We start from the raw sequence: 71,184 nt of genomic DNA on the forward strand, positions 1-71,184 counted from the left end.
ATCGTGAGATTACTCATCTCGAAACTCCCGTTGCGTCTTCAATACAGAACAAGACAGCCACACCACAAAACAACCATCCAAGGATACCTCGTCAAGTACCTAATCACATACGGTTTCAACTTACCAACAATCCACAAATGATTTAAGTCCGAAACCCTTGTTTTGAACTAAAATCCCCAAAGTGACGCCAATTAAGGCGAAACCACATCCGAGACCACCCAATGTCTCCGGAATACTTCTATGATCGATATGCCAAAACCACAAGTCTATCGGATGGTCGAATCCTCACGGATCGAAACATCGAACGGTCCGAAACAGTAAAAACCCTAACGTGTTCATACGATCTCCAAAAATTTCAAACAATATATCAAAATGCTCATATCGATGAGTAGATCGAACTCAGGGACAGAAACTATCCCTGAGGTGGCCGAAAACTACAGGAAAACACTAACACAGTGGCGCGCCGCAGCCAGCCCAAAGTCAGAATTTGACAAAACTCCCAACACCAAAGTTCTTCATCTCAACTCCAATTTAAACTTTCATAACTACACCAAAGTCCAATTATGAACCAATTGATTGAATTTTACCTTAAAATAAAACAGCTCGATGGAAACCCTAGAATTTCAAAGCTTCGATTCGTCCTCCACAAGTGAAATCACTCCAAGCCACTTTGGGAGAAGCATCTACGTCTTCCGAGCTCCAGAAGCCCACAAGAATCGCCGGCAAAGGTGGCCGGAATCGCCAACTCTGATCAAGGCGATTTCGTCCCCGAAGCTGCCTCTTCCAGTCGATGTAGCTCCCTCCACAGCTCGAATCTCTCTTCAATCCTTCCACAGACCTCTAGAGGGGATTGAGGCAACGAGAACCCACTTTGAATCGCATCCAAAGGTGGCTGGACGAGGGAGAACGACGCCGGAGAAGTGGAGAGGTGAAATCGGGCTCGGGGAGAGAGAAAACAGAGCTGGGTTTCCGTTTCTGGAAATCTGGCCTTATTTGCAATTTCCGGAAATTTTCGTCCTTTTATACCAAAATGGAAAGTTTTTCCAAAGCCCATAACTTCTTCATACGAACTCCGACTCTTGCGTTCCGCATGTCCACGAACTCGTATCGACGCGTTCTACAACTTTCATGAAGGAAGTTTTCGGAGAATCCCAACGAATAAAAAGTCAACCCTTGCACCCCTCCCTAAATGACGCTTCCTGAATAATTATTCGCCCAAAACACTTCCGCTCCATCCACGAGCCACGAAACCGTCCGATACCCACAATTTAAATTCCGAAAAATCATCGGAAAATAAATACGAATTTTCCGGGGCATCACAATCATGGGCCAGGCCTACCCTAAATTTTAGGACTTAGGGTCGGGCCGGGCCAAGCCTAGTCAAAGTCAACAAAATTTAGGGCCAAGTAGGGTTAAGCCGGGGCTTAAATATGTTAACCCTTACCTGCCCGAAAGGCCCAAGCCACTAGGGCTGAAAGGGCCGGCCTTCCGAATAGGGCCAAAATGGGCCTAAAAGGGCCTTAATTTATTTAACAAAAAGAAATATATTACTTTTATTTTTTATCTCAAAATGTGGCTCAATGGTTATATAGGTAATAGTCCGTAATACAAGACTCATTATTTTTTGTTAATCATATTTAAAATAAATATATATATTGGAATTAACTTATAAGTTATAACATTTATAAATATTAGTTAAGATGGTTATATTCAATTAACTATCTCTCTAAATATCCCAAAATTAATTGTTGTTTAACAAAGGAAACAAAAATTAAACAAAATAAAGCTTAGAAAATCAATTACAAAAAATAGATAAGTTGTATGTTATAGACTAAAGAGAAACATATTTAAAAAATAGAAAAAATAAAAAATTATTAGGGCTTAAAGGGTCGGGCCGGGCTTCATTTGCTTGACCCTTACCCTACCCTATTTGAGAAATGGTAGGGCCGGGTAGCTTCGGCCCTACGGGTCGGGCGGGCTTAGGGCCGAAGGGCTAAATGATGAGGCCTAGATGGCAATGAGAATAGCAATTGGGTCAACTAGAATGGGACAATGAAAAACTGGGTTTTCTGGAAGGGTTTTTGTTTTCCGGTTTGTGGGTTACCTATCTACTTTGGAGATTCATAAAAACAAAAAATAATGAGTTTTTGTTATGTGCTGTGAATATGTGATGAAGGCACCTTTTGTTTTTCTATAATGAAAGGGTTGTTGATGCCCTTTGTTATTTCTTCAATTACCAAGCTTGTTAATAGTTCTCTGGCAATGGATCAAACCACTGGACATTGATTAATCTTCACTCCCAAAAGCAGAGAGAGACTGTGCACTTTAGAGTTTAGAGAAAGAGTCTCCCGAATACTTTTAGTAAAAAGAAAATTAAAAATGAGTGAAACTAGAGGGGAAAAGCAATATGAGCCATTAGATTTGATTTTATACATGTGGCATGTTGTGGTTCAAAGCTTAGGAAGATCAGGCAAAAATAGAGGTTAGGAGAGGATCCTCTCCCTCACCTGATAGTTACTGCCCCAAAACAGAGAGTTACTAGCTCGTACATCAAGCTACTAAATACAAAAGTCACTGACCCTGAAATGCAAATGCTACTGCTCCAAATAAAAAGCTACTATCTCGAATCTAAAGTATTCGAGCTTAATTCAAAACTTCAAATACCCCCATCTTCTGTTACAGATATAGACATGTAGAACAATTTTCACGCCACAACTTCTTTGGTTTTAAGTTTCTTTTTTTTGGTAAATCAATGGATGTGACAAATATAACATTAGTGTCCGGTCTAAATTAGTGTAATTCGAGAATTAATTTGTGACCAAATTTTAATTAGGAAAAGAGAGTTTCTACCCTATATTAAAATAAAATATTTTATTTAAAATATAAAAAAAAGGGAGTTTCCATCCCTCATAATTATTTGAGATCAGTAACAGTAAACAATCGAATTGTATGCTATTCCAATGCCTGTGCCGCACTGAACTATGGCTGGCATCGCCCCGGAAGAAGCTTTGACGTCTCGAAAGCAAAGAAGCTACAAGACTCGTTCTTTTTCTATCGGAAAGGAGATAATAGACTTGGTTTCCGCAAATACTAGTTTCCCTAGAAAAGACATAATTACTTGCGGGAAAGCATATTGTCAAGAATATGATAGAATCATTACACAAAATGGATTTAATCTTAACAGCAGAACAAGGTGCTGAGTAATTTGTTGATCCGATATAGTTTTTTGGGGAAAACCAAAAATGAAACGACAGGCAGAGAGGGATTCGAGGAATGAATCTTTAAGCTTCAACCACCTCTTGAGACTCCGGTAACTTGTTCCTTTTGCACCTTTTTGGGTGCTTCGACCCTATTTTCTCCTTCTGTTTGGCTTTCAATCCTTGCAAATATTGGTTGAGGTTGAGCCATGACCTGACCACCTTTAAGCCCACCCCACCTGGTGTCACTCTGCGATGTAAAACTGCATGTTAGTTTATCAAACAAGTAGCTAGATAGTTCAGGCATAACAAAAATACATTCATGCAACAAGCGTTTGAGAGGTACCCAGGTAGCAGCATCAAACTGATCCTTTGAGTAGCCAAGCTGTCGATATATTCTCCAACTTAAACTTGGTGTGACAGGGGATAATGCAATAGCTATAACCCTCATTGCTTCTAGTATTATCACAAGGTCCTGCTCCAAAACCAAAAGTATGAAAATGTTGTGATGACTAGGATAAAAGGTTGCAACCAGTTAAACACAGGAATAACAATACTTGCAAGAAGGCTTCCATGGCCTGCAAACCTGAGCCACCTTCTACATTTAGAAATTCCACTAGTTTGTACACTTGGAAATCATGATGGTGTTCAAAGTTTGATGAAAATATTACCAACTTCTCCACAGTGTCCTTGAATGTAGTTCCTTCAGCTGCGATACTTGAATCAATTACCAAAGTAGATTGGCAGTTCTTCTTAAGAAGCCCCAGAGTGCGGTTAAGCAGATTTCCTGTAGAATATAGTAAAAATAAAGTTGTCAAAAAATAATAACAGTGAAGAAATTGCCTATCATGAACCCAAAAGGACCATTAATGAGGTTGCGGTGATATACCGATTGAATTGGCAAGATGAGCATTGACAATATTGATGAAACGATCTTCTGAATAATCCCCATCACCACCAAATTCCACCTCCCTAACGAAGAAGTACCTGACCGCATCAGACCCGAATTTTTGAACCAAATCATTTGGTTCAATATATTGTATTCCCTAGTGACCTCCAAATCATTTCGTCGTCGATCAAGACCTTCCGGTCACTGTTCCACGCGACCTGCGACGCCACTGTTCCACGAACCTCACCGGTTTCCGGTCATCTCCTCACCACATCGCCATCACTGCTGCACTCAGCAAGCAATGGAGAAGAAAACCCAAAAGTTTCATCGCCCACCGATGCCGTACTTGTCGTCGCCAGAATCTGGGATTTGCAAGGGTCGATTTGTCGTCTCCGGCCACCTCCGAGACCAAAAATGGAATCAGAACCTCATTATTCATCAAAACCCCTTGCTTCCGACCACTGTCGCTAAACCGCCGTGAGCGCCACCACCGATTTAGTTGTACCGTCCGATTTGTGGGTTTCAGCGTTTTGGAGAGCAGGAGGTCGTCAGGTTCAGTACGATTGGTATTGAAGCCTGGGTTCTATGCTCTTTTAATGTTGTAGATGAGTTGAGCGAAATATTGAATTGTTGTTGATTATGATTTGTTGTTGAATAGAATGAAATTGAGAAATTGCCTTCGGTGAATTTCCTTGACGTTGTCAAATGGTGAATGAGGAGGACAGTTGCTCAAGGATTTAGATTTCGTTATTGTCGACTCTAATTATCGTTCCAAATATTATGATTGAAAGCATGCATGTTTGTCGTTGACAAAGAAAGTGTAAATCTGCCAAGTCCGCCATGAGATTTTGGTAATGGCAAGGAATAAGTATGATGAGAGAGTTTTGATTTCAGGTATTTAATGTGACATTCTGTTATCGAAATTGGAGTGTCATATTAGAAGGTAAATTCTTTAAGGGCCCGTTTGGATATAGGGATTTGGGAGTGTGGATTTGGATTTGAAACCCCCAAATCCAAATCTGCTTGTTTTGGCTGTCTTCTTTAGTGAGTATTTGGATTTCTTCAAAATCACCCCACAGATTTCAGATAGCAAATTTTGATGATTTCAAATAACTAGGGGACCCTAGTTATTTCAAATCATCAGGTCTTGGATTCCTTGAAAGAACATATCGTGCTCTCTCTTTCTTCTTTTCTCCTCTTTCTCTCACATCCTTCGATCTACTCTCTCTCTCTCTCTCCCCACGCCTCCGTAGCTTATTCTACATCGCCGCCGACTCCATCCCGATCTACTCTCTCTCTCTCTCTCTGCGTTTCGGCTTAGCCTCTATATCTTCTTTTGCGTCGCCGACTACTCATTGACGCCGGCAATGGTGGTTGAGCTCTCCGCCGCCGACTTCATCCCCTCCAAGTCAAGTTTCAGATTGCTCTGAAGCCTTTGATGGTTGATTTGGTTGAGATGGATGTTGTTCTAATATTACAAAATCTAAATCTTCAATTTTAAATCTCTATATATCTTTTTTAATCCAAACAACAAAATTTAGAATACACATATTTCAATTCTGTAGATTTTAAATACATAAGATTTGAAATTCAAATCCAAATCAAAATTCTGTTTCCAAACAGGGCCTTAAGGAATTGTTAATGAGGAATTTGGGTATTAAACATTGTTTTTTTTTTTTTTGAAAAAGAGCCAGTGGGCGAATATATATTCATCAAAAGCAAGAATAGGCCGTTACATACCCTTCTGCTTCCATCTAAACAGGCAAGAAGATAATGGTAGTACCCACAGTGGTACATAGAAATAAACCTACTCATTGTACAATCAAATACCTAGACATAGCGGGATCCCCCTTTGGTACTACGCCGGAGGCGCTAGAAAGATCCGGCATTCCCAACCTAACTCATAACCAGTAAAGCTAGTCGCCTAGAGACCTCAATTGGTGTACAACTAGAGACACTGAGAATTAAGTCGACAAGACTAAGACCAAATACTAAAACCTAGATGCACAAAGGTGCGTAAATTGTCCCTGAAAACGGAACCTTATTGTAATTAGATAAACTAAAAAACATAGGATGGGCCTAGGGCAATAACACCCCAGCCCAAATAGAGAGCAGTCCCAAGAGAATGGACCTAGCTCAAGGCCCAGCAGCCAAAGGATGACCCGAGCCTACCACTTCCTCCCACCTCCAGCCGTCGACTACACTGCCCGACCCACGACTACAGCGACCTCCCCCATCCGGAACCGCGCAGAAACACCGCCCAGACACCGCCACCACGTTCCGATCAAAATCCCCATAGCCACGTCGCCCCAGCGATCATCCCGGACCACCAAAGCCCCGCCGCCCCACCAATCTGCCGGAAAACCACCATGGCCACGCTGTCACAGGTCCAGGAGATTCCTTGCCGAAGATGCCCACCGCCATAGGTCATGGAAGCCATCGACAAGCACAACCTGCACAATCCAAAAACCCAGGCTCCATCATCACTCATTCCGCACAAAGCCTCGAGCCACACCGCACTCATGAGACTACCGGCATAGCTTTCAAGTACCCGTCCGACAGCCACCCAATAATGGCGTGGCGAAACCAACGCTGATCCCGAGCGCCGCCGGACAAGAAGAAAATCGTAAAACTGAGGGGCAGCGGCCAAGTTTTTGGAGAGAGAGGTTTTAGGGTTTCTTTTCCCCCATTTTTTAGTCGACTAAGTTTGGGTATTAAACATTGTTGAGAAGCAATTGATTTGGATAACTAATTGGAACTTGTCTTGATCGTCAATTTGAAATATTGGACAAGTCGATCTCCATAATGGTTCAACTCCAAGGTTTTTATTATTTAAAGGGATAATTATTATTAGCAAGGTACTGATCGAAGTTTAATTATTTTATTAAGGACTCGAGCATGATTACTTGACATAGAACAAAGATTCAATATTGAGAAATGATTGGATGGAGGAATTTTCCGAGCTATGGACTTGGGACAGATAAGTTTGACGGTTGTTGCAATCGATTCACTGTGAGTGAACATTTATTTTAAATTAATTGTGCATGTAGTATATTATTATTTTCCAGTTGAGATTTAATTTATGATTTGAATTATTGAGTTTTATGATTTTATGAGCTTTGATTTCTTGAGATTTACTTATGCTCTATGAATTTCGAGATTACTAGTGGATTTCCTTCCCGAGGATTTTTAGTAGATTTTTGAGCTATTTATTAATGAGTTATTGAGTTGAGAAGTGATTTTCGGGAAGTGGTTGATTAAGAAAATATTCTGAGAATTATTGATTTTGAATATTTAAGATATCAAGAATTCTTTATGCTATGTTTTTCGAATATTGATTTTTATGTTGATATGCGAGTATGAATTATTTATCAAAATATTTTTGAGTTATGCTTTCGGTGATTTATGGATGATTTCTTGAATTAGTATCAGGTTTCTTTTCGAAAGCAATTATTTTAAAGAGATTGATTCCAGTTAATTGAGGAGGTAAATAAGTCAACGCATGCATGCATTACCTGGTCAGCAGTTCCCTCTAAGTAATAGTCTGGTCGGCAGTCTCCTCCAGACAATATTCTGGTCGGTAGTCCCCTCCAGATCACATGAGGTAGTTAGTCAGCAGTCCCCTCTAACTATCTATGGTTAGCAAGGTTCGAAAAATCGCTAGGCGTTAGTCGAGCGGTGGATTAGGGAGGAGCGCCTAGGCGCCTAGACGGTTTTGTATTGTTTAATTTTTATTTTTATTTTTATTTTTATAGCTTTTATTTATGTAATTGAAAATATATAAACTTATAAAGAGTAATAAACTAAATATTTATCCTCCTAAAAAAAATAAACTAAATATTTATTTAACTAACTATTTATTTAATTAAATAGAGGTGGTAGAACTGAAGTTGCATAATTAACAAAAAGAAGCAGTATTCAATTATGCTTCATTGCTTCTTGTTGCCCTGCACACGTGCCCATCTTATCCTTCTTCTCGCTGCCGACTAAAAATAGCCACGAATTATACTCTCTCCCTTCTCTCTCTCTCTCTCTCTCTCTCTCTCTCTCTCTCTCTCTCTCTCTCTCTCTCTCTCTCTCTCCCTCTCTCTCTCCTTTGCGAAACCAGTAGCGACCATCTCCACCTTCTCTCTTCATTGATCTTTTCATTATTCGATCAATAACCACTCCTAAAGAACCTGAAACCATAACGAAGAGTGTTTACCGGAGATCAATTTTCGATTTGGTTTCGGAGTTCAGCCACTCGCAGAGAGAAAGAGAGAGCAAGAGCTACTAAGCGACAAAGAGAGATAGCGACAGCAACTGAGCTAGAGAGAGAGAGAGGAGAGACTGAGAAGAGACCAGCGATGGAGAAGATTCATGAGCACGAAGGAGAGACTGAGCTATAGCAGCGTTTTGGGACGAAGTGACGAACTGATTTAGCGAATTAAAAAAAAAAAAAGGAAACGCCCAGCTGCCTAAGCACCTGCCTAGACCGCCTAGGCGCCCGCCTAAAACCCAAACGCCCAGAAGCTCCGATTATGCATTCCTCGAGGGAGAGGTGCCGCCCAGCGCCTAGTCGGCCTGGGCGGTCGAGTTTTAGAACACTGATGGTTAGTCGGCAGTCTCTTCTAACCATCACCTCCTCATCCGGTCGGCAGTGCCCTCCGATGCGTCCCTGGTCGGCAGTCCCCTCCAGGTGGCATGAGATGACTAGTCAGCAGTTCCCTCTAGTCATCGCCTGTTTTTGAGACGTGAATATTTTAACGAGAATTACGAGACTATGAGATTTTAAAAAGATTTCGAGACGTTTTTTTTTTTTTTCAGATGATTTACAATACGTATTTGTGATTTCAGTAAAGAGAGATTAAGAGTATTTTCAAGATTTTACTGCATGCTTGGTTTTTAAGAGAATAATTTGGGAAAGCATTAAATCTTACAATTGTTTTCTTTCGAGATTAGTTATTTTCGTCAACTCACTCTAACGTTTTAAATGCTTTTCCCCTGGGCCCTTCGGTTTCAAATGCCCAGCTTGCAGGCATGACTAGTTGAGGTCGAGCATACGTCGAATTAATTGAGGCATAGTCGTCACTACTTCCGCATTGTAGGATTTATCGATCCTTTACCCTTTTTATTTTATATCCTTGTGTATTAGATTGCTCTGATAACCTAGTGGATATATATATATATATATATTGTTGATTGTAGATTTATGTAGTGTGAACTGGGAGATGATGTAATTCGGGGAGCAGGATGGCTCCAGTATAAGACCTTATGGAACTAGACATCAGCATTTTCACTTGAGCTGACATTGTGAGGAGTATTAGAGTTCAGTTTGTAACATCAGAGTATTAAATAAAACTTGTAATCGAAAATAGTTTTATTAATGCAATCTGTTTTGAATTTGAATTCAAATAGTATGGTTATTTAGAATAATCCATCAGATAAAGACAAGGAAGTTATAAGAAAGTTCCTTGATGGAAGGAACTGCCTTAACTGCTTTTCCGATATAAAGTGGATTAGAACGCTTTCATTGATCCCTGCTAGAGCACCACACCTCAATCAATTGTCCCATTAACAATCTGAGATCAAGGGTGAATCTAGGAGAAGAACAATGGATGGAGGCAATCGACTTTGTCAGTTTCCTATACTCCTTTCAATTTGCTGGATTTAAACTCACATTGTTTCACTGCAATATATATGGATCTAGTTAGTATTTCTATAATCCCTTTATCTTTGATTTCAATTTATATTGCTTGCTGCGATATATATATATATATATATGTACTTACTGTTTCATAGGATTGCAATATCTCATGCATCCTAACTTAGGATCAGAGCAACATATCAATCCTATATTTGTCATAGTTAATCTTTTGTTCATGTTAATTTGCAGACATTAGGATAGACAGAGGGTTTCAATCCTAAATTAGGATGCGACTACAACAGCAATCCTAATCTGCAATCTTCAGTATATGTGTTTACATGTGCTTATTCTGAGATAGTTTATAGTACTCATTTCTATAAATTCTAACATCCAGGAAAATAAAGGTGGATTGTTTTAGAAGTGTATTGTTTTTCCATCCGTTTTTGGGTAGTCTATTTTTAGGGGAAGTTCCGCCAAATTTTGGTAGAATTTCTTCTAAGATGGGCTCTCGCAGGGCCACTTCGAATTTCAGGGTGAAATCTGGAGTGGGTCCTGTCATTTCTCTCTTACAAATATAACAGCACAAAGTGATTTTCTTCACTACTTCCTCAATCCTCATGTAAGACCATTGACTCTAGACCTCTGAAGCGTTTGCACATAGGATTTTCAGACTTCTGTTACGCACATACGTGGTTAGACCAATTTGTGAAATTTTTTGTTACAATCGTCATGCATGACTACAATTTGGGGCTTGTAAAGCACGTAAATTGAATAAGCAAAAACAAAGATGGTGGAAAAGACTCTTTTGACTCGCACAAGATGAATATAAAAGCAACTTTGATCGACCAGACCTTACCAAATAACCAACATTAATTATCAGTCGAGTTATGATGGCAGCAACCAAAATCCCAGAGGTGGTGTTAGGCTCCTCCAGTGGCCAAAGGACCATGCCTGTGCTCGGCTTTGGCACAGCAACTGACTGCTTGGACCCGAATGCTTTGAAGACTGCGGTTCTTGAAGCCATAAAGCTGGGTTACAGACACTTCGACACGGCTTCCATATACACCTCAGAGCAGACTCTAGGTGAAGCCGTGGCCGAAGCTATTAGCCTCGGTCTTATTGCCTCTAGAGACCAAGTGTTCATCACTTCAAAGCTGTGGTGTAATGATGCTCATCCAGACTTGGTCATTCCTGCTCTAAAGAAATCACTTCAGTAAGTCACACAATTAGTAGCATTCGTAAGTTTAGTAAATTTGTGGAGTTATTAGTTTATAACCATGTGTTTGCAGGAATCTTCAAATGGAGTACCTTGATCTGTATCTGATTCACTGGCCCATAAGTGGTAAGCCAGGGAAATTAGTGTACCCGCTAACCGAAGAGGACCTTGTGCCATTGGACTTGAAGGGCGTGTGGGCAGCCATGGAGGAGTCACAGAGAGTTGGCCTCACCAAATCCATAGGAGTCAGCAATTTCTCTTCCAAAAAGACTGAAAATCTGCTCTCTTTTGCTACTATTCCTCCTTCTGTCAATCAAGTAACTATCAACTCCATCTGTGTATATTATGTTCTTTTAAATAATTGTGCGCCTATGTGTATTTATTTTTAACAATAAGGATTATCGAGCGATATTAGTTCCTCAGCGGCAGTCTGTGTACGTGTAGGTGGAGATGAGCCCATTTTGGCAACAAAAGAAGCTGAGAGACTTCTGCAAGGCTAATGGTGTAGTTGTGACAGCCTACTCCCCATTGGGTGGCAGTGGGACAAGTTGGGGAAGCAGTCATGTTCTGGAGAGCAAAGTGCTTCAGGAAATCGCCGAGGCTCGGGGGAAGACTATTGCTCAGGTTTGTATTAGGTGGGTGTACCAAACAGGGACAACAGTTGCAGTTAAGAGCTACAACAAGGAGAGGTTGAAGCAGAATGTGCAGGTGTTTGACTGGGAACTATCAGAAGAGGACCTAGACAAGATCAATCAGATCCCACAGCACAAGACGATGCTTAGAGAAGAGTATGTTTCGGCGCATGGACCGTACAAGTCCCTTGAAGAATTCTGGGATGGAGAGCTTTAAGTACTCCGTTATCTGAGTTCTGTGAGATAGCGAGTGACTATCCATGCTTGTTTATTTTCTTTGCTTTTGTTGTATGTGGAATTGTGGATTGTAGTGTCACTACAATGTACAACTAGTCTTTCGTGAGTAGAACTCACAACCTCCCACTTACAAAGATGAGGCTATGCCACCAAATTTTAATTAGAAAAAGAGAGTTTCTATCCTATATTTAAAAAAAAAAAAAATTTCCAACCCGCATAATTATTTGAGATCAGTAAGACAGTAACAGTAAACAATCAAATTGTATGCTATTCCAATGCCTGTGCTGCACTAAAATATGGCTGGCATCGCCCCGGAAGAAGCTTTGACATCTCAAAAGCAAAGAAGCTACAAGACTCATTCTTTTTCTATCGGAAAGGAGATAATAGACTTGGTTTCCGCAAATACTAGTTTCCTCAGAAAAGACATAATTACTTACGGGAAAGCATATTGTCAAGAATATGATACAATCATTACACAAAATGGATTTAATCTTTAACAGCAGAACAAGGTGCTGACTGCTGAGTAATTTGTTGATCCGATATAGTTTTTTGGGGAAAACCAAAAATGAAACGAAGGGCAGAAATTTAAGCTTCAACCACCTGTTGAGACTGTGGTAACTTGTTCTTTTTCACCTTTTTGGGTGCTTCGACCCTATTTTCTTCTTCTGTTTGGCTTTCAATCCTTGCAAAGATCGGTTGAGGTTGAGCCATGACCTGACCACCTTTAAGCCCACCCCACCTGGTGTCACTCTGCGATGTAAAACTGCTTGTTAGTTTATCAAACAAGTAGCTAGATAGTTCAGGCATAACAAAAATACATTCATGCAACAAGCAGTTGAGAGGTACCCAGGTAGCAGCATAAAACTGATCCTTTGAGTAGCCAAGCTGTCGATATATTCTCCAACTTAAACTTGGTGTGACAGGGGATAATGCAATAGCTATAACCCTCATTGCTTCTAGTATTATCACAAGGTCCTGCTCCAAAACCAAAAAGAATTTTAGAAAAGGCAATTATGTATTGCCCCTCAGATACAAATGTTCAACACGCTGATATATGATCAGCAACTGGCCTACATTCTCAGAGAAGCATCACTATTTTATGTTGTTTGACTTGAAACATGATTTACCTAGACACCTCCTTTTGCAGCGAAATGAAAGTTATGTACAACTATGCTAGTGATTGAAGGAAATACGAACACATACAAACCCACAAAACAGATAAACCCACACATTTATGACATGCAAAATGACCACCTTTGCAGCAGCTTCACTTGCAGCACCCCCTTGCTTAAAGAGAGACCATGGTGCACGCCCATCCATGTATGAATTTCCAGCATTGCTGATCTCAAGAACAGCCTCACAAGCTGATGATAGTGAGAGGTTTTCATAATCAACCCGAGCTTTTTCAACCTATAGAAGTATGAAAATGTTGTGATGACTAGGATAAAAGGTTGCAACCAGTTAAACACAGGAATAACAATACTTGCAAGAAGGCTTCCATGGCCTGCAAACCTGAGCCACCTTCTACATTTAGTAATTCCACTAGTTTGTACACTAGGAAATCATGATGGTGTTCAAAGTTTGATGAAAATATTACCAACTTCTCCACAGTGTCCTTGAATGTAGTTCCTTCAGCTGCGATACTTGAATCAATTACCAAAGTAGATTGGCAGTTCTTCTTAAGAAGCCCCAGAGTGCGGTTAAGCAGATTTCCTGTAGAATATAGTAAAAATAAAGTTGTCAAAAAATAATAACAGTGAAGAAATTGCCTATCATGAACCCAAAAGGACCATTAATGAGGTTGCGGTGATATACCGATTGAATTGGCAAGATGAGCATTGACAATATTGATGAAACGATCTTCTGAATAATCCCCATCACCACCAAATTCCACCTCCCTGACGAAGAAGTACCTGACCGCATCAGACCCAAATTTTTGAACCAAATCATTTGGTTCAATTGTATTCCCTAGTGACTTCCCCATCTTCATACCATCCTATAATTTTAAAAATAAAAAGCATTGCTGCATGACATGAAATTATATACATGAGATGAAAATTCAAAATTCCTGCTCACTTGCACTACTGTTATTGTTTCAAGTTGGATGAGCATCTATAATATCACCTTCCAGAGAGATGATTTCAGTAATGCCCTGGTTTTGACTCTAGATCATATCAACTTAAGAACTAAAGGACTAACAGCTAATTCAGAAGCCTATCCTACTGCATTAGGGTTAAGACTCTTAACCATCCATACAAAGAAGACTTCGAGACAACTTTTATTTTATAACACTCTAAGAAAACCATTGCAAAATGAGTTAATTCAGTATAACTGCAGCTTTTGAAGAACTCATAGTCATCTATCAATTATTGACAGATGGCAGAAGGCTGTCTCCAATCTACTGAGACAGAGACTCAGTTAATGAAACAGTCTGAATATCATGCTCTACTGATCAGAGTGCATGTAGTTGAGGCTGACAAGTTATACTCAAGAGGACCGGACACACGAGTTTGATCATATTTAATGCCTCCAATAAGTCAAATGACACTCCATCACTCAAATTCTATTCACAATTAATTTCTAGCAAGACCATTCAATGAACCTGTGGCATCTCTGATATTGGATTCACAGACATGTTACACATCTAGATGAATACAGCAATGATTGAGCATATTTAAACTAAAAAGAATCCACTTTACAGTTCAGAAACTATGCCATGTCCTAGGCTTCAAACAGTTAAAATTGGGAGGACTGGAAATTAACCTATGATTCCAATACCAATAGCTCGATGAGAAATTGTATTATACATGAGTTACAGGTGTAGCTACTTTCAGAAGTAAAATATACTGAGTTTAGATACCTTTGTCAAAAACCCATGGCCAAACACCATCTTGGGAAGGCCCAGTCCAGCAGACATTAGCATAGCTGGCCAGTATACTGCATGGAAACGTAAAATATCCTACAGAATAACAAAACACCATCATATACATAGAACATGTACACATACTCATACATATGCAAATTTCCAAGTGAAATTTTGTAAATAAATATGAAAGGGAGAAATAAAAACACAGAAAAAGAACAATCTACTTCTATAGATGCTTTTGACAAAAGTCCCGAACATATTCCTAGCTTAAACAATTTAGAAGCAGGGAACTGCAAATGAACATGTTATTTTGAATACAATGTTAGGTTATCTGGTCCTCTGCCAAGGAATATATAGATCATGTTGAACAAATTGTTTGACCTTAAACAAAAATGAGATTCTGACTAAATCAAATGGTACAAAATTTAACAGTTTGTGCATATGCAAGTATAGAACTACTGTTTGTCCCTGTGCACAAAAAGAGGGGGTTGAATCTCATGAAATCCATCCTGGGAGTTTTACCAAGCAGATAAGTTCTGCCTTTCTTAATGTTTTAATCTCCAAAATGCCAATGCAGTACCAGACTCCGGAGATCAATTAGCCTGACAAGTGCCAGATCACTAGGTGGCAATATGAATATCCTTAAGTCTACAGTGAAAGATAAAGCACATCTAAATTACCATTGGTGGTCAACAATAAGGTTTCCAGAGGAGGGTTATTGAAGAGAGCGCAACTCAAATATGGTCATTGGTTGCCTTGCTAATAGCAATCAGGATTCAGGATACTTGTGAAAATGTCCGTAAAAAAAGTCACGGGTAGCATCATACCTTGCCAATCAAGTGTAGCGAGGCAGGCCATCCTGATGAAACAGCTCTTTCTAAACTAGGTTGTTCCATATCCTCTGAAAGTGCTGATATATAACTGCACAAGAGATTTTGAACATGTAAAATGAATAACAAATTTCCAATAAGGATAAGTAATGATAGATATACTGATAGGTCACCATTACTTTTCTCAGTTATTAATCTATGTCAGCCATATGTTTGGAATAATATATGACCTAATGGCACTAATTTTAACAAGAACTCAGAAGTTAACAAGCATAGAGTCAATTAGTTATAGGCGAAGGGAAGCGAAGGAGAGGGAATTTTACCCCAATAAAGCATCAAACCAAACATATATGGTTTGCTTGCTATCATTAGGAACTGGGATGCCCCAATCCACTAATGCTCGAGAAATGGAAAAGTCTCTTAGGCCGCTTTTAATCCAACTTTGCACCTTGAGGAAAAGGAACAGCATACTTTAGGTCTTAAGAGCAAGAAAAAAAGCTATAAGGCTTTACAGAGATAAAAGAAAGTTCTTATTGTTGTGCAATGTATAGATCTTGTTATCAGCAATTTCAATTGTTTTCTCAATGAAGCTCTTTAATGTAATGACATCTATCTCAACATGTACAAAAAAAAAGTTTTATACTTGAGCAAACCAATGTTCTTTGGTTCTCTGACCTCATTAAGACGGTATGAAGGCTGCACAAAATTCGGATTTTTGGCCAAAGTTTCTTCCAGCGGCTTCTGATACTTGGACAATGCAAAGAAGAAATTATCCTCTTTCCGTGCAACACATGGCTTTAGATGCGTGGGGCAACAGTTATTCTCAAGCAGTTCTTTCTCATCCTGCAGAATATATAGAGCTAATGATCAGCGACCAGTTTCTAAGTAGCCATTATGAACCGATTCTTGAAAAAGTAACTCTCTAGAAATGCATCTAACTGAAAAGAACACTAGAGGTTTTCGCTGAACAAGCAATCATGTAAACTTGCTAAAGTAACAGAAGACAATCATCTAAACCCAAGAAAGATTCAATAGGAATAGTTGGTACCTTATACTCTTCACAGTTGATACAATAAAGTCCCTGATAGTCAGCCCTATAAATGTCTCCATTGTCACGGACCCTAGAGTAAAACTCCTTCACAATCGCTTCATGCTTGGGATCAGTTGTCCGAATAAACTTGTCATAACCTATATCCAACTGTAAATAATAAAAACCCACAAATCCCAAGTCAAAAACTTGAACACAAATTTCACCAAAGCAGTAAAATTTCCAAGGTGGGTTGAAAGCAATTACATCTTTCCAGAGAGTGACGTAAGACTGTGAAATGAGGTCGCAGTGTTGTGCAGGGGTGGAGTCATTAGCTGCGGCAGCGGCAGCAATCTTTTCACCGTGTTCATCAGTCCCGGTAATGAAAATGACTCTCTTGCCCAGCAGCCTCTGGAAGCGAGCAATGGCGTCGGCGGCGATGGTGGTGTAGGCACTGCCCATGTGGGGAGGGGCGTTCACGTAATAAAGAGGAGTTGTGAGGACAAAAGGGTCATTGGCGGCGGCGGATGTTTCGTCGGGAGTAGTGGCGGAGGCGCGGGTGCAAAAGGTGGGTGGCGTTTTTCTTGAAAGACGAAAGTGGAGGTGGGTGGTGAGACGGGTGGTGGTTTTGGAGTTGAGGGGATTTATGGGGTTTAAGAAAAAGCAGTTTATTCTAGCCCCTGCTGCTGCTGCCGCCATTTTTTTTTGGTTTGGAAATTGGAAGGGTTGGTTTTATTGAGTTGAGGTGAGTGGGTTCATCCCCAAAGATTTGGTTTTTGAAGTTGCTGCTGGTGGATAAGACTTGGGAGTTTGGAGGTAAAAAGAGTTCAGAGAAGCCCCACGAAGTGATAACTACACCTGGGTGTGGTGTGATACTCGGCTATGGCAAAGACGTTCTTTGTTTTCTTTTCATTTGGTCCACTGACTTTTTTTTTTTTTTTTTCATCTCCTTTGCCGGATTTTTTGCTATTTTCAGATGGGTGCCCGGTGCCGGGGTCATAAACTCATAATACACGCATTTTTAATAGGGATAATGGCCACTTACCCATAGAATACCAAATACAACCCCATACACTCCACCAACTTATTTTCAACCCCACTCACACAAAAGTTTTCTCTTTTCCTCTCAACTATTCCTTTCACTTATCAGTTTATCCCATAAGTAACCCTCTCTCTTCAATTCCTGTTTTTATTTTATTTCTCTATTATTTTACTTTTTTATGAAACGTGGTGGGCCCATCTCGAAGTTATTGATCTAAATCATAATTGCAACTAAATTTCACCCTCTGAATTCAAAGGTAGACAATTAAAATTACTATTCATAATTTCGATCGTAGATAGACTCGAGTTAAATGTTATCTGCAAGAATACTAGCAAAGAATTGAGAAAAGAAAGAGAAAAGTTGAGAAAATTGAAAAGCTTCAGAGAAAGTCTCAAAAGAGAAACTCTCGATTACTGGGATATCATTTTTAGACTTCAAACAAGAATCTATAAAATAGAAGAGGATATTGAAAATCTCTTATATATACTCAAAGAGGAACAAAAACCTCTTGATTATCTGAGCATTGGTTAGATCCGCAAATCACTGGTATCAGAGCTTATAAAATAGCTCAAAAGGGGAATCCCCAATGGGGACAATGTCTGATTTAATAATAGAGAGACTGAATTCTCTATTAAAATCTTCTGATGAAAAATATCAGATCCTACTGAAGGAACTATCTAGATGTTATGATCATCTAGAAAAATTACCTGCTATAATCTACCAATTAGAAAAATTGAAAAACAAAATATATTATATCAAGAAACTTCCAAAAACGGAAGAAGAAAAGCTAACAAGTGTTAGTAGAAAAATCAATGAACAGCAAAAAACGCTGGATTCTATGAAAAATATACTGAAGGACAAGAAAGTGCCTACAGTAAAACCAAAGAAAGCTAATAGATTTAAACCATTAGAAAAACCTGAGAAGAATCCTGTTCCAAACATGATTTTTCTTGGACCATCTACTAGTCAAACTAGTATTCGGTATGAAGACCCGAAAGAAAAAAGAGATGTCAAAATAATGAGTATCTTCGGGAAAAAGAAAGGAGTACAACTCCTCAATGCTGAAGAATTCAAATTCAACGAAATTGAACAGGAGGTAAAAAATGCCTCAATTCCAAAATTAGATTTCAAGCAAATCTATAAAAGGGGAAAGTTTGATGTGTTGGATAGCCACCACTTCAAATTATTGGAATTTACAACCCCCTCAACAACAGGAGAGACAGATCTTCTGATGATCACTCCTGAAGAAGTTACCCGAGCAAGAACAAAAAATTATCAATTTATGCATATTGGAGCAGTCCAAGTAGGCATAAAAATCTTAGCTCGAGAAGGCATAAACTGTTCAGTCCTATGTGTCTTATTAGACAATAGACTAACAGATTTTCAAGCTAGTCTGTTGGGAACCCTTGAGGCATCTCTATGCAATCAAGTAGCTTATTTCAATTGCTTCCCAAATTTCTCAACCAGCTTGAAAGATGCAGCTCACTGTCTAAGACTGAGAGTCAAGACATATGGCATATCCATGAAAAAAGATATGCAAGAACTGGCAATAGTATATATAATATACTATAAACTGATGAGTACCACAGTAGAACCAAAGACAAGAATATCAAATATTCCAGGTCTTACTACTAGGTTCCTCACCAGCCAGAAGAATCATTCACAATAGATTCACAAGGTTACTTGGAATGAAGTAACTTTTCCTATTGAATGGAAATTGTCTGGACCGAAAAAACCAGCAGAAAATGCCAAAGCGGCAATATATGAAAGCAGAAAGACTCGAGATATCAGTCTAAAATTTGACGATCACAGAAAAAGTGACGTCTGTCCTGAGAATATCAGGATAAACAACAACTTTCTTAGAAGAAGTTACAGCACTAGAGAAGCTAGTGTTAGTGGTACCAAATACTCTGAAGAACCATCAGAGTCCATCACTGAAGAAGATTTAGAAGCTGATCTGAACAGACCAGTCAATATGCTTAGAGCACAAAAGCTCTATGATCTATATGATTAAGCAGAAAGCTGCGAAAATCCTGAACGATTAGAGAAACTAATCGAATAAATGAAAAGGTTCAAACTAGGAAAGGAAAGAAAACTCCTTCCCTATCAGGATATTGAAATGGAAGATGGAGAAGGCTCCAATTCCAAAACAGTCATCACAAGAGAGAAAGGAAAAGTAAAACTTCCTTTTCAGAAAGCCCCTACGGGCAAAAATGGAGAAAGAAATTCTCAAAGATTTGTCCCAGAGGACAATATACCTAGAATACCAATTTCTACCCATAGAATTTGGCTAAATCTAGACAAAACTCTTGACCAATGGGTTGATAGCCTGATGATGGCTTCTGCTCTAACCCTTGGAAAATTTGAAGCACCAGATCTTCAGGTGTACTATGGAACTACTCTCACCGGAGTAGCAAAGAAATATTATTTCTCTTTCAAAGAAACTGCCAGAGGGAAAGACTGGCTTGAAGAGATAAAAAATTCAAAATCTCCTTATGATTTTGCAGTACCCCTGTACGATCAGTTCTGTGGAGATCTCTCAAATCTGAGTGAAAAGGCTAAAGAAACGGCCAAATCAAATATCTATGCTCTCAAAATCTGTAACATCAGATATTTTGAAGAATACTTGAATGAATTTCAAGAATATTACTGTACGATTGGTGAACTAGAAAATACTGATCTAGTCAACCTATTGCACAGGAAACTCCTTAAACCATGGAGAACAGCTGTGCGAGAAAGCATAGCCGAAAAACCAATTGAACGATTTTCAGTTGGAGGAATTGCCGACAGAATTAGGCAATTACTGAAAGAACAATGCAAAGCCAATCTTAGAGCTAAGATGGCCAAGAAACAACTCAAAGGAGTTGAAAATTTCTGCTATGGAATACTGGATATGCCAACCAACTGGGAATGTCATGAATCCAAGTTCCACAGAAAGAAGAAAGAAAAATATTACTCTAAAAAATTCAGAAAGAATAATAAGAAAAAGGATTGGAAATTCAAAAAAAGTTCCAATTACAAGAAACAACAGGATGAAGATCCTAAAAAGAAATTCTTTAAGAAAAAGAAGAATACTCATCAGCATAAACAACCAAGCAAGAAAGCTTGTAGATGTTGGTTATGCAAACCTGAAGAGCACTATGCCAATGAATGCCCGGAAAAGGGAAAAAGATCTACGAAATCTTTCTTTGAAGAATATGAGCTAATAGTAGAAACAGCAAACATGAAAGTCTATGAAATAGCCTATTCTGATAATGAAGAAGACGACAGGTCAGTTTACTCTGCCTGGTCTGAAGAAGAAGAATCATCTGAGTCTGAAATAGATTATGAAGTACAGTACTTAGAATCTAGACAGATGAATGTCCTACATGTCAAAAACTGGGAAGAAAGTAAGACGGAAGCAATAACGTCCTTTTATCAGGTGAACCCTGGTACGTTCGTTTGTGACTACTGCTTATGTCACGAAAAGAATGGACTTCCTATGTTCTGTGAAAGGTTGAAAAAGACTTATCACAAAGAATGCTTCATAGCTGAAGCAAGAAGAAAAACCAAGAATGGCTTGGTCAGCCAATTGGTAGAACAAGAATATGAAGAATATTTCTCTGATCAAAAAGAGAAAAAGGTAGAAGCCCTGTTCCAAGAAATCATGGAACAACCATCTTCCTCAAAAATAAAGGAAGAAATTATCGATGAAGAAAAAATCGATGAAAATTTTGAACTGGTTGAAACACCATAAATTGTTCCAGAAGAATGTAAATCATTCATTCCAAAAGAACAAGCTCAAGAAAATGAGCTTCTACAATCGAAGGTCGTCTCTACTAGTAGATATAGCAACTACATAGAGATTGGACTCAAATTCCCTAATCATAAAAAATATCATCTACATGCATTTGTAGACAATGGATCAGGATTCACAGTTGCAAAGAGATTTGCAATTCTAGAAGAACTCTGGAAAGAAGATAAGAAAAGAACAGCTACTGGTGTTACCTTTGATGGAAGCCATCTCACCATGAATAAAGTAGCAAAAAATGTTCACATCACCATTGGTGGAGGAACATTTATCATCCATAATGTTTGGCAATCTGAAGGCCAGGGATCAGATTTCTTGTTGGGAAATGATTTTATTCTCCAACAGAGATTTATCCAGGATGAAGAAGCGATAGGCTTCAGAAAATGAGAACGGGTGTACTGGGCAGACAGGCTTACCCAGGCCAAAAGCGTAGTAGGTCCAAACTTTACTACACAATATCAGAGATCGCAACAGAATAATGGTGATCTTACCCCCTACAAACCCAAATTTGAAACCATTCTCCAAATCAAATAACAAGAAGAATTACTTGTTGAAGAATCTTTTGAAGAAGAAGAAGAGGAAACTAGTGAAGAAGAAGAAGCTAGTTTCATCCATGAGCATAACCTCAAGCACTTCCAAAACAAGCTTGAATCTCAGAAAATACCTACTCTTGAAAAAATCAAGAATCTACTTGAACAGAATATCGATGTAGTCCCCTAGAAGTTTTGGGAAAAAGACCCAGTAGTCTGTGAATTAAGATTACATGATATGAATGCTATCTGTTATGTTAAAGCCATTCCTCAATACAAAGAGGAAGATCAGAAAGAATTTAGAAAAGATATTGAAGATCTCCTGAACAAGAGATTAATTCAACCTTCCACTAGCCCTCATCATGCTCCAGCATTCTACGTGAGAAATCATGCAGAAAACCTTAGAGGAAAAGCTAGAATGGTGATTGACTACAGAGATGTCAACAAGAAGACTGTCAAAGACGGTTATCAAATTGCTCAAGTAAGAGTACTGATCAACCAGCTCAGAGGAGCTAAAGTCTTTTCAAAATTCGATGCAAAGTCGGGCTTTTGGCAAGTCAAGATGCATCTTAAGAGTGTACCTCTCACTGCATTTGGAACACCACAAGGACATTGCGAATGGTTAGTAATGCCTTTTGGTCTAAAGCAAGCTCCCTCAATCTTCCAAAGAAAGATGGACAACATCTTCAAACATGTTGCGGAGTTTTGCATCGTCTACATTGATGACATCCTCGTCTTCTCCAAAAACAAAGAAGAACACATGAAACACCTCCATGAGGTTGTAAAGCTGATAGTTCAGCATGGAATTATCCTAGATGAAAAGAAAATCTTCTTTATCCTCGATGAAGTTGATTTCCTAGGAATAAACATCAAGAATGGAGTCATAAAACTCCAACCTCATATCCTTGAGAAGATCTGGAAATTCCCAGATAAAATTCCTGATGCCAAGAGTCTAGAGAGATTCTTAGGAGTTATAAATTATGGGAGAAATTTCATTCCCAAAATCTCAGGACTAACAGCAATGTTATCTCCTAAGACAAGTTCCAAGAGAAAATGGAACTTCACTGCAGATGATGAAAAAATTGTGAAGCAGATAAAAAATCTCTGCAAAAACCTCCCTCCTCTACAACAACTAGAGGAAAATGATGAAATTATCCTCTAGACAGATACGAGTGATAATTACTGGTCTGGTGTTGTTCTGGCAAAAACCCCTGGAACTAACATTGAAAAGATCTGTAAATTTTGTAGTGGCAAGTTCAGCCCTGCAGAACTGAATTATCCCACAGGGGAAAAGGAAATTTTGGCTGTCAAGAAAAAAACTTTAAATTCTCCAGCCTTTCTTGGAAAACCTTTACTATCCGCACCGATTGTGCCAGAGTAAAGAATTTCAAAAATTTTAAACTTGATAAAGCTGTTGATAGAGGAAGATTAGCTAACTGGCAATTGTTTCTTAACCAATATGATTATATTGTTGAATTAATTACAGGAAACAAGAACTATCTTCCGGACTCCTTAACCAGAGAACTGGCAATGTTCAGCCAAAGAGATGACGACGAAGGTCGTAATCCCAGAAGCAGAAGAACTGGGAAAGAACATGAAACTAATGAGGAACCTAAAGAAAAAAATCCTTAAAAGGTACCTGCTAAGTCCGAAAGGCTTGGCCTCAACTGATCAATCCCAGGGTAAAGGATTGGCTAGCCCGTCTCAAACTGCAGACGGTAAAGGCTCATCAAGACCGTTGACAGCTACTGCTTTGCCAAAAAGCATACCAACTCCAACTGGAGTTATAAATGTTTTTAATTATGAATTAAGAACCTTTGATGCTCCTGTGTTCAGAACTGGCAGGAGACTAGCTTATCACCAGAAGGCAATTCTGGATAACCTTTTATTTGCCTTTCAAGAAAGAAGCAGTGGTCTGATGTTCCCAGCTCTCTTTGCACTTGCTGAAGAACTCTATGAAAATGCAAGACCACAGTTTGAACAAAACCGAACACAGCAAAGTGCTGTTAGAAGTGAAAAAATTCACTATTTGGAAGACCCAGAAAGTGTTAGAATTCCTATCATAGCTCTGAAAGAGTCAGATTGGTTCGAATTCCATAATTTGATAGGAAAGCATAATTCTGAGGCAGGTATTCCTCCAACTCTCTTCATTATCGCTGGACCTTATGTTGGAAGATACTTAGTCAATGTTCAGAGTGAACATCCTCAAGAACACAAGCTCTGGCTTGTTGAAAATGGTTTTGTCCATAATCTGTGGACTAAAACAAATGATGATCTTAAGGGACTACCCCCTATCATTGTCAACACAGTCAAGAATATCAGAAGAAATGACTGTATGCTAAGACTGAAGTTCAGATCCACCCCACTAGAATGGATTCAGAAAACAAACGGTGAAGTTGAATGCATTTCTCCATATCATTATGTGAGGATCATTCAAAGAAGGTATCTTCAGCCCGCCTGTGTTGCTTACAATGGTCAGCCAAACTCAATCATCCCATGGATGAAGGCCATGTCACTAGAATATATCAAAAAGATCATCTCTGAAGACACCAAGAACACTTTCCTAGCAGCAGGAGAAAAAACAATAATCACTGCATACGACCATCCTGATGTAGTCAGCAATGACCTATTCCTATCTCTCACCAGGAAAGAGATAGATTCGACACTGGCATGCTTACAGTGGGTTGAAAGGCGTGAAACTGACAACCACTACAAGATGTATGTTGATACAGATATCGAAGACAATACAACAACTGCTAGAATGGCCCAGGCAGATAACGACTCGTTTGTCCTTGGTCACAATTCAGAAACAGACGAGAACATGTGAAGCAGCAGGTGTAGAAAGCACCGAAAGTACTTTTGGACTTTTTCCAAAAGTTACTTTTGCTTTTCAGAAAGGCATGTGAAAAACATTTCATCTAAAAGAATCTGTTTTTCCCCATCCAACCTCCACCAGCAGGAGCACTCAAGAAAGCAAGAAATCACGGAGTCGTCCTGTACATTTTGTAGTTTTGAATTGTAATTTGAGTTCCGCTCCCTATATAAGGAGCATTAGCTTCCCTTAGAAGGCATTCGAAAATTGAGACAGAATCATATTCTCTCAAAGAAGAAAGCCATAGTAGCAGTGTGCTCTTCCTTCCTATCTAGTGAGAAGTAGTGTGCTTTCATTTCAAGTAAGTACTGTAATCATTCTTATGGATAGCTAAACAGCTTTTTAGCTGTTTACCTAAGAATGAGGCTCTGAATTCTTGGCTTGTAATTATGTTTATATGAATAATTTCAGTGTGTTCACCCACTTCATCAAGTTTTAAATTCGCAAGTTAGTTTCTGTTATCATAATCATGTTCGGCCAGTATCTTATACTATCTTTAAGTTCATATTTCCTGGTTGTTAGGAAAATTTACCTCAGCTTAGGATAGAAACAAGCAGCAGTGATTCTGCCTGTTAAAGTAACCGTTAGGTGAAAAACTTGGGCATGTTGAAGGCTAGTTTTGTTTTTCTCAGAAGTTGGAACAAGTTTTTCTAAGAAAAAGTGAATTTTGGACCCAAAAGTCAGCATAGGATACATTAGGCACTACTTTAGAAATGACTACCCTTATGAGTCTTTTCCCTTAAAAGTTGTGTAAATGGGCAAAATACAAGCATGATGGATTGATTGGGCAAAATACCATGAAATTTTGGGCAAAATACCATGAAATTTTGGGCAAACGGGCACAACCCCTTTTTAACATGGCTGGGCCTAAAGTGCACCTCAGCTAAGACTCACTATACTCCATAATGATCATTTTTTTGAAAATACACCTTAAACTTGACAATAATTGTCAATTTACACCTTTAACTGACAATTATAAAAATTAACCCTTTGAATTTGGTGATAACTGCCGATTTGCAACCCTTCCGTTAAATTCAACATTTTCCATCTAAGTGTGAGGGGTAATATGATCATTTTATATATATTTCTTTGAATAATAAAAAAAAATGAAAAAAAAAATCATGTCCTTCCATCAACTTATTCATTTATTTATTATTATTATTATTATTATTATTATTATTATTTTACAATTTCATCTACTTATTTACTCATTCACTTCAGAACTCTTTTTTTTTTTTTTGGAAAATTATGCCTACTGCCTTATATTATTTCAATAGAAGAAAAAGGGTTTTTGTCAATTTATCCCATTTCTAGGGTTTTTTTTTTTACTTATTCCATTAAGTTTTTTTTTATTCCCTCTTACCCAAAACACTCTAAGAAAGTCTTCCCTAATACCCCATTAAGGTTTTTTTTTTTTTTTTTTAATACCATTTTACCCTCACCCCTTTGTTACTTAGAGATAGAGAGAGAAACCATAGGAGACTTCGCCAGAGCCCGTTATCGGTTGCCGGATTCCGGTCACCTGCCACCGGAATCCGGCCAATTTTTGCAGGACTCCAGTCACCGGTCTTTGGAATCCGGTCACCAGCGGTCGGAATCAGGTCACCCGCCATCGGCCGCCACCCATCGGATTTTTCTGAAAACCTTTATTGTCTATTGGCCCCAATAGAAGTCTATTGGCCCCAATAGAGGGGAGGGGCAATAGAGGTCTATTGCCCCCCAATAGACGTCTATTGCCCAATAGTCTATTACCCCCCAATAGAAGGGCAATAGACGTCTATTGCCCCCTAATAAACGTTTCGATTACCGAAATGGGAACTAATCTCCCTAAATCTAGACAAAAAAAACTTTGATTAAAAAAAAAACGAGGAGAATATTACATCAATTCAAAATGTCTATTGCCCCCTAATAGACGTCTATTGCCCTCCAATAAACCTTTAACAGACCTCTATTGCCCCCTAATAGCCCTTTAATAGACCTTTAATACCATACATGTTCCATATTATTCAATTGCCACAAGAAAGAAGAGAAGCCAAATTGGATGCAAGAGATAATCCTATCTTACCAAGTCTTGAGAAATTGAGGACTTATCTTATGCAAGGCAAAGATAAACCAAGTTAAATTTTTGTTTCTCCACGCAATTTTTCTTATTGAAATAATATAATGTAGGCATAATTTTGCAAAAAAGAAAAAAGGTCGGGAAGTGATAAGTGATAACCTCCCACAACACTTCCTGAAACCAGAAATCAGTGACACCATGATAACTTTTACCTGCTTGTTCTTGTCCTGCTGTGCCATGGCGTTGGCACAAGCCTCTGGATTCCCAAAAACACCGGCTATAAACACCATCGCTACCACCAATCCACAAGCAGTTCAAATCTTGTGCCCTGGCAATCTGATCTAACTCAGAGCGAGCTAGATCCATAAAACCTCATTTGAGATTCACTTTGCCAACATCCTAAATAATAAAATACAAATCAGGCACCACATCATGCCAATCACCACCACCAAACAATGAGCCGACCAACCCCTGCATTCCACCCCGTCTGCAATGTCTTTGCAATATGATCTCTAAAAGGTTAGATCCATCTCCCCAAATCTCATGGCTAGTCCAGTCACCCAAATCTGCTATTATTAGACTATAATTTACATATATACACGTCCCCTAAATGATGAATTTAACTTGTTTTCAATTTCATTTTTGTTGTAGAGAAACTGAAATTGAGAGGAAATCGCTGTGTATTCTCATTGATAATAGGGGCCTCTTTATATAGAGGATTACAATGTATAGAATCTCAATCATACAAGGAAAGTAATCGTACATTGAATAGGAATCTAGATCCTTCTAATTTAACCATATTACCACTAGGTCAAGTAACCTAGAGTTTGGGCCAAATTAGGGTTTACTTGAACACTCCCCCCTTGTGTTGCCTAAACGCGGTGCTTCTCTCATTGCCTGGTTAAAAACCTTGCCGAGTAACAAAAAACCCAGTGGGACAAAAATAACCTCAGTCAAAGGGGAAAAAGAGCACAACACACCCTTCACGTTTCGAGGTGAACATGTAGACATCTCCCCCTGATGTCTGCGTCTCCCCCTGATGACTACGATCATGGGAGTTCAGATAATTTTCGCAAGCCAATTCTTGCCACATGTCTCTCAAACGTGGATTTGGGCAATGATTTAGTAAACAAGTCTGCCATATTATCCTCAGATTGAACCTAGTTCACTTTGGTATTTGAGGAGAGTCTGTTGTTGCTGGTTATGCTTGGTGTTGTCACTTTGATGTAGTCTTGCTTCATTTGTTCAGAACGAACAGCATTATCCTAAATGCTCGTAGGCTCATCGCGTGATTATGGATCCAATCCATAAACATTCACGAACCACTTCGTGAAGAGCAATAATCTCTGCATGGTTCGAAGATATAGCGACTACGGTCTATTCTGTAGACCTCCAAGATATCACGGTCTCTTCCCATTGTGAACACTTAACCAGTTTAGGAGCGACCTTTGTGTAGGTCAAAGAGGTACCCAGCATCAGCAAAACCTTCCAAAACACTTATATCGTTTTGGGATGGGGATAGAGAACGCAGGCCAGCGTTGGCGGCGTTTCTGGTGTGTGATGGGTCTGAATCCATCTTCTCTCTGTAGGGATAGAACAAGCCCATATCAATCGTACATCTCAAGTACTGAAAGATATCTTTTACACCAATCAAAATGGCGTCGCATTGGAGCAGAGTTATACCTTAGCTAACAAGTTCACTGCAAACGAGATGTCCGGTCCTGTGCATTGGGCTAAGTAAAATAATGCGCCTATTGTACTCAAGTAAGACACTTCTGCCTCTAGCACATCTTCGTCATCATCCTTCAGACGAAGAGGATCCTTTTCAGGATCAAGACTACGGACGATCATGGGGGTGCTTGAAGGTTTGACCTTGTCAAAATGCCTAAGCATTTATCGACACGATGCTCAAGTTCCAAACTGAGACATAATCGTGTTCTCCCATAATCCTTCATCTCAAAATCGAATTTCAAGTGTTCAGCGGTTTCCCTTAACTCTTTAAGGGCTTCTAACGAAGATCATGTCCAACATGAACCGCGATGGAATCCGAAACTTGTTATGGAAACGCGTAGACATATCCCTTCCCAATCAAGTAGTTATTTTAGCGAGCGTTTCAACCTCTTTGTAAACGCACTCCGTGGTCTAGAGCCACTTGACTTGTGTAAATGAAGTTCACCATGAACCTATAACCTGATGAGTGTCCGATCAATTCTTTCTTTTCACATTTACTTCAACCTTCCTATGGTTTTTCCAGGTGAATTTAATTATAACCTGAATGCCGACACTCTTCGATAGCATGTCGATCTGAAATCATCAATAAAATAAAGAGAAGACGAAATAAACGAAACTACTACACTACTCTTCCATAACAGATACTTCAATATAATTGAATGAAATCTCAGAACCTTATGGTAGTTCATCTTCCCAAATATTTTTCTTACCTTTTCTTCTTCTTTTTTGGATAAGTTTCCTAATAGTTTGACCACAGAACATTTTTTTCTTTTTGGTGGGCTTTTCCCTAAAGAAGTTTTGGGAGACGACAAGCGTGGCAATATATATATAGAAGTCCTTGCACATTTAATATAAACTAATACCTACATGCACGCACGCAGTAAAGTTTCACAGAGCTGAAGTTTTAAACATGCATATACAGATAAAAAGGTCGATATCTTTCTGATAATTAGATATATGTACGTAAATATGCATTTATAAAACTCAATTACAGTGAATAATACAGCTCAGAGATCACCAGAGAGAATAAGCTAGCTAGCCACAAGTAGTCCACAACCTTTTTGTAATGCATGCATCATGTGAAAGATGTACTCTCTAGTATCAACCATATATACCAATAAGAACAAAATAAGATATAAAATCACATGGTCTCGGATTTTAAAATTTGTAAATTACATAAAGTCACATCTGCATCCGCCATTTCTTTAATTTCTGTTCTTCTTCCTTTGTTGTTGTCTTTTACACAATTCATATTCTAAGCAAGAAGATGCTGAGTTCTGGACCTCCATTACTCCCATCAGGATTCAACATGTAAAAGGCCTCCGAGTCACGGCTCCCCACAACTCGTTCAAACCGAGCCCTCATGTAAAGCAACTCGCCTAAACCCTCCGACGACCCGCCGCTACCCACTTTCCCGTCGTCCACCACCGGAATCACCCCGGCTCCAACTGAAACGCTCCCGACAGTATTCAGCACGTGCCAGTCGGACTCTCCGCATATGCGAGACGCCGCGTACCCCAACTTCCTCCCATTGCAGTACATGGTCCAGGTAGGCTCGTGAAACAAAGGCTTCCGGCCGCCACCACGGCCTGAACCCTGATACCTTTCGGACTCGAGAGCAATGCGGACGAGTCCGGAAGACATCTCCTTAACGAGGGAAGACGTGGACATGGCCAGCTCGAGAAGCAAGACGGGCTCGGACCTGGGGTCGAGCTGGACGGCGAAGCTGACGTGGCCGCGGCGGTTACCAAATAGGGTTCCGGTGACTTTCCGGCCGAGAGAGGGCGTGACCGAGAGGTGGGAAGAGATGGCGAGCCACTTGCAGCTGGCGGGGAGGTTGATAATGGCGGCTGGGAAGGAGATGAGGTTGAGAAAAGAGCGGAGGAGTGAGGAGATCTTTGTCTGGGTTTTGGAGAGGTGGTCGAAAGAGACCGGGGACGATGAAGAGCTGTGTTTGGGAATCAGTAGCTTGTTGGAGACGTCGTCGTTTTGGCGACGGCGGTGGTGATGATGTTGAGGTGGTGTCAGAGCTGTTGAAGAGGATCTGATGAACTGGTTTGAAGGGACGATTTTTCTAGTTGTGGTGGAGCTAGTACTAATGCTATTGCTTCTTTGGAGGTTCATGGCTTGTTTGAATTATTCTGACTCTAAAATGTGAACCCAATTGGAATGGAGTTTTGATTAGAATGCTAAAGTTTGCAGAGAAAGAGGGAAAGAGATGAAGAAGAATAGAAGATGATGGAAGTAAAGAGGCCGACAAGTGATGATAGTGTTGGGAGGTGGACAATATAAAGGGAGACTATGGAGGTTTGTGGTGATGATGATCACAGCCTAGACTTGTATATTTTTCTTATTGTTTCTATGAATTGTGTGCTGAATTGACCCTTTATATGGTCCTACAAAGCACCATGACCTTTTAGCCAGGATGTTATTTTATAAAACAACTTTCTTAGTTGAGATTCAAACAGAGAAAATCAGTAGAGATGGGGGTTGAGATCGATATTGATCTTTAATTTCTTGATACATTAATGCCGAGATTTCTTGTCATATTATATAGTATGATTTTATTTTGGAGGCTGGATTAAAATCATTAAGGATCATTAGTGGGTGAGATTTGATTTAGATAATATGTAGCTAGCAAAGAGATATATTTATCAATGAATCAATCCCAATTCATTTCAATTAGATCAGGCCTTATCAACTATATTCTCTTTCGTAAAACAAAGAAACACTCACTTTGTCGAAACATAATACACTAAAAACCCTAGGCGCCGCTCTGACGCCCCAAAACCCTAGCACTCTCATATTTGCTTCTCGATCCCTCTCTCCATGGCAACGATCGATGATGTTGCAACAAGTTTCTCATCGTCGCTGGCTCTCCTAGGCGACGATGTGGTGGATATCTCCAAGATGCCAGGAACAAATACCAGGCGAGTTTCTCAGGCATACCTCCTGGCTCAACCTCTCACGCCAAAGCCGTTTACTGCACAGGATTTGCAGCGCCATTTCAAGCGTATTTGGGTTCTCAACGCCGCTTTCAAGGTCCAGGAAAGAGCACAGAAGCGTTTTGTGATATCTTTTGATCTGCGCAAGGACAGGAACAAGGTCCTGCGAGGCGGGCCTTGGTATTTTCAGCGTGCACCAGTCATCATCCATGAGTATGATGGATTGCAATCCCCAACTGCAATTCAGATGCATGATTTTTTTTTTTTGGGTGAAGCTGCATAACATACCGCCAGCCTTAGAGGTAAAGAATACAATTGTGAATGTTGCTTCAATTGCAGGCAGGTTCCTGGAGTGGGATGAGAAATTGTTCAAGGCAACAGGTAACATTAGGGTTCATGTGGCACACCATATTGCCAAATCCTTCTTCCTGACAAAAATCCTAAAGCTCGCGCCGGGGGTTATTGAGGAAATCTCGTTTTATTTTGAAAATCTGCTTGGTCGTTGTCGAGATTGCAGTCTTATCTTTCATGAGAATGGGGCATGCCTGTACGCAGGTAAGATGCTCAACCAAGATTGGATCCAAAACGGGTTGAAAACAAGGTGGAGTTGCCTAATTCTTTTGTAGGTTTTGCGCACTGCACTTTTAGTGGAGGTGCATTTCGTTTTCAAGGCATCCAAACGCCCATTCTGCCTCCTATGGCACGATGTCTGTTTAGCTCTGGCTCTACCTCCAAACTGCACAAACCTCTGGTTCTCCGTCATGCCAATCTGCAAACCTCAAAGGTAGCCAACAAGCAGCTTGCATTAGTACCTAGCGCAGAACAGTCTCCCTTGAAGCGAGGAAGGCCTGGATCTCCCTTTGCCTCTCCTAAGAAACTAAAGCTCACACTAGGGCAGCTTGTAGTTGGCCACAACGGTTCACCCGCACCAACAAAGAAGATGAAGATTCCTGCTGCCTCAATCAAGCTTTCTGCCAAATTAGTGGGACTAGTAGAAACACCAGGTGGAATGTTGGTTCTTGCGCAAGTCATGATGCCTAGGGGAGATGTTTCCCATGACTCCACTTTCAAAAAGAAACGAGGACGGCCATTAGGGTCCCGAAACAAGAATCCTCCCAAGCCAAAGAAACAGGTCTCTGCTGAAGATGTGCTTTCCTATCTCCACTCGGAAAAGCCGACTAGCCCTAGCTCCAAGGGCAAGGAAAAGATGTAGCCTTTAGGGTATGTTGCCTATTACTATGCTTTGCTTCATAGTACATAGGCTCACTAGAATAAGTGAGCATGACTTTTTTGAATGAATGATCTAGACTATGTATCATCGTGGTGTGTTTTACATCACAACTTCTTGACTATCTGTACATGGTAGCGGAAGGATATGTAATAGTCATTCTAGCCTTACCGTATTAATGAAATCCATATAATTACTTTGTCAAAAAAAATTTCATTTCAATTAGTGATGCTTTTGCATGCCAAAAAAAAACTAAAAAAATTGTAGTGATGTCAGTGAATTGTGATTTGTTGGTTATTTGAAACAATTGATACTCTAAAGGTTAAGGGTAGACAAGTGGAGATTTTTTTTTTTTTTTTTAACAGGTCAGAGTTTAATAGAACTTATATAAGAAAATCTAGGACAAACCGGATAACCTATCTAAGCCACAACTAGACTCATTAAAATTCAAAGGGACGCTCGCTGAATAACAAGCTTAATCTAAGAGAGTAATCTCCCCTTCTAAGGAAAAAAATATGGGCACAATACTGTTTAGTCTCTGTAGTTATAGGGTCTCAACGTTTCAGTCCCTGACGTTTCAATTTCACCTAAAAAACTCCCTAAACTCTTAAATTTCACCCAATTGGTCCTTGCCGTCAACTTTCCGTTAAAAACTCCGTCATCTTGCTGACGTGACACTCCTTCTACAGTAAAATGACTATTTTACCCTCACTTACCAAAAAAAAAATTTTTTTTTTTTTTTTTTTACTCTGTTTTCATTTTTTTTTACTCTCTTTTTTTTAACTCTCTTTTCTCTATTTTTTTTTAATTTGTTCTTTTTCTTTTTTATTACTGTTTTTTCTCTATTTTTTAATTTGTTCTTTTTTTTTTCCTACTATTTTTGTTAACTCTTTTTTCTAAACTTTCTTTTCTCTTTTTCTTTTTTTTATTTGTTCTCTCTTTTTTTATATTATATTTTTTTCTCTTTTCTTTTTACCTCTTCTTCCTCTTCCACCTCTCTCCTCTTCGGTAGACCTGTAAATGGATCGGATTTGGATTGGATTGACCTAAATCCAAATCCATTTACTTAAGAAAAAATTCGATCCAAACCCACTTCGTTAACCCGGTGGATCATTGATAGCTCGATCTAAATCCGTATCCGCCGGATTAACGGATACTCAATCCGTTAATCCGACCCATTTATTAATTTCAAATGTTTTAAAATTTTTATAGTAATATTAAATTTATATCATGATACCTCATAAGATATTAATAAAATATTAAAACAACATGAAGAGTATCACAAAAAGTAGAATTACATTATCAAAATTCTTAATGCTTCTTGGAATCTTGGGTGATGGACTGTTGTCCCTTAGATTGCTGCAAAAAAGGGTGATTGGGAGGGGTGGTAGTGCTTGCTAGCATGACGGAGATGATGGATGGATGGTGGAATGGCCAGCACTTGCTCGGAGCAGCGGGCACGCCACCGGTGATGGGTCGGCAAGGTTTTGGCTTGCAAGATGGTGGCGCAAAGATCACAATAGTCTGCACTCTTAGCTTGGGTTTGCAGTGAAGACGAGGACGGAGACGAGAGAGGGGAAGAAGAAGAGGTTAAATGAAAAGAGAGTAGGTAAAAAAAAAAACAGAGAGAGAGAGAAAAGAGAGTTAAAAAAAATAGAGAGAGAAAAGAGAGTTAAAAAAAAGAAGAAGAAAAAGAGAGGTAAAAAAAAAGAGAGAGAGAAAAGAGAGTTAGAGAGAGAGAGAGAGAGAGAGAGAGAGGAGAGTTAAAAAAAAAAAAGAGAAAACCAAAAAAAAAAGAGAGAGAGAGAAAAGAAAGTTTAGAAAAAAGAGTCAACAAAAATAGTAGGAAAAAAAAAAAGAACAAAAAAAAAAGATTTTTTTTTTGTTCAGTGAGGGTAAAATAGTCATTTTACTGTAACAGGAGTGCTACGTCAGCAAGATGACGGAGTTTTTGACGGAAAGTTGACGGCAATGACCAATTGGGTGAAATTTAAGAGTTTAGGGAGTTTTTAGGTGAAATTGAAACGTCAGGGACTGAAACGTCAAGACCCTATAACTACATGGACTAAACAGTATTTTGCCCAAAAAATATTCATTTAGTTTAATTTGCCAGGCATGCAATTATGGTACAAATATCAACTAGAAATGTCTTAGAAAAAGCATATAGAGAGTACCCCTGCTTCAAAGACTCGAGTCCAGAATGTCTTGTCTTGTTGAAACCCTAAGCATGTACCTCCTCCTTCCCCTTGGGGTCGGAGTTATTACCTACCTCAGGCTCTTCAGCATCCAACAACCTCAGCATCAGATTGGTCCTCTTGCTGCCCAACACTCCATCTTGAGACTTAGGCTTGTTTCGATGACCCCTTGGCCGACCCTTCTTCTTTGGGGTCTTCCCAATAGTAACCGGAACCTCCACAAGATCCCCAAGATGGAATTTAATAGGTATGATCGCCAAGCTAGGTTTTTGCCTCTTCTCCATACGCCACTCATCATGACACCATTTGCGCATTCCCAAAATTCTTGGGCTTGCAGCATCAAGTCCTAATGCAATAGGTCCATTCAAAACATCATTATCCACCAGCCCAGCAGATCCCAAGCCCACACTTAACCCAGCTCTAGCATATCTCAAGCCCACACATGCAGCAGAGTCACAGCTGGGCCCATAAGGAACATAGGCACAGCCTGACCCAATAGGAAACCCTAATTTCAAATTAGGGTTTCCAGTAGAGAAAACAGGAGCTGTAGACCTCGACCTGAGTTCTGACGCCGTCCCAGCTGCCTCCCCACCTTCCTGCCAAACTTGACCCATTCTGACCAGCAGCCCAGATGACCCATCCCCAAGCTCGTTCACCTCCACCAGCGCTGCCTCCAACGTTGGAGCAATGCTCCTCGAGTCGATGATTGTCTTCAGTATACCATCTCAGCCACCCATCCTGGCCATGATAAAAAAAACCACAGCCCCGACATATGCCTTGACATTTCTAATGCCTCAGCTCCAATTCCATAGCCATTGCTGCCAAGAAAGAGTACATACGACGAGCCCATATGCGGCAGCGTACTTCATGCACAATCCGGATTTGTTGCATCCTCTGCAACGCCCCTTGATCATACCTTTTTTTTTCTCATTTCTACAAAAAAAAAAAAGTAGTAATCATTATTTAGCACACCTTATTTAACGAACCCAATTTTGGGTTTGAGATACAAGTTCCTAAATTCAAGGTCTAATACCGAAGCTAGGATTTTTTTAGTCTCGTCTTTGAGTTTGATATTTAAATAAAATCCTGATCGAATTTGTTATAAATTTATATTTTTATATTCATTTACTCTCTCTCCCTCTCTCCCTCCTTGTCCCCTTTACCAAAAAAAAAAATAACTAAAGTATAAAACATCCTTGTCAAATGACCTAGACGTATGCCGGCCTTAACCAACATTTCAACAATAACTCTAATTATCTTAGAAATAAATGGTCCATACATCTCCATCTCTCGATCATCTCGTCTTTATCTTATAGGAATAATGTATTGTGTATAACTTAAACCAATCAATCCATCCAAGTTCAATAATTAGAGCTATACATACACAAGCTCCTATTTGACTAGAGTAATACTAAATTAACGTTATACCTTATGTGTATGAGAAACCGTAGTTTTTATTTTTCATCTTATAATTGAGGTGTGTGAGAAGTTAAATGAGATATAATCATAGTGAAAATTATATATATATATATATATATATATTTACAACGTAAGAAAGTGAGAATAGAGAAAATGAGCAAAAAGAGTAGTAAGTGAGAGAAAGAATACACACACACACAATATACTAATGTTCACCTAGTCAGTAACTGACTAGAGAAACTATGTTCATTCACCCTCGTATTTAAATCTAATGGTTGAAAATAAAATAACTCAACTTTAAAATAATTCTTTCTACTATTGGATTTACATTCAAAAGTGGTTGAACTTAATTTTCTTGATCAGTTACTGACCCGATAAACATGCTTAGTTATGTGTGTGTGTAATGAGAATGGTAAAAAACCATTATGAGAGGAAATGACAAGGCTTAAGAAATAATATCTCTTTTCTTAATATACAAGTAGTTTTCTCCACAAGCAAGCTAGGTAACTCCTCTTTAGGGAAGGAGTTAGTTATCGCATAATTTGTATGTGTCTGGTCTGTACTCACATACCTTCTATTATGAGAATTTTTAGAAGTATTACATAGCTCTCATACCACTACTGAGTGACTAGATAAAAGTAGTTAATAATTAAGAATTCTTTTGAATGCAAAGTGCTTTTATTTTGTGTTGTACTTTGTAAGTATTATTTTACAAGTATCGTGGCAATTGGTAAGTTTGACCTATAGTAGATCTTACTTTTTAAATTTATTATTGTGACATTGACTGAAATCATTTAATACAATGATATGTTTTACCAGTAAAATTAGAGCAACTCCAACAATTTCTCTATAATTTTTGTATTATAGGAAAGCAAAAGTCAAAGTTTTAGCCTCTTTTTTTTTTTCCAACTCCAACAGATTCCTTATTATACACTAATCCCTAAAATTTCCATAATTCTTCCTTAAAATATTAGAGATTGCTGTAAATTTAAAGAATTTGATTTTATCTTTCCTCAATTTTTCTAAAATATGAGATAGTTATAGGGATTTGTTGGAGCAAAATAGGCTCATTTTTCTCTAAAATAAAGAAAAATAAAAATATAAAGAAGCTGTTGAAGTTGCAGCTGTTGAAGTTGCTCTTAGATAAATAAATAAGCCTCTTCCTCAAACTAGCTCATAGACACAATGATTATATTTGGAGAAATGGCCTTCCTCTCCCTGCTTCTTACACTTCTCATCTAGATCAGTTGAATCGTGGCTGTGCTAGGAATCTAGGATAGAGTTGTGTTCTTTGACTTCTTTCTTCATCGAAAAAACAAACCCATTACTTTTATTACGAGTATGAATAATGGGGGGCGCATTTGGGTCAAGTTGACGACCCCTGCACGGTACACATTGAGGAGTGAAGATGAAAGTGACACGAGGCCGACTGACAAGCATGATAAATCAAAGTCAATTTGCAAATCATGTTGTGGGAGTGGCCACTTTGTCCCATCAAATTGGAACCCAAAAACAAAACTTACTTTTATATTCATAATATATATGCTCAAAAATTATTATACATGCGGCTTTTCTTTAATTTATTTATTTATCATCATCATTATACTAAGTTAGTTTATCTAATGAAAAGTTTGGACGGTTCCAAACTAGCTAGCTAGGCAGGCATATTTTGCACCATGATCAAATAGATTGGTGGCCTAACAGTTATGAGAGCTGAAGGTGTAGTCACAACGTACGAGTTCAAAGTGTGGACAGAAATATTTATCAGCATTCCTATCAATTATTGAACAATATATCATTTCTAGCTCCATTTTCTTTTGCATGTATTATACCTAATCTTATCCATCCTTTGCTAGAATATGTGGCAAGGAAGAAAAGCCTAGACACATTAATCTTCCTTACTTAACATGCATGTAAGGATATAGTCCTAACTAGGAGTAATCTTTGGTCCTAATCTGAGGATATATTGGATTCTTGTGTGCCAATTTAATCACCTTCAAATACTCTGTATAAACATAGTAAGGCAGTAACTAAAGGTAACAATTAAGTATCAAACCCTAAAATTTTGCCTAGTTTGAGTCATCACTAAGGTGATCGTTGAAGAATCCATGGCCGGCTGGTACCACATGATTCGTAAGGCATTATTTTGCAGGTGATCTGGACAACTTTTTAGCTAGGACCGGTATTTTCTACACCCTCATGATGTGCAAACGAGTAAACTTAAAGTATTCATAGAGAAGCATACACAATTCTCACAACAATCATACTTAGGGGGGTGTATTCAATTCAGATTTTAAAAGACTTTGTTTGAGTTTTTATAATTCATGGATTTACTTAATCCACAGATTGTTTAAATTCTATATGGACTCTGATTGATTTTAATGGATTGATTTACTAGTATTTGTTTAGATTTTACAAATCCTAGCTTATGATGTTTTTGGTAGGTTAATATTTTTTTTTCTTCTTCTTCTTTAATTAAGCAATGGATGTATGGATCCAACTATAATGCTATATCAATGACAAGAAAGTATGGCAATCTACCATTCTTTATATTGTGTATAATGATATATGAACAATAAGAGAAAACTAACAAGCCAAAATATTACACAAAAAATAAAGCAGTAAACTAATGACATAATTTATTTCAAATCTAATTTACAAAAGAATCATGTGTGTATGTATCATCTTAATAATACCATTGAAAGTGAGCTTCATTAGCTAGAAGGATTAAGACTTCTAGAGCTATAGTGATAAAAATAAAATAAAAAATTATTAGATGAGAGCAGAGGCAGAGGAAGATAAAATGGATGAGTGTCATCTGTTGAGTCCTGCTTTTTTTTTTTTTTTTGGGTGAAGAGGTTTTTTATTTTTTGAGTAAGAAAGAATCCATCAAAATCTTTTGGGAAGTGGTTGGATTGTTTTTGAGTTTTGATATGTATAAAAAACACTATAAAATCCTCCAAAATCCAGCATTTAATGAAATCCTTAAAAATCCGTATACTTTTGAATATCAGCAGATTTGAATGGATAATTTTAAATCTTAATTGAATACATCAAGATTTTAAAGGACTGTTTAAAATCTCAATTGAATACCCATAGACTTCTAAAATACAAAAAAATCTTGTAGACTCTTAATTGAATACACCCCCCATAATGATGATGCGCAAAGCCAGTTACCTCTAGTTTGGTACTTTGGTTATGAGGCCATCTCCAGTAAGAAGGAGCTATATTGGGGTCAAGACTATAATTTACCCCCAAAAATATTATTCTTTATTCATGAACAAGTGAATCATCTCCAGTAAGGCATGGCTAAATTTTAGTCATTTCAAGTATTTTATGATTTTACATTATGTTTTGTAATTTTTATGATTTTATTCTATTTTAATAATATTTTAATTTAGACTAAAATTAATTTATGAGGAAAAAATTAATTTTTAAGGTGTATATTTGGATGAGGTATTTTTGTGGTATTGTTGATAACATTTTCGGATAGGTTTTTTAAGTGCCACATGCCACTTAGGAAGCAAATATGTAGATTCCCGATTAGATATAGTGTCAACGTGGCAAGATTAATTATTACAAAGTCTTATCAAATTTACCAATAGGATTTTTGAATGCCACGTGTCGTGTTGTGATCAACTCTCTAAATTTCTGATTAGATTTTATGCATACATGGTGGTTCTATCTTCAGCTACAAACCTCAATAAAAAGGGTGGTTTCAGATGCATATCTCACTACCTCCTCTATCTCATCTCTAATTGTTTGTTCATTTTATAATTTTTCATTACATTTTGCAACGAATTCGAACTGATTTTCTTAGTGGAATGAGAGGCAACGTGAAGACGAGGAAGATGATGAAGAATATGATGCGCAGGGGCGAAAGAAGCAGCTAGCTGGTTGGCTACTAACCCACTTCAACAACAAGGGTGGTTCTGTTCCAGGCCGCGCTACCCGTCATCTATCACGTGAGATAGCTAATGAAAAATTGTTAAATGATTACTTCGTAGCTAATCTTGTGTACCCTGCGAAACTTTCAGACGACGTTACAGGATTAGGGGAGATAGGACCCGCCCCGAATTTCACCTTGAAATCAGAGATGGCCCTGTAGGGCCCACCTTAGGAATAACTCTACCGAAAATTCGGCAGAGTCACCCCTAAAATAGACTACTCAAAACCTGTAGAAACACATTCACACTTCTAATAAGCCATCCTTATTCTTCTGGAGCCGCCCTGCTTCCCAAATCACAACAACTCCACAATTAACAACTAAAATCTGAACAATACAACATAACCCAATTACACAAGGGTAACTCCCAAACTTTACAACATTCGTCATATAGGTTATCAAAGCAACCTAAAAGAGAAAAAGAATTCATAATACAAGTACATTCAGTGATTAACCTACAATATGAAAATAACATCAGCAAATGCTATGCCCTGAATCCTACTATGCAGAACGAGCAACTTTGCAGACTGGATAAATGAAACTGAAGGGCCTAAGGGGAAAGTACATAAAAAATACCCTTTTTTTAGGAATACATATATAACAAAAAAAAAAAAACATGAAGCCAACGGCTAGTTCCTCATGCATGTGTATAATTATAATTCTTAATTACTTAACCATTGGATTCATGCATTGCATCACAAACGATTGATTATGACCATTTGATTCATGCATTGCATCACAAAGATTTTGATTGGGCTGATTTCCTGTGGGTCCCACAAAAAGCTAAAGGGCCAACCATAGGGCTAAATTCAGCCCTCTCCACCTTTAGCCCTTAGGATCTTCTCTTGTTGGAGCCCTTTTTTTTGTCAAAAAGGGCTTGAGATCACATATAGCCCTCCTTGTTGGAGATGACCTAACTCTTCAATCAAATTGGGTTAATTCAGAACAATAACTTTAAATCCCTATATATAACTGTGACTTAATTTTAATTATTTTTGTTGGAGTTCTTTTTACTTTATAATCTTAATAATTAAAAGTTGAATTTTACTTCTAAAAAAAACACAAACTAAAAGTTGAATTTAGCTATTCTATTAGAGATCCTCTAACACGAAGCACACAGCTTCTGTTTCGAACCACTCTGTATCTGATGAAAGAGATTGATCCAAGGAGTGTTTTCTATGAGAGGAGGTGCGATCGCGAGATGGAGAACCCTGAAGTAATCAGAGAAAGTTTCTTCTGGACTAGAAAGTTTCGTCTGGCACAAGCCGCATGCATATGTGTATAACAAGCACAACACGACGCCTCTTTCACACTTGTGAAAGGAGCTATAATTATAGTTGAAGAACATGAGGATCAAAAAGGGCTGCGGATGAAGGCATTACGTACTTTGCATTTCAACGTGATTAGAATTAGATAAGTCCCAAAACCTATAATAATATAATAAACATGCATGCACCCAAGTCCTCCATCATGAGCTCAAAAATGATTCTAAATTTTTATAATGAAATTCAGAGGCATGTATGTAGTATACTCACCTAATTAGCTAGAGCAGGCCACTTAGGCTCCAAACCCCCTGTAGGCCTGTACTAGAAAACTTGGAGGCAAGTCCTAATTGATCGAAGGAGGAGTAATCCAAAGCCAAACAGGAAAGACACTATGAATACGCAATTTTAAAGGTTTAAACAACTGATTCTTACCTACTTGTAACTGGTCTTTTTGTTTAAGGAAAAACTTTTTCGGCCTTTTAATAGAAACGAAATGAATTCATTAATAGAACTTCGCGAGAGACAACCAAGGGGGAAGTAGGACTTCATTAAAAAGCTTGCTGATCAGGGTGAAGAAAAAGAGTACCACACCCTATTATTACCAATCAATTAACTAGTATACGTACATCATCAATATATAAGAGTAACGTGCAGTAAACCAGGGAGAGACTACCGCTTCTAACCAATTCATACGGTAAGATAAATGATATATCAACATACCCGGGCTCTACGGTGTGCTGCTTCATTGCACCTATGGGGAGCGTAGTACTTTGAAGCAAAGCTTTTAACTCATCAAGCAGCCTTACTGCAATCCTCTTCATCATTATTTAAAGCATGAGTTTATAATACTATGGGCATCACCTTCATTTGCAAGCACATAAAATGCCGTATCTCTACAAAACTGCAACCCGTGCTTAATTAGTGCAATGAACACACTTGCTTTGGGACTTATACTCAATCCCTGTAGGAGAATCTCAAACTATGAGCTATTTCTCAGTCACTTTTGCAATATTAAACTCTTTGCCTCAACAATTAATGGGTTTGAAGCTGCTGTTGAGAAACTGAGAGTTTGGCCAGCCTCGATCAGAGATCAACTGGATTGATGTGACTAGCCCTGCTGCTATATTGCTTCTTCGTTGTTCAAGTTCAGCAAAACACAATTTGATATCTTAGCAGGTATGATCAAAGATCAGTTCTTAAAAAGTTTCTGTCGTTGGATATCTTGTTTCTTTCAGTACTGGCTACTATATGTACTCAACATGTATATTAGAATAGATCGATAAGCCTACAATATTAGGTGTGGTAGTTTGTTGTTTCGCGTACATCTCATGTTAATTGTAAGTCTGCAGTGACCAGATTTTCAATTATGGAATTCGAAGATTGTAATCATCAATAGCCTAATGTTTGTCCTTTTGGCTTTGACTTCTCTTCCAAGAAAGACGACAGCCTGAGCCATGAACTAATGGGTTGGTTTGACAAATGTTTAAGGGTATATATTTTGGTATAGAAGCTGTTCAAAGCTTCAGCAAATTCCAGTGGGGTTTGAGATTTCTGCTTTTTTTATTTTTGTATTATTTTTTTTTTAAGGGGAACAAATATCCATTGATATATTCATGACGTACTGCACTGAGTCACTGTCAGGATATTACATACATGAGAGCAAAAGCACCCGAAACATAACCTTGCTTTGCCTATTCAGCCTAACCAGAAACAAATTCCTAGCAAATAACATCTATTCTAACAATACATGCTCACATATTTCACTACTAACTACAACAAAAAAGGCTCACAAGTTCAGAAACTAGACAACTATCAGGAAAACCGCTAAGCTTTCACCTAAGAAAGCTATCGTTGTATGATTGCTTGCCAAATTCTACCAAATAGTCTACCACAACGTCTAGGATCAGACTTTCAATCTAAACATGCTAAATTTTACCTTTACCCTTCCCCATAGTAGTAGAAGGGTTAGCAGCAGAGGCGGCCCTTGGGGTGTGCATGTGGTGCAGGTGCACAAGGCCTCCGATTTTTGAAGGCCTCCGAATTGCGTAATGCCTTTATGTACATATATATAAATTGAAAGTGTGAAAGTATATGATGAACCGTTGTACTTATTTGATTTGATCTTATATGTCTTGGGTTTGAGTCCCTTGGGCCTTTCTATTTTTATGTTTTTTCTTTGATCTTCTTCTCTGTTTTTTTGTTTTGTCTTTCTTCGTTTCATGTTTCTTCTAGTAAGGCCTCTCTATTTTTATTTATTTTCCTTTTCTGTTATCTTCATCTCGTTCTTTTATTTGTTTTCCTTTTTTCATTTTCCTTCTTTGTTTTGTTATGTTTTTATCCCTCCACTCTATTCTTGTTTTATTTATACTAAATATTCCTTTTAGTTCTTCAACTGAGATCATAATTAATAAGGCTTCACTTATATTTTCGCACTAGGCCTGAGGACCGGCCCTGGTTAGCAGGAGTGGTTGCTGCCTAGCCAAAGACCCAGCAACATTATTCTTTGTCTTGTTATGACTACCTCGTGGCCTGCCTCAAGACTTCTTCTTGCCCAACAAACATAGATCCTTCAAGAGCCCTTCCGAAGACCAAGTCAACCCCAAGCAACAATAGTGCATGGCGCTTGCGCTTGGGTTGCGGACCATCCTCCTCTTCTCTAGCCTGACGTGCCCCTATAACTTGGGTCACCGCTACTGGATTCTCCTCTGCAGAAACCACCATAGCATTGGCTGCGTCATCTTACTCCCTAGAAATCTTCTCCACCACTTCCTTGGCCGTAGAACTCTTCGCCCTTGCCGTTGAAGTCCCTTACTCTGCTCCGATGGTTTTTTCAACCTCCTTCGATAAACTACATCGAGCTCCTCCCATTGCCATCAATGACCCGGAATCTGGGCTCCAAAAGACCTAGAGATGATGAAGTCAAGGAGTTGGTGCCAAAGACCAAAGATGGCAGTCTATTTGCTACCCCTCCGCGCATCATCGTTGCCCCATTTGTTCAGCCGTCTGGCTTAGGATCGGCCACCAGCTGCATGGGGCACGCTTAAGAGATCCACAATCTTGACATCGGCCCACAAAATTCTCATAATGGAAGGACAACTCTAGGGATGCCAAAACCCTAAACTTCTGACTCAGCCTCATTATCTCATTCACACACAATGCAACTCGCACCCGTGCCCGACCCTCACGCAAGCCATGTCGATCCACCTCTAGTACCGTTCCAATCGTTTCTCTTATCAATGATACAATTGTCAGCGTGAGAAAAGCTAGTGGCAGTCCATGAATTCGGATCCAAATCCAGATGTACATGGTCCAAGGGGATGCTGGAAATGGGAGATCTGCCATCATAGTCATTTAGGAGTATGTGAGCCTTGTTGAAAGTCCACGGAACCTAGCCTTTTTTTTTTAATTCTTAGAATGTCCCTAGCATTGCTAAAGATGAAAAGAAACTCCCCTATGGGCGTTCCTACACCTGTAGTGTTCCATTTAGTCTCCACATCGATTGGAAAGCACCCATGAATGAGTAATGATTGAAGGCTCTGCACGTATTAAGCCAGCCTGCCATGTATGCGTTGTTGGCCACAAGCTCCTCACCTGTCTTCCTCAAGTTGCCAAGATCCACGAGTTCATCCCCGACTTGCAAAGACAAAGCCGAGGCTAATCGAGCCGCCATGGAGGCAAGGGCGGCCATCAGAAAGTCTTGGTGTGCTGTGCAAACCCTAGCCATGCGATAGGTAATGGTGGCTAGGGCAAATGCTTGTCTCCTCAACTTCTTTTTCTCTCATAACATTTTTTGGATTTCTGGTTCTTTCTCCATTATTGTACAATATAGGTGGTATTATGTTTGCTTCTAGTTAAATCTCATCTTGCTTGCTATTTTCTCAGCACAATAACATATATGGTGCGACTATTGCCACCATACTAATTATTTTCTTGGGAAAATAGTCCGTACGGTACCCGACGTTTACCTCCATATAACTTTTGGTACCTGAACTTAAAAAAAATATCAATACGGTACCTGAGATTCTCTGCCCGACCGAAGATTGACACATATGGCCGTTAACTTTTGGTAACGGAGCTAACGGCCATATGTGTCAATCTTCGGTCAGGCAGCGAACCTCAGGTACCGTATTGATATTTTTTTAAGTTCAGGTACCAAAAGTTATAAGGAAGCAAACGTCGGGTACCGTAAGGACCATTTCCCCTATTTTCTTCACCCTACAAGTTTCTGATTTATTGAAAGACTAAATACCCTAATACAAAATAACAATAAAAGACTAAAAACCTTAAGCGCCGCTCAATGGACGCAAGAAACCCTAAACCTACAACCAAGGCTACTCTACCCACCAAGCTCACGGCAACTTTGCCCCAACCATGGACGACATCACGACCTCCTTTGCCGCCTCTTTTGCCTTTGCAAGCAAAGATGTCGTTGACCTTTCCAGATCAGCCAACAGTGCAGAACGTCGAGGCACGCAGTCCTATCTACTAGCTTGACCGCTTGCTGCAAAACCGGCACCATTGCAGGACCTCTGACATTTCTTCCATTAAGTTTGGGTTCTTGAGCGGCATTTCAAGATACAAGAGAGGGCTGAGAACCGGTATGTGATTGCATTCGATCTTAGACGAGATCGTAACAAGGTTTTACGTGGTGGACCTTGGCGCTTCAACCAAGCATCGATCATGATACAAGAGTACGACGGGCTTGCGCCGCCTCAATCTTTTGCATTGAATGCTTTGTACTTCTAGGTACGTATCACTGATGTACCTCTACTCTTTGAGAATAAGGACACCATCAAAGACATAGCTGCCATCACTGAAAATGTCATCGAGTTGGATGACAAACTCTTTGACAACACAGGGAAGATTAGAGTTAGGGTTTACATGAACTCTCTAAACCCTTTTTCTGAAAAAGAATGTGAAGCTTGCACTGGGAGTTGAGGATGAGTTCTCATTTTTCTTCGAAAACCTAGTGGGTAAGTGTAAGTATTGTGATTTGATTTATCATGAGAATGGTGTTTGTCTTGCAACAGATGGAAGAGCGGTACCAAGAATGGAGTCAGCTTCGGCTCATAGGAGGTTGGAAATCACAAGTCCATCTCTTAGTTTCGTACAAAGCCGTTTTGAGAATGGCATTTTCAAGTTATAGGGCTTCATTCTTAATCTCTTTATTCATCATTAAACTCTAATGCTTTCTTTCTTAGCATTCAATATCTTCAATTGTTCTCATGTTATGCTAACAAAAAAAAAATCGAGATGCAGAGGAAGTCAAATGGAAAAAGAATTTGAGTTAAACCACACATTGGAAAATGGTACTTTGGGTACTGTAAATGGGTGAACTTGAAATTAAAAAAATATATGTAGGCCGGGTGAGAAGAGAATGTAGAGTGAAGAAAGTAGTTAGGGTGGCAATAGCAGCATCCATTAATATAGATTATTCTGGGTGAGACTAATGAGGATTTTAAAGAGGATTTCATGAAGACTTTTAAATCAATGGTTGAATGACATATGTTGTGAAGAAATAATATTTCAACCAAAGTTTGGACCCCTCATCCAATTGTTGATTTGAAAGTACTCATGGAGTCCTCATTTTAGAGTCCTTACTTGCGCTAACCATGAGGACTTCATGAGTATTTTAAAATGACAATTTTGACAATTTGGACGATGACAACCTGGGAAAAGAACTAAGCTTTTCAAATTTAATGGCTTGGCCAGAGGAAGCTAGCATACCATGCGCACAGACAAGGGATTCTAATTAAGAAAAAAAAAATTGAGATTGATATCACTGCAAAAGTAATTTCCAACTGCAAGTCAAAACTGTGGTTTCATATGCATTAGTAAAAACTTTACTTAATGTCTATATATAGTTCAAAAGAAAATCTATTAAGAATCGAAAGCAACATCAATGACTAGCTGACAGCTAATAAGAAAAATCTCAAATTTGAGAACTCTTCAAATCAGTCTGAGACTACTTGACTCCCAGAATCATTAGAACTGGGGCGAATGCTGGCTTCTTTCCTCTTGCACTGACCAACACTTGGATGATGACAACCTGAGAAATTAAACCTGAATGAATGTTAATTCTTTCAATTCTAAATGTGTTGCGTGGCTATCCTTGGCCTATATTCTGATCAGAAATGATCTCACCAGTGACAACCCAACTAAAATCATATTTATTTCCTCATAAAATTCAGAAAATCATTGTACGCCCACTGTAATAACTACTACTTTCAGAAATTATATTGACCTAGATATATATGCAAACCCGTGTCAAAGCCTCAAAACCAAACATGTAAAATATTTTTCTTTTTGGCAATGTAAAGCATTTTTGTCTATTGAGACCAAAAGAAAAGGTTCTTCAGGCAATGATTATTAAGAGCAAGGTTATGTTAGATTATACGTACCCCAATTGCAAAGAAGTGTCCGAATGCTCGTCACTTTCGTGCTCAGAGGCAGTTGAACAATTGGAAACGGCTTTGGATGAGTTTGTAAAGTATAAAAGCCTCTTCTTAGGAGGATGGGATTCAATGATAGAAGGGCGCACATAGTTTTGCCTCCTCAATTCCTCAATCTCTCTTTCCAGATTCTCAATCTTTTGCATAGCCTTCTCATGCTCCTTTGTAGTCTTCTGTTTCTCCTCCGAAAGTATTTCCTCCTTCTTGTTCTTAACAGCTAATTCCCCTTCCATTTGTTGTTTCTCCAGCTCATACAGGTCATTTAAGCTCAGCCCATCCAGTTTCTGACCCTTCATCCGACTGTATATATGAGTGGAAATTAATAAAATAACAAAACAAGAAGTGAATAAACTGAGGAAAACAATTCAAACTTCAAGACATATATGTAGCATGAATAAACATCACATATGACAGAACACATTCTGGAGCATTCAATATCTATAGGGCAGCAAAGATCTACCTAAGGATCCTAAGATAAGTTTAATCATGGCATCGATATTCTGAAACTATAAAATACTAAAACTAGACAAGTGATCACTGTAGTCTATTCTACATGACAATAACGTAATTACCAGAGTTCCAACTGTAATGCTTCAATCTTTTGCTGCATTGCTTCAAATTTTCTCTGCAGTACGCTTGAATCAAATTTCAGATCCTGCGGTTGGTCAACAAATTAAAAAACATGCAATTAAGATATTAATCAATTCACAAAATAAACATTTCAGCAACATATATATAAGGATCGATGAATAAATTTTAAGTCTTTGCTTGTTTGACTAGTCACTGTATTCTATTAGTGCTAATAATATTCTCAAAAAGAAAAAAAAATAGTGAGACTACAGATATAAAATAAAGTAAAAAAGTTACTGCCAGCATATTGATCCAACAAAAAATGTTGTTGGAGGTCTCATGTCCTCATTCCCTCTCAATCAAAAAGACAAAAGATGAGTAATAAAGTTACTGTAGGCGCGAGTTGTATGTACATTACACATGATTATTTTCAAGTTAATTTTAGTCATCATAGTAATACTATCAATATTGATAAGTAAATATTAACAAATCTCATTGATATTGACAAGTAGAGTCCATGGGATATCAATCCATTTAGTGAAGTGAATGAACTATGAAACACCTAGATATATGTCTGGAATTCAATACAGCGGCTAACTATCCAGAACCTTTAAGTACATACTCTTATGTCTCTAAGTTTCTAAATAATCTGTAACTTAGGAGTGTTAAGGTATTAATAACACATTTAATTTGAACTTGAAAATGGTGTTAGAATTAATAAAACACTATGGTACGTAGTAGCTATATTTCAGTTCCTATAGCCATACATACCTCTTCAGCAGATTCATGGGGGCGCTCTTCTGAAGAATACTCTAATTGGAGGAGGCCCTGCTTGTTTGAAAAATTGTGATACCTAGAAAGAATTTTCTCCATGCTACATAATGTCAAGTGAAAAAAAGGGAATTAAAAATCTAAAACAAAATATGCTATTAATTAATTATTTAATAATGTTTGACTATACCATTTTCTGTTTTTTTTTAAAAAAATATACCATTTAGGTCTTGCACTTTCTCAATTCACATGAGTACCAGCCCATTTCCTCGTCAATAACTTACCTAGACGATTTATTTTGATTCATCTCTCTCTCAAAAAAAAAAAAAAAAAAAAAAAAACGAATTGATTGACCAAAGCAATAATGTTTTACTAGAATAAGGTTTCTACTAATGCCGAATTACCTATTTCAGAAAAACTCGTCGGATCCTTATCTTTGATTTTCCATCTTCAAATCAAACTTTTCCAATTTCGGTTAGACTTTCTAAATTAAAAATTCTCTGAAGTCTTTTCGCTTCTAAAACCCTAATCTTTCCTAAACAAACGCAGCCATTGAAAAAAAAAATGATGAAAAATAAAAACTAAGCAAACAAACAACACCATCATCAACATAATTTCTCTTTAGTGCTTCTCCAGAGAGAACTGGAAGTTTTTGCTTGTGCAAAAGCATTTCCATTTCACCTGGCTAGGGCATAGCTAGGGTTTTATTTATTTATTTTTTTTTGGAATAAAAAAAGTCCTAAATTTTTAGACAAGTAAAAAAATTACGTTTTATCAGATTCTTATTATACGTCCCCTAATTCTTCTGTTGAAAGAGGCTAGAAATTCAGAAAAAACGAATTGATAAAAGACATGACAAGAAAATACTAGACCAACCGAAAAATTCTTCTATGTTAAACGCAGAACAATTGGATTAGAGATGAACGCAGGTTTACAATCATCTAAACACCCACTTTCATTATCCTCGTACGGTCGAAGTTCTTGAAGAAAAGAGTGAAAAACTAAAAAGGGGAATAAAACTCGAAGAAAGAAAGAAAAAAGAAAAATCAAACACACCTGGTGCTTGATTGTTCATAAAGCTTTCCAGTTTGAGAAAAAATTATGACTGCAATCTCGGCATCGCATAGTACTGACAATTCGGCTGCCTTCTTGAACAATCCGCTGCGGCGTTTTGAGAACGTGACTTGCCTGCTACTGAGATTTTCAATCTTCTTGATCTCAATTTTCCCCCGACCCATCTTTCTGGTCTGTGAGTTTCGTTCTGTATCGTTCCCCAACATGAATGAGATCGACTTTATTCTCTAGAGAGGAAAGGGAAGAGAAGACTAGAGAGGAAAGGGAAGAGAAGAGAACGACCCTATTCTCTAGAGAGGAAAGGGAAGGGAAAAGAGGTTTTCTCTTTTTTTGTTGTTGGTTTTCTTCTTTGGGTAGAGGAAGGGTTTTGCATAAATATATAGGGTTTCCGCTGGTGAAATAAGGGAAAGTGCGGCCATATATTATTAGGAAACAAATAAGAATGGGAATTCCATAGGTGGCAAACAACCAAATATGGTAGACATTTATTTCTTTGCCAGAAAAGAAATTACCCCTTTTAATTATATCTCATTACTTGGAGAGTAAGTCATTGCTTGCTACATTCAGAATGTCTGCTATTTGGAGGTTTTATCCAAATTGATGAGACAAATCTGTTTCTCTCTTCCAATGTATGTAACCAAAAAAAAAAAAATTCATCTCTCTCTGTTTTTTTTTTTTGGTTATTTCTAAAAAGAATATGATTTTGTCATCAAATGATTTGGCTACCTACCCACGGTGGATAAGTTTTCACATCTATCCTAATTTGAGGTTGAGGTCTATCCTTGCTTTCTTGATTATTATGAAGACTTTACACGTGAGCGTCTTGAAAGTTAACCGTTATAAATTGAATATTTCTGTACATGAATTGACCAGATTCCGTAATAAATAAATTACCAACAAAGTTGTTCTCGTTACAAAATGTCATTATCATTTATAATCCAAAAATTGAAAAGATACATGAACCAGAGTCGATACTTATTAGACATAAATTTACGCCAGAGTGGCTAGTGCCAGAATCGCCTAGCTAGATATTCCCTCTGAAGACAGTTAAGCCCCAATTTTGTATGTCAATGTAGAAAAATTTAGGCCTCGTTGTTTTAGCCCAGGACCTGAAAAACAGGATTAGACCGGTCCGCATCAACCGGTTTGATCCCTTTTTTATTAAAAAACAAATGCAAAAATTCACTAGCTGGACCAGTTTAGAAAAAAACCGAGTCAGTCCCGGTCCCCATAATGCACCGATTAGAAAACCCGGACAGACCGAATATATTAATCTTCGCCACATGTCCCACTATTAGTGGTTGTCTATGCAATTGTATATTTTTAGGATGCACCTGACCTCACCGAATCATAGAAAAAAAACTAACACACTTTCGGTCAAACATAGACTTATTTTGAATCAAACACCAAAAATCTCTCGATTGTCTATGTTCTTTGAAGAACCCTAGAATTTCTAATTTCCTAGTTCATCAATTCATCCTCACTTAATAACCCAGTCGGCCAGCCCTATTCGATTATCTTCTTCTCCTCGATTCTGAACCAAATTCTATTCGACAAATCCTTGCCATAGAGGCGGTCGTACAAATCGATGCTTGCCATGATGACAACAATACTATCAAAACAAAGTTGTGGGTTTAAAATGACTGCATCAATCAAAAAACTTTGGCAAAAACTTTTTAGAAATAGACTTTTCGGTGAACGCGCATAAAAGAATATGGGACAATGTACTTGCAAACTTTAATATAGCATGTCTTCACTTTAGTGTTTATGACTGTTGTTCTGTTTATTAAAAGATTACACATAGAACAACAACATAAAGCAACACTGCACTTTTTTTTTTTTTTTGGAACACTTTTGCACTCTATATTAGAGGTGGCAAACAGGCCGGCCTGGCCCAGCCCACTTAATCGAGTTTCAGGCTGTGCTCGTGCCAGCTCAATTCTTATCTGGCTTGGACTCGGGCCGGCCCGTATACTCAAACATTAGGCCTAACCCGGTTCAAGGCCCAAGCCCACAGTGTGCCGGGTTGTGCTCGTGTCGGACCAATAAGAAGGCCCGACCGTGCTTGTGGTGTGAGAAGACTAAAACGAGTTCCATTTTGAGATAAAATTTATGCAATCAACATAAGTACTAAACACAAAATTCATACATAAAGACCTAATTAGAATGCTAGATATCAAACGATTAAAGTTGAAATTTTCAGTGGTACACAATACAAACAAAAATAGAAAACTTAGGAGTACACAATACATGTCTAGATTACACACACACACACACTCACAAAAACAAAAAATAAAAAACAAAAAATAAAAAATAAAAAATAAAAAATAAAAAATAAAAAATAAAAAATAAAAAATAAAAAATAAAAAATAAAAAATAAAAAATAAAAGAAATCCAATGAAAGCCAAAATTGAAGACATAAAGATCCAGCAACTCTCTGTTACTCTTTTGAAATAGCATTTTGGTCTTTTGGCGTGAAGTAGAGCCCATGTTTCCACAAATTTGAAGTAGCTGCATATGCAAACACAAGAAGAGACTGAAATGCCAACTATGAGAGTCCATGACAGATGACTCTAGTTTCTGCAGTGCCCAAGTAGAAAATTCAAATATGTCCAAGTAGAAGCATGCAAGCATAGTAACCTGGGAGTAGTTTGAGGAATGCAAGCAAAGCATAAAAACTAAGCGTAAAAACTTTTTGCTCATTTCTCCTTTCTTCAGTATCTTCTATAAACATGTCTTCCAAAATACTACTGCTGTACTTGGGAGTAGCTTGAGGAATGCCCCCTTCAGAAAAAGAAAATTCCGAAATAAATAACAATCTATGTTAAAATGAGATTGCTTTGAAATAATAACTTTACCTCCACTCACAGCATGAATATTATTCCGCTGCAGGTTCAATTTTCGAATGCTAAAAAGAGACGGTACTGTAGGAATTATTCTTACAAAGAACCCAGGGAGTGCAACAAGTTTCCCTACAGTTATACCGCAATATTACAAATCATAAGTGCACCGTAGAAACAAATAATTACATCCACACATTCAAGTTCATGGAAGAGAAACATGTTAAAATCATGATGCAATAACTACATACATCAACAACCAAGCTTAAATCACATAACACACACACACACACACACACACACACACATATATATAAGATCAAATAAACCAGCCGCACAACATCCACACAACATCTGCAGAATAGCTTTCCTAGTGGCACTAGGACTCCACTTGGATAAATGGCGCTTTGGATCTCTGCAGAAACAACTTGGCCTAGGTTCGACATCTTGAGCAGCTGGAACAAGGATTGATTAGCAGCAGCAGAACTTGAGCAAGAAGCCTTCTGTATGTCAACACCAATTTCTTCATAATGGGGCTGAACGATATGCAAAACTGGTGATGAATACATGGACTTTGCTCCCTATCTATATTGGCCAAAAACCTGAGTGGACTCATTCCATAAGGAGTCCAATACTTGCTTCATGTTTATCAATTAGGAAAGACTTAATTTTATCACAACTCTTAATGGTAATCAGGTTAATTAGCTAATGAGTTCCCTACTTCTACTAAGAGATATACGTCCAATTAGATAACCAGAATTAGAGTTATAATTATGTACTTCTTGTTATTTATATTAAGTTAAATCAATTTGGTTAACCTCAATGCATATTAGATAATGTTAAGTCCACATTTTTCCAACAAAACACTCACCCAATTTAGTGTTCAGACTCTCTATAGCCAAAAGAAACACCATACCACAGTTCCTACAATCTTATTGTGTAATTTTTATAAATTATATATTATATGTTATATTATATTATAAACGGGTCTTGCTGCGACTTGTAATATGCCGTGCTTGGGCTGTGCCGGGCTTTTGGACCAATATTTCTCGGCCCAGCTTGACCCGTTAGATTAACAAGCTAGGGCCGTGCCGGGCAGCTTCTAAATATGCCGAGTCCGTACCGTGCTCGTGCCTAGTGGCACATTTGCCACGTTTGCTCTATATCATTTATGAACATGAACGGTTCAAGTTTGAAAGATTTGGTTTGTCCATTGATTTGATTTAGTTCGGTACCTTAATGATGACAAGCCCCGCTCCGAATTTCACCCTGAAATCCGAGGTGACCCTGTGGGGCCCACCTTAGGGATAACTCTACCAAAAATTCGGGAGAATCACCTCTAAAATGGACTACCCAAAACCCTGTAAAACACACAAAAACACTTCAATCAAACCAACCTTATACTCCTAGAGCCACCTTGCTCCCAATTACCAACAACTCTACTTTCACATAACACAAAACACAAAACTCAACAATACTAATCCCAAAGGTTATCAGAGCAATACTACTATACACAGGGATATAAAAAGAAGAGTAAAGGATCAAGGGATCCTACACTGCGGAAGTAGTGACAACTATGCCTCACATGTCACGTATGCCCGACCTCCATTAATTCGCCTGCAAACTGGGCGTTAGAAACCGAAAGGCCCAGGGGAAAGTAAACGAAAAACGTTAGCGTGAGTGGACAAAAATAAACAATTTAAAAGAAAAAGGATTTCATATTTTCCCACATTTATTTCATTAAAAACCGATGCATACAACAATTAGAAAAACACATTTAGCTTTAAATCTAGGAATTCCAAAACGATAAATCGACTAGCCTCGCTAGTCACCACATTCGAAAACTATATCGTAAAACCGAAATCTCATTTCTAAAGAAGATAAGACCAGCCCCGCTGGCTACAGTGAAAATCGGACTAGCCCCGCTAGTCAAGTAACGATAAAATATGGGGAAGAAGTTTCACCATACGAAAGAAGGGAACCTCCCAGGCTCAGGTCGGAGTGTCCCACACTCTGGAGCATCCCATGCTCTGCTCTTACTCACCCACGAACACATAGTAAGCAGGGAGGAGTACTAATAGGCTAGCTAGCAATAAATATGACGACCCAGGTATGGTGGGTTAAAATCATACGAAAATCGAAAATCAGTAAGGCTTCCCCATAAGTCCCGCGAATAAAACAAAAACACGGGTACGATTCCCAACTGTACCTGAAAATTCTCGTAGAAAGTCACATAAATCGACAGCGTGTCCCACACGCTAAAAGAATAATTAGATCATCATCAAGGCATTCCCAATGCCAAAACCGAAAGTCGATAGATAAATAAGAAATAACTTCATCGAAATCCCATTTCGAAAACCTTTCTAGAAATCTCAAAACATCGAATAGAAATGTAATTAATTCCGGAAATCACCTCGGAAAAATAATTCGTCGAAATTCAACATCAATTATAAATTCGAATCCGAGCATAAAAAATTAATATCCGAAATTCACAACCGGTATAAATCATAAATACTTCATGAAAATCAATATTGAAAGCAAATTCATGAGATAAATCGAAATCAAATTCTGAAATCCATTCATATGCTCGGAAAGTAATATGTTAATTAAATAAAGCATTAATTCAAGAAAATAAACGCATGCATCATTATTTAAAACAAAAGTCCACTCACAGTACTATTGGGCGACCACGCAAATGAGTTCCTTCATTTAACCGTAGCTCGCGGCATTGCCCTGTACACAATTATATTTCCATAAACGGCAATCCGATAAAATAATTACGAAACTAAACGAAACCTGAAAATCCCTATCTCCAATACTTCTCAAATTCAACCCAAATCTCTCCCACAACACCAATTCCTCAATTACCATATTCCACAACGAAAACGAGGGATATCCGACGGCTGGATTTCCAACAATTCAATCACAAACTTCAAACTTCGAAAATTCACAAATAATTCCAAACTCCTCCAAAATTCACCAAACTTCACATACAAGCACTACAACATTTATACAATTTATTGGGCTAAAAACTGGAATTAAAACACTGCCGTACACACCTCCACGCGCCACCAACAGTGGCAGCGCGTGGGCCCCACGCGCTGGCGGCCACCACCTCCGATGGCCACCAAATTTTGGCAGCACCACCTACACAACAGACTCAACATTTTTCACAACTACAACAAGTTCCAATTTTACCTTGAAGGGCTCCAATTTGGCCGGTGAAATTTTTCCAGAAAAACCAAGAACTCTAGAAATTGCAAATCGTTAATTCGACCTCCACACTGCAAATTGAAATGAAAGACCTTAGGGGAAATGATCATTGACAAAAATCGAATCTTCGACGCCGGTTTGGTGGCCGGAGACGGTCGGAATCACCGGAAATCGATGAAAACTCCAAACTGTTACAGTAACCTTCACAGCTCAAAATCGAGTTCTTTAGGCCAAATCGCTGCAAAACACCACCACAGACATGACCAGGGTGAAGAGGCGAGCCAGCTGATGTCCGGATTCCATCGTGGGGTGGCCGGAGGAGGAAGAAATCGGAGGAAGAAGCAATCGGTCGAAGAGGAGAAAGGATCGGGGGAGAGGAGAGAGAAAGCCCGGTAGGTTTCCAAAAATGGAATGGAAACTTACCACAGTAACTTAGCTATTTATAGAAACTTACCACATGAACAGTAACTTTAGTATTTCGCTTATAACTTTCGCATACGAACTCCGATTTTTATGTACTACATATCCACGCGCTCGGTTTAATGTCCTCTACAACTTCCATGAAGAACATTTTCTCAAATTTTGACCCAAACAAAAAGTCAACTTTTAGGGCCACTAAAAGTGCTAAAATGACAATAAAAGTGAAAGTAAAGATCATTTACCGTTCAAATAACTAGTAAACCGGTAAATTCAGGTTCGAGACGTTACAAACGATTAGCAATTTGAAAGAAATTTTTCAGAAGTGATCTATTCATGTATACATAAACATCTACTGATTGATTTGTTTTAATGTAATCGAAAAGTAAAGTCTCCTAACCGTTGATTCGAAAGTCCTCATTAGACTTCCATATATCCTAGGGTTGGCCATTTGGGTCGAGCTGGGCTGATTTTGAACAGAGCCAAGCTGCCTTGGGCTGAATATTCGGCTTATTGACATTTCAACTTGGCTGAGCTGTACTGAGAGTTAGCTTCGACTCAGTTATGGTATGCAAATCCTCATATCGAGAGTTAGCTTCGGCTCGACTATGGTATGCAAATCATCATATCGACGTATATACATATACATATAAAATAATATACAAAATGTTTAAATTTTGGCTTCAGCTGGGTTATGGTATGCAAATCCTCATATCGAGAGTTAGATTCGGCTCGACTATGGTAAGCAAATCATCATAGCGACGATATATCATACCGACCGTAACTGAACCGAATCTAACTCTCGATATGGGGATTTCCATACCATAGTCGAGCTAAAGCTAACTCTCGATATGAGGATTTGCATACCGACCCAAATCTGCAACCGAAACCGAGCCGTCGCTTGTGGCGATAGAAAGGTATACCAAAATTTCAGCTCAAATTCGGAGAACAACCGAATCTAGAAATTAAGCTCCGTTGCCAAGATCAATACCGATCACAGTCTTGAGCACACTTTTCCCCCATCTGCAGCCCCCAATTGAAATTAGAAACGCGAAGCTGTTCCTCCGGGACACGTCAATCTCTATCATCATCATTTTGTGCCCATTAATGGAGAAAAGATTTAATTTTCACGTTCTATGTCTGATTGAGAGGGGGATTGCTAATTGGGTTGGAGGGAATTGAGTTGGGTTTTGGGGTTGGATTGAAAATTAGGATTATTGATCGAATTGAAGAAGAAGTTGAATCGGGAAATTAGGGGTTTTGGGGTTGAGTTGAATTGAGGGGTGGTGGTGGATGAATTAGATCTCCACTCATAAATTATAATCCTTCTTTTTAAAGAAGAAAACTTGACCAGCTTAAATTTCTAACGTCAATTGAATTACAATAAGGCAACTCACCAATAATTGGAAGGTCCAGACCAAAAAAAAAAAAAAAAAATTCAATAATTAGAAGGAAATCAGATCGAGTGAAATACAAAAGTAAAAACTATTACTACCTTTCTGGGCTTTTTGACTAAGATCAAAGTGCAGAAAAGGAAAAACTTTCGAACGTTGACCTTTTAGCCAAAAACCCAACACTAAATTTTGAACAAAACTTTGGATTGCGCGTAAAAGAAGGAGCGTGTCGTCACGCGCCCGCTAGTTAGCTCTTCGTAACAAACCCGAATCCCAAATGCCCAAACCCGAGACCCAGAGTTCTAGGCGATCCCGTCCGTCGCCTTTGAGAGAACGGTTGCCACGTGGACGTCTGAGATCCACTTCTGTGACCTAAACCACGTGGTGGCCTACCGATTTGAATTCAAAAAAAATAGAAACGTTAGGATTCCCAAACCTTGGGGTTAGGAGTTAGGAGGAGGATCCTCTCATATCTCTCTACTCACCAAATCCAAACACCCTCAATTTCATGCTTCCTTTTCTCTGAGATTCCCAACTCTCTCTCTCTCTGGCTTTATATCTTTCTGGGTTGGGAGCTTTTTAGGGTTTTAGAGAAAGACCCAGATAAAGATTCGCGTACGTTCTTGAAATTTTTTTTTCTCTGTTTCGTTGGTTTATTCTTTGTTAAAGATTTTTGGTGGGTTTTTCTGGGAATGAAGTGGGGTTTAATGGTTGGATTCTAATTTTGCAGGGAACGAGTGATGGAGGACCGATCAAGAACTGGGTTGCACGATTTTACTAGGGCTTCAAGAAAGGCTGAAGAATCAGGTTTGTTGATTCATCTTTTCAAGTCTTTTTCGTTTTGGTTTTACGGTATGTGGGTTTGGTGATTTAATAGAAAAAGAAGAAATGGGTACGATTTGTGGTGTGGTCACAATTCTTGTCAAGCAAGAACAATTGGCTTAATCGAATTGATTTTCTTGCTAAGTTTGCATTTTGTTTAGAACACAGATTTTCTGGGTGGGTCAATTATTCCATTGTTAATTGCTACATTTGGTGAATTTGGCAGCCTGGAGGCGATTTCAAGCAGTTGAGTGGCTTGAGAGCTTTGTGGGTCCACTTGGCATACCGAACCAGCCATCGGAGAAGGAGTTCATTTCTTGCCTGAGAAATGGTCTCATCCTATGCAATGCCATAAACAAGATTCAACCCGCATCAGTGCCCAGGGTACTTCAATTTTCTATCCCCGGATTATTGTGTTTTCTCCTCTTTTTCGTTAATGAGAAGAAAATGAAAGTGATATAATGCCTTTTATGTGTTCATCGAAAAATATCATATTCTTATATGTTTATTATTATCATTTTAAGGTGGTGGAGAGCCAAATACCTTTACAATCACTAAGCAGGGAATCTCAACCATTGCCTGCATATCAGTACTTTGAGAATGTCCGAAACTTTCTGGTTGCTGCTGAAGAGTTAAAGCTGCCTGCTTTTGAAGCCTCTGACCTTGAAAGGGTAGATTATCTGCGTATACTACATGTTAAATGTTAACAGCACCTGCATTATTACACACATTGTTTCAGGGAAAGTTGTTGATTGTGTTTTATGTCTCAGGATACATTGGACGCAGGGTCTGCAGGGAAGGTCGTTGATTGTGTTTTAGCCCTTAGATCCTATAATGAGTGGAAGCAGATGAGCAATGGGAATGGATGTTATAAACATATAAAATCTCCCTTAGTTATGCATTCTGCCAATAGAATGCATTCAAGACCCCCAGCTATGGTCTCCTCGCACTCTTGCAGGAACTTGGATATGTCTGCTGGACTTGATAGACAACTATCGATCGAGGATGACAAACGGAAACCTGAAGGTTTTATTGGTTTCTTTTCCTTTATTTTATCCATCCATGTATTTCAACTTATGCTTACTCTCATCCACAGATAGGAAAATTATCAACAGAAATTACTTAAAATGATAAAATTTATACAGTGACACATGTTATGGTTATTAATGAGGACGCATTGTTATGTTGATAAGAAATATCTAATATCAAACAAGTAATAATATAAACCCATATTTAGGTTCATTTATTGGTCTAGTTGCATATATAGTAAGATTTTATAAGAAACATAGTGTAATAGTTATTTCTTTTCAATCTCGATGCTAAGATTTGAAGATAGAGTTTCAATATTGAATGATATAGAAACAAACTAATCTTCTTTACTGTTAGTAGATATGATAACATCAACTTCAAAATTGCTGCCATGCTTATATGCAATCCTCATACTAGTAGGCTAATGGTCTTCAATTTCTCCCCCTAACGTTTGTTCTATCTGTTACTTTTTGTGATGCAGTGGATTCTATAGAATCTGTTGTCAAGTTAATTGCTACTTCTATGGTTGACATAAAGGAAAACATTGATGATAACCTTCTTGCTTCCTACCATAACGGAGATCTGGTAATGTTATCTTTCTTTTTGTTTTTCTATTTTTTTTTTCTTTTTTTTCTTTCAGTTAATAAGTGCTGCACTATGGACATGGTTTCAAGTTAAGATTCATCTCACTTAACCAACTTCTTCTGCTGCAGGATGCTGTTAGTGTCTTTAGAAGGATCATGACAAGTTGTCTAGAGGAACATTTTCAAAAGAAGTTACCTGAGGTTAGTTTGATTTGAGCCTTCGAAGAATTCTTTTTCTCTGTGAATAGTTCCAAAACAAGCAATATTGATATTTAGTTATTTTAGCATAATGTGCCTATGAGGTATTTATGGAAAGTTTATACCTCAATTAGATCTATAATATTGTTCAATCCGAACAAAAGTTGCGTTTACTTAGGGTTTACAAGTTTACAACCACTGTTCCAGATGCTCTTTTCTTGTACACAGCCAACTATACAGAATTCTGTAACTATTATTACTTTTCATCCATATTTTAATTGGTTGAGTTTTTATGTTCTGCTACTGTCTTTAGTCTTTACATACATGAAGTATGTCAACTTGATAGTATTCGTTTGGTCTTGTGTATAAACAGTTGGAGTGTACGTTAAAAGAATCCTCCAAAGGAAGAAGCAGCTCACCTGCACATTCAACATCTATTCCTCTAGAGGATATATCTGCTGTTGAAAATTCAAGAGTATGTCCCTCATATATTAAGCATTCTTTATGCAATCAATGTACTTGGAAAGTGGTAATGGTTAGACACCATGTTCTAAGTTACGTCTATAATGCATTGTGAGGGTTATTCCTGCATTATACAGTTCATGTAGTCTACAATTTAGGGAGTTCATTTCATTCTGCAGAGTCCTCTTTATAAGAGGAATAGCACTGCAACATACTTATGCATACTAATACGCTCGCGCACAGACACACACAATCACATGTATAACAACAAAGCTGATGTAAAGTAACCCTTTCCCCCCCTCTTGAGCTAGCCTTTACTATGGTGTTATCTGATGAACATCTCCTAGATTCTGAAGTTTCTTTATTTTCATCTTTTCAATAGTGCTGCAAAGCTTGTTTGAGAAAGGGTAACTGCAACCACCGGCTTCTATTTCAAATGCAAGAGAAAGAACTAGTGGTAGGTCGTTCTTCCTTTTTTTTATTTCTTTATGTGTTTCTGTATGCCTAGTAGCTTTTCAGTAAAAGTTAATCTAAGTTTGGTTTGTGTTGTGCCATGGCTTTGGAAAAACTTCAATTTGTATCAGACTCGTTGCTTTTCTAAAAAGTGCTTTTAAGTGTATGACCTTTTAGCATAAGATAGTACTTTATAAGAGAATATATATATATATATATATATATATATATATATTGATAAAAACTAGCAAGTTACGGACTCTTGGTCGTACAAATTTATTTCAGTATAAATGAAAATATATTGATCTTACAATTTTTCTAGCAAAATGATTAATCGACTAGCATTGTGGATTTATTGCATATATATGTACTGTGGTTAATCTTATTGGTGTTCACTCGGCAGGATCTAAAGGCATTGTGGTTAAGTGCAAAAACAGAGTTCGAAGACCTACAATCCCAGCTGCACAGTGATTTGAAAGACTTGGGTATGTCCTACTTTTAGGGAGCTAAAGTCATCTGCCCTCTTGGCTAATTACCTTTTCCTTTCCACTTACAGACTTACAAATATTTAATCTGAAACAAGCATCATCCTTCATTTTATTATGGGTAAACCAGAAATGAGATTTTCAGATGTCTTTTCCAACTTCATTTCTAATCTTCACTACCAACATCAACCATGATCTTGAGGAATCACATGCAAGATACTGTGTAGTGTTTGAAATATATGTAGCCATAGGTAATGTCATAGTCATTTCTGCATCCTCTTTCCAAGTTCCCCATTTTTTATATTTTATGGAAATTATGATGGATGAAATGTTCTATGTGCAATATTAATTTTATTTTTTTATTTTATTTTCTTTTTGAAACTTAATCTTGCTTGTTCTCTTTGTGAGTTCAGGGACACAGGTACAAGAGCTGTCTGCTGCTGCTCTTGGCTATCATAAGGTGGTGCAAGAGAATAGAAAACTGTACAACATGGTTCAGGATTTGAAAGGTTGGTAAACTGCATCCTAAACCCTAAACAAAAATGTAGCCATGCTGTTATACTTTGGGTTTGACAACGAATAAGATTTAGTAATATTATCTTGGTTAAAATTTCTTCAGGTAATATTAGAGTCTACTGCAGGATTAGGCCGTCCTTCAATTGTGAATCCAAAAACATTATAGATTTCATTGGAGGGGATGGATCACTTGTGATCCTGGACCCTGCAAAGCCCCAGAAGGATGGAAGGAAAGTTTTTCAGTTCAATCAAGTGTTTGGTCCAGCTGCTACCCAAGGTACTTTCTAGTGGGTTTTCTACATCAACCTTGTTTCCATCACCAGTTTCGATTTAACAATATTGAAGTTTCTTTTCAGATGAGGTTTTCAAGGACACTCAACCTTTGATCAGGTCTGTGATGGATGGCTACAATGTATGCATATTTGCTTATGGTCAAACTGGATCAGGCAAAACACATACCATGGTAAGATACAATTCAACTGCTTCAGTTGGTTATATTGCAATTTCCCATCTGGCCCGTTATTTCAAATTTTAAATATTAGGCTGAGTATTCTGTATCTTGGAGGAAGAATTTACAGTTGGATTTTGTCTACATTGCGCATTTGTGCATATGTTGCTTAATATAAGAAAATCAGACAATTGTTTTTCTACTCTGGTCAGGCTTTTTAAATATGAAGTCTGAACTAACATTTTCTATGCTTTTACAGAGTGGTCCATCTGGTGGGTTAACTAGCGACATGGGGATTAATTATCTAGCTCTCAACGATCTCTTCCAGATGTCAAAAAGAAGGAAGGATATCATACATTATGACATTCATGTTCAAATGGTTGAAATTTACAATGAACAAGTACGAGATCTTCTTGTACAAGATTCATGTACTGTCAAATATCCTTTCATATTGGTTATTTATCTTACTTTAAACATTTATCTTATTGGAAAGAAAAACTGGCCACGTTCATTTTGTGTATCCTTAACAATTCACAAATTAGAGATCCGGAGCTGCACCGGTGATAATGGCTTGAGTATTCCAGATGCTACAATGCATTCAGTGAATTCAACCACTGATGTTCTTAACCTCATGAAATACGGTGAGGTGAATCGAGTTGTCAGTACTACTGCAATGAATAACCGCAGTAGCCGTTCCCATAGGTCAGTATCTAGCAGCGGAGTTATTTTAATTGTTTCTCTTATAAGAAACAACTTACCAGTGACTTACTACCATATCTAAAAGTATCTAATGCTCAAATGCTACTTAAATGAAAAATAAAGGAGAAGCAATATATCAATAATTTTGTGTCACTGATGTATTGGTTTGGTATGTTTGTAGTGTCCTGACTGTCCATGTGCATGGAAAAGATACAACTGGAGGTACTTTCCACAGTTGCCTTCATTTAGTTGACCTGGCGGGAAGTGAACGGGTGGACAAATCTGAAGTTACAGGAGACAGGCTCAAAGAGGCACAGTATATCAACAAGTCTCTTTCTTGTTTAGGAGATGTTATTACAGCCTTGGCTCAGAAGAATTCTCACATCCCTTACAGAAACAGCAAACTCACACTTTTGTTGCAAGGCTCTTTAGGTTGGTAACAGCCCTCACTATTGTTGTTATTTTTTTTTTTTCTATTTTTTTTTGTTTAGATTGGAGAACTCTGACTTAGCCTAGTGGGCCTGTTCTTCACCACTTGGTAATTGGGATAACCCAAAGGGCATGTGCTCACTATTGAGTTTGATCATGCTACAATAAAGACACTATTTCTTAACACTTTCAATGCTGAGATATTAGGGAACTGTTTGCTTATTTTGTAAGTAGACCATCATGTATTGATTTCAGGAGTGCATTTACTGATACAACCTTATTTTTGGGACTTGTACTTCAGGTGGACATGCTAAAACTTTAATGCTTGCTCATGTGAGTCCAGAAGAAGATTCTTTCAGTGAAACGGTTAGTACCTTGAAGTTTGCTCAGAGGGTTTCCACTGTTGAACTTGGTGCTGCTTGTGCAAACAAGCAGAGTGGTGAGGTTATGCAACTCAAAGAACAGGTGGACACTTTTTACTAAATTTGGTTTGATTAATTCCTTTATCTAAATGCATGCTTAAATTTTAGGGTATTAGCAAGTATCACAGCTGGCTGGACACTAAAACATGTATTCCAAATTTTTCAGATTGAGAGCCTGAAAAAGGCATTAGCAAACAAGGAAGCTCAGAGTATACAGTTCAACAAAACCTGGGACAAACCAGGAGCAGTGACTGAGAGGACTCCTCAACGCACCAGAAGATTAAGCATTGAAAATTGCAGTACTGCAAAGACTGAGAAAGCACAGAACCCTGAAGACAGAAAGGGATCAAAAAGTCCTTTGCCAACTCGTTTAAGAAGATTGAGCTTGGAAGGCCCAAGATCTGTTAAGAAGGATGGTCTTCGGATATCACATGACGTGGGGAAATCCTCCCTACCATCTAAGGTAATGGAGGAATATGGTCAACTTCACGGTTCAGAAGCAGTCGCAAAGCCAGTTGGGCATTTCAGCAATCATGATGCCACATTGGAAGTGCATCGTACCAAAGCTCCTCGAAGTCCCACAAGCGCTTCCTATCAGAAGCAAGTGTTAGATGCTAATAGTAGAAGACCAAAAACACCTGAACCTCGTCCCAGGACTCCTCTTAGTCCAACAAGTGTTACCTATCAGAAGAGAGTGCCAGAAACAGATGGTAGAAAACAAGTTCCTCTTCCTCAGCCACCAACGACTCCTGAGTCTCATCCCAAGGCCCCTCGAAGTCCAAGGATGACCTATCAGAAGCAAGGGACACAAATTCCTGTTCTGCGGATTCCATCAACACCTGAACCTCCAAGATTTGCTACAAATGAGGTACAGCTTGTTATGGAAAGCAAGGGCAGTCTTTCAACGGGTTATGTAACACCTAATTTGACAAGTAGCACAACTGGAAAAGGATCACAGATAAGGAGATCCTTGCGGACCATTGGAAAACTGATTAATGGCTCTGAGAAGAGGTGAGTGAAACTGATGGAATCTGCATTTTTTATTTTTATTTTTTATTTTTGATTATGATAGTATATGACTTTGTTATCTCAGTATTATATATTGCTTTGATATCTCATAGTACAAATTCATATTGGATACTGTTAAAATTTACTACTGTTTGCCCATTTTTTATTAACACTAGCCATATTGCAGGAACCAGCAACCTATGATGGAAACACATTCAACAACTAAATGTGCAGGCAATTTGAATGATGAGAAATCACAGATTACTAGTAGTGCAAGAACTCTGAGGCGGCAATCATTAACAGGCATTCCAACATCAGGATCTGCCCGACGATCCTCTCTTGGAGGGAAGCCAGAAGACACTAGTACGTAACTTCATTACATTCCAGGAGTTTTTACAATTGAGAATTGTCATAGTTACCTGTGGTCTTTGCTTTGTAGGTGTAAATGACAAGAGAGCCAAAACACCTCCACCCGTCTGCTCGTCAACGAAAAATAACAAGCGGTGGCTTTAGATCATGTGAAAAATTGAAAGTGAAAAATGTTGTTCTGCTTTGACTCGAAGCATCTGTTGACATTAGCATACACCAACAATCAACCGCAGGAGACTTTCTGACTGGTTATGGTACTCTTACAATGCTCAACACCCTGCCCTTGTTTAGAAGATGGCCGCTAACATGTGATCCATAGCTGATCTATCTGACTTTAGACCACATTTTTGTCTGCTACTTTCTTACATGTTGTCTGATCTATCTGATCTACTTTCCCTATGTAGTTGTAATACTTGGTTTGATCCATGATTAGTTCTGTTAATAAAGTGATTCATTTTTCAAGTTCATGCTACATTCTGTTCTGCTTGTTTTATGTGACTGGGCCGAAAGTTTGAGAGAATCTTGTCATTTTTAAAGCAATGTTATTTTCACACGATTGCGTATCTGACAATTCAACAGCTCATCATTTAGCTTCCTTAGACAGTCGAATGGGACAATTGAAATCGGAAATTGACTCAAAATTAAAGATTTTATATTCAATTAGATTTCCCTTTTAATATATTTGTTCTCCTGGTCAATTTAATTTCATTTCCCCTCAAATATATCAAAAACAAAAACATAAAATAAACAAAACCCAGTAAAATATATCCATTACCATTTGGTTTAGTGGTATAAGTCTTTCTTTCGTAAGTTGGAGGTCGATCGTGAGTCGAAATAGACTAGTTGTATATGAATTATTGATGTGATGATAAAAAAACATGCTAGTAGAATATTTATTGACCCAAATAAAATCTTTATCGACTCCCAATCTACATTTTTTTTGTGACATTGGAGGTGATCGAACTCCTGACCTAGTCTAGTCCTAACTCAACTCTCTACCCTCCCGCACCAACTCCTAATAAAAATTTTCTAACCCTCGATGTGGGCAAAATACATTATTACTGACCCTAATAATGTTTGCTTCAGATGTCATAATGCTGTTGAAACTTCCCTACATGCAATATGGGACTGTGATAGCAATATTGCAGGGTGGGCGAAAACATCTTTTGATGTTCTTTGGCAACAACAATGTGGTTCTTTTATAGAACACGGTTTGATAGGGCTGTATCAATCCTGCCTCAAGATAAATTGCAAATGTTGGTTATGTTGTGTTGGTTTATATGGACAAAACGAAATGATGTGTTAGTGGTTGGTATGAGAAGGCAACTTAACAGTAGTTAGCACGTCTACGCTTCAAGCACATTAAGAACAAGAACGCCCAGTTGGTGTTTTCAAAACCAGAGGATCCCTTGTCAACCTCCTCCCAGTTGGTGTTTTCAAAGCCAACCGTGCTTAAGCTTTAAATGGGCGGCCTAGTCAAAGGGGCGCTTGAGTGGTTCTAAAATTCTCTAGTACAATTTTTTTTTTGAGGGGGGGGTTGCTAAATAAACCCAGCAAATTTCTTAGTATACCCAACACACAAGTTTATTATTTATTTCCAACTTTACCCCTAATAGAACCCAACACCAACTTTCCATCATCATGATTTCACTTCCACATAGCTTCAATTCTTTCGAAGAACCTCAGTTTGTGTTCTCCCTCTGAGGCTCCGATCATTGGCCCATAAATATAGATTAATAGTTCCAGTTGGCCAAAACTAGTTGGACATATATAATTTCATCAATGAAAGTTTAGTGCAGTGCAATCATACGCGCGCCCACTTGATTCTTGATGAAACTTAGTTTGCTTCGTTGCATCTAGATGTTTATGGAGAGTTCCTTTTCATATAGTTGCAATTGATTTGCTACTGGGCAGTGGGATCAATTGGATCTCAAATGGTATTTTCCTCGATCTTGACATGGAATTCTTTCATCTAGAGTAAATAACCTAAACAATGAAAATCCTTAACAAGCTAATTGGAATTTACTCAACTGTTGAAATCATGCCAACATGAAACATGGCTGTTTTACTTCAGTTAGAGAATTTCACCAAATGGAGTGTTGATGGATTTCTGGGAAAGATCAGTTCAAGACCCTCGGTGGTTTCAGTTCAAGACTTCAAGGGCAATAGGAACCGCCTCAATCTCGGTGCTTCTTTTGTTTCAGGTCGTCGTCGGCAAACAATAGCAAACCTAATGACGATTATTTGGGTATGCACCAGCATCAAATTAAACTCGAAGAGGACGTTCTTGAAATATAAATCTTTGCTGGGTGTATTATAATGAGGGCAAAGTTGGAAAACACAAGAGAATTTTTTATTTGCTGGGTATACTAAGAAATTTGTTGGGTTCAAATAGAAAGACCTTTTTTTGGGTTATAAGGCGGTGGAGTGGAGTAATTGATTGTTTTTTTTCCCCTAGTAGTTCATCATCTATAAGCTCTCAAAGTGTTAGAAAAATGTGGCTCAGATTAGAGCCCTTTGTAATCTGACATAAAAAAAGTGGAGTTATTCTTGACGAGACCTTTTGTACTAAAATCTCATACATGTTCTCCACCCAAGTAGCTAAAGTGAGGTGACTATCGACATTATTAGACATATGTGTGTGAGACTTATTCGCTGCTTCCTCACAACAAGTGTTATCAGAGCACAAGCAACACTTGAGATTGTGTTTCTTACAGTCGAGTTGCAATTTGGAGGAGCTCCTGTTTGAGTTGGAATAACAAGATTTGGAATTTGGATCTTTGTGATCAAAGAGCAATTGGAATTTGGATTGTGAGACAATTGGAGATGGCTTGAATCATACCAAGGTGAATATTGTTGGAAAGACGTGGCTTAGATCAGAACCATTTAGAATTTCACATCAAAAAAATGAAGAGTCATCCTCGAGTGATAAGAAATAGTCTCACATATACTACTGCCGATGTCCTTTGTATTGAAACTCCATGCATGTTCTCCACCGGGGTAGTTAAAATTGGGGGAGTAAGACTGTGTGCGGGGCCTATTGGCCACTTCCGTACAACAAGTGGAGAGTGTTTTGGTTGAGGAGGTTAAGTCACTTATGTGCTTGATATATATATATATATATATATATATATATATATATATATATATATTTGTTCACAATAAACTAATATGGCTCCTCAATTAGTATGTAGTCCATAATGGAGGGTTATATTGTTGGTTAAACGGAGAGACTAACTCACAAATTATATTCAATATAATATGTCTGTAACCTTTTGTTTTGAGCAGAGTTGGTATTATGTCCTCCCATTGTATTCAATTTAAATGAAATAATATTGGTGTAAGTCTCCAAACTTGATTGGATTCTGAACTCTCTCTTTGAACCAAAAAAAAAAAAAAATTGAACATTAATAAAACATTTTTTAATACTTATAAATGAATATTTTTTTTTTCAATAATGTAATTTACTAATCTCCAATAAAAGAATCATTGGCGAAATAAAAATAAAATGTGAAGACCAATTGCCTGTATACATGTCACGCCCCAGACCCAATGTCAGTGGATTTTAAACACCTAACGCTGAATCCGAGGTGTGAGTGTTGCAAAGCAGAATGTAAATAAACTCTTCCTTCTAGACTCGTCTTGCTTAGTTCTTCTCGAAACTCGTGTCACACCTGAACAAAAGTCTATAGGGTGAGCTTACACTCAGTAGAGCCAAATCTTTTTAAGTCATTATTATCTAGATGTCACTATCAGTTACTCTACTTTTTATTTCTATCTTCAACTACGAGAAGAAGAATGAATCAAAATCACATGATATTGCTCTTATGAGTAGGTCTCTCCTCCACCAAAATTAATCAAAGGGTTGATTCTCGATCTTGATATGTTGCTGGAATCCCTTTGAATTTGCTAAAAGAAGGATTTCAAGGGATTGGAAGATCGAGTAATATCTTCCAGTAATAACTATATCATAATATTCAATGAATTTAGTTTAAGGAAATTCTAAATTAGATTGTTTTGAATTTATTTTTGTATTAAATGATGGGCCATGTATAGAAATTATTATTTTTACTTAATTATTTTAGTTAAATTATAAAACTATATGGCAATATAAGGAAATTTCGAGAAAAAAAAAGTTTTTTTTTTTTAATGTTATATTAGGAGAGGTAAGAAGATTATTTATTATTATTATTTTTTCCATTTTGCTCTCTTTGTCTTTATTTGTCTTTTCATATGGCTTGATAAAGTCTATTAATAATTGAAAAAAGTTGGATGTCCAAATATCAAATTTGGAAGTCCAACTCATAAATTCTTTCCCTGTGGTTTGGTCTGATACATGCAAGATTAAATGTTTTGCTACATGGTAGGGCCTCCAAAATTTGGGTTTAAACTTAGGTCCTTCCTTGGACCAAATCCGATCCAACTTTTAAGTTTCAGGTATATATATATATATATATATATAGGTCCATTTTTTTTCCAACCACTACAATTTAGTTTGATTGATTTTGGACCTAGATTTGGTTTTGGACTCAAATATGGGTCCCCACTGTTGATGCTCTAAACATTCCATCTAAGATAAAAAAAATAAAAATAAAAAAAATAAAAATTTAGTTGGCCCTTGTTATCTGATCAAAACAAAGGATAGATTATCTAGATTTTGAGTTTTAGATGATAACACTAGTCCTCTTTGTCAAAGTGATAATGAAACTGCTAATTATTCTTTTGACACTTATTCTTTTACTATGGATTTCAGGAAGATTGGTCAGCGTGCTTGATAATTCTCTTGATTAGAATTCAGGCATGTTTATTGAACAGGGCTGTGATAGTTATACTACTGCAGTTGGTCATTCCTATAATGATTATAACAGGAATCCATGAGGTTCAATCATAAACCATCCCGCCACCATTATGTGATAACCTCCTCTAAATAATTCTGTCAAAAAAAAAAAAAATCAGCAGTGACGAATTTTGTCATTCAAGATTGCAA

General features: G+C 38.1%; 5 protein-coding genes and 1 long non-coding RNA gene across 8 annotated transcripts; 2 read left to right on the forward strand and 4 right to left on the reverse strand.

Moving 5' to 3' along the window:
• Window positions 1-3,078: 3,078 nt before the first annotated feature.
• On the reverse strand, window positions 3,079-4,661 carry LOC112192776. The gene is made up of 4 exons (XR_002933600.2): window positions 4,087-4,661; window positions 3,869-3,984; window positions 3,544-3,672; window positions 3,079-3,447 (listed from the first exon to the last, which is right to left on the reverse strand). It is a non-coding gene; the product is annotated as an uncharacterized LOC112192776 (long non-coding RNA).
• Window positions 4,662-10,556: 5,895 nt separating this feature from the next.
• Window positions 10,557-11,982, forward strand: LOC112192778 (non-functional NADPH-dependent codeinone reductase 2). Its single transcript, XM_024332647.2, has 3 exons — window positions 10,557-10,925; window positions 11,002-11,245; window positions 11,373-11,982. Exons 1-3 carry the CDS (start codon window positions 10,600-10,602, stop codon window positions 11,775-11,777), a joined length of 975 nt encoding a protein of 324 aa, XP_024188415.1. The 5' UTR covers window positions 10,557-10,599; the 3' UTR covers window positions 11,778-11,982.
• Window positions 11,983-12,190: 208 nt separating this feature from the next.
• Window positions 12,191-17,423, reverse strand: LOC112192777 (methionine--tRNA ligase, chloroplastic/mitochondrial). 2 transcript variants are annotated; one of them, XM_024332645.2, is made up of 11 exons: window positions 16,788-17,423; window positions 16,542-16,691; window positions 16,169-16,336; window positions 15,817-15,941; window positions 15,491-15,584; window positions 14,658-14,756; window positions 13,613-13,793; window positions 13,395-13,510; window positions 13,028-13,207; window positions 12,644-12,772; window positions 12,191-12,547 (listed from the first exon to the last, which is right to left on the reverse strand). In XM_024332645.2, exons 1-11 carry the CDS (start codon window positions 17,217-17,219, stop codon window positions 12,383-12,385), a joined length of 1,839 nt encoding a protein of 612 aa, XP_024188413.1. In that variant the 5' UTR covers window positions 17,220-17,423; the 3' UTR covers window positions 12,191-12,382. The 2 variants fall into 2 exon arrangements, with proteins under 2 accessions (XP_024188413.1, XP_024188414.1); XM_024332646.2 differs by having other exon boundaries at window positions 13,052-13,207; window positions 16,788-17,418.
• A 12,198-nt stretch (window positions 17,424-29,621) lies between these two features.
• Window positions 29,622-30,796, reverse strand: LOC112193435 (protein MIZU-KUSSEI 1). The gene has a single exon (XM_024333584.2). The coding sequence runs from the start codon at window positions 30,666-30,668 to the stop codon at window positions 29,793-29,795; it is 876 nt and encodes a 291-aa protein (XP_024189352.1). The 5' UTR covers window positions 30,669-30,796; the 3' UTR covers window positions 29,622-29,792.
• A 16,525-nt stretch (window positions 30,797-47,321) lies between these two features.
• Window positions 47,322-50,743, reverse strand: LOC112194405 (MADS-box transcription factor 23). Of its 2 annotated transcripts, none has more exons than XM_024334647.2 (5): window positions 50,392-50,743; window positions 49,336-49,438; window positions 48,567-48,649; window positions 47,944-48,294; window positions 47,322-47,591 (listed from the first exon to the last, which is right to left on the reverse strand). In XM_024334647.2, exons 1-5 carry the CDS (start codon window positions 50,613-50,615, stop codon window positions 47,528-47,530), a joined length of 825 nt encoding a protein of 274 aa, XP_024190415.1. In that variant the 5' UTR covers window positions 50,616-50,743; the 3' UTR covers window positions 47,322-47,527. The 2 variants fall into 2 exon arrangements, with proteins under 2 accessions (XP_024190415.1, XP_040373196.1); XM_040517262.1 differs by having other exon boundaries at window positions 47,322-47,605.
• A 7,932-nt stretch (window positions 50,744-58,675) lies between these two features.
• LOC112193411 (kinesin-like protein KIN-14L) lies at window positions 58,676-66,659 on the forward strand. Its single transcript, XM_040516028.1, has 20 exons — window positions 58,676-58,888; window positions 59,004-59,080; window positions 59,322-59,479; window positions 59,620-59,766; window positions 59,866-60,121; window positions 60,606-60,709; window positions 60,838-60,909; window positions 61,280-61,381; window positions 61,751-61,825; window positions 62,225-62,306; window positions 62,720-62,815; window positions 62,926-63,099; window positions 63,179-63,285; window positions 63,530-63,708; window positions 63,808-63,972; window positions 64,151-64,401; window positions 64,700-64,863; window positions 64,987-65,831; window positions 66,016-66,191; window positions 66,268-66,659. Exons 2-20 carry the CDS (start codon window positions 59,014-59,016, stop codon window positions 66,339-66,341), a joined length of 3,294 nt encoding a protein of 1,097 aa, XP_040371962.1. The 5' UTR covers window positions 58,676-58,888; window positions 59,004-59,013; the 3' UTR covers window positions 66,342-66,659.
• The last annotated feature ends 4,525 nt before the right edge of the window (window positions 66,660-71,184 follow it).

Source organism: Rosa chinensis, chromosome 3, assembly GCF_002994745.2.
Source record: "Rosa chinensis cultivar Old Blush chromosome 3, RchiOBHm-V2, whole genome shotgun sequence".
NCBI lineage: Eukaryota > Viridiplantae > Streptophyta > Magnoliopsida > Rosales > Rosaceae > Rosa > Rosa chinensis.

Bases quoted from the DNA above. Each gene is read 5' to 3' on its own strand.
- LOC112192778 (XM_024332647.2), top strand. From the start codon at position 10,600: ATGATGGCAGCAACCAAAATCCCAGAGGTGGTGTTAGGCTCCTCCAGT. The intron at 10,926-11,001 runs GTAAGTCACACA...ATGTGTTTGCAG, and splicing joins GCTCTAAAGAAATCACTTCA to GAATCTTCAAATGGAGTACC. The intron at 11,246-11,372 runs GTAACTATCAAC...GTGTACGTGTAG, and splicing joins TTCCTCCTTCTGTCAATCAA to GTGGAGATGAGCCCATTTTG.
- LOC112193411 (XM_040516028.1), top strand. From the start codon at position 59,014: ATGGAGGACCGATCAAGAACTGGGTTGCACGATTTTACTAGGGCTTCA. The intron at 59,767-59,865 runs GTAGATTATCTG...TTTATGTCTCAG, and splicing joins AAGCCTCTGACCTTGAAAGG to GATACATTGGACGCAGGGTC. The intron at 60,710-60,837 runs GTAATGTTATCT...CTTCTGCTGCAG, and splicing joins CCTACCATAACGGAGATCTG to GATGCTGTTAGTGTCTTTAG.
- LOC112193435 (XM_024333584.2), bottom strand. From the start codon at position 30,668: ATGAACCTCCAAAGAAGCAATAGCATTAGTACTAGCTCCACCACAACT.
- LOC112194405 (XM_040517262.1), bottom strand. From the start codon at position 50,615: ATGTTGGGGAACGATACAGAACGAAACTCACAGACCAGAAAGATGGGT. The intron at 48,650-49,335 runs GTATGTATGGCT...GACCAACCGCAG, and splicing joins CCCATGAATCTGCTGAAGAG to GATCTGAAATTTGATTCAAG. The intron at 48,295-48,566 runs GTAATTACGTTA...TCATATATACAG, and splicing joins GCATTACAGTTGGAACTCTG to TCGGATGAAGGGTCAGAAAC.
- LOC112192777 (XM_024332645.2), bottom strand. From the start codon at position 17,219: ATGGCGGCAGCAGCAGCAGGGGCTAGAATAAACTGCTTTTTCTTAAAC. The intron at 16,692-16,787 runs GTAATTGCTTTC...TATTATTTACAG, and splicing joins ACGTCACTCTCTGGAAAGAT to TTGGATATAGGTTATGACAA. The intron at 13,208-13,394 runs GTAATATTTTCA...ATACTTCTATAG, and splicing joins AGGACACTGTGGAGAAGTTG to GTTGAAAAAGCTCGGGTTGA.